Raw genomic sequence first — 72,089 nt, forward strand, 5'->3', positions numbered from 1 at the left:
GGACTGAGAGAAAAATACATCAACTTAAATTTCTATACACAGTGAAAAATATGTTTCAAAAATGTAGACAAAATGAAGACTTTTTCAGACAAACAAGAGGTAAGAATATTTATCACCAGAAATGGTAAAGGAAGTTCTTCAGGCAGAAGGAACATGATGTTAGATAGAAATTTTGATATACACGTAAGAATGATGAATACTGGAAATGGTTAATATGCAGATAAATAGGAAAGACTTTTTTCTTCCATTTTATATACTTTAAAAGTAATAAAATATTTAAAGCAGACAGTAACATTGTATTGTTGTGTTTATAAAATAAGTCGAAGTAAATTGTATGACAAAAGAACACACAGGATAAGAGGAAGAAACTGGGAGAATGTTGCTGTAAATATAATACATTGCTTGTGAAGTGGTAAAATATCATATGAAGGTGTACTGAGATAAGTTAAAGAAGCATATTGTCAATCTTGGAGCAAAAGATTAACACTCTAACAGCAATATAGCTAATTAGCCAACAGTTTAGATGAAATGGAATACTAAAAAATAGTAGTAGTAGAAGGGTAAGGAACATAACAAATAAATAGAAAGTAAGTAGTAGCAAGATGGTACATTAAATCCAAACATATTAATACTTTCATTGCATACAAATGGTCTAAGCATTCCAATTAAAATGAAGATATTGTCAGAATAGATTAAAAAGCAAGCAAATAGATTACATTAAAAACCACCTATTTGCAGTCTACAAGATATATTAAATTTAAAGACAAGGGTTAAAAACTAAAGAATGCAAAATGTGCACCACACCAATTCTAATAATGATAAAGCTGAAATGGCTATATTAATATCAGAAAAAGTAGACTTCAAAGTAAGGAATATATTACCAAAAATTCAAAAGGGCAAGTTTATAATGACAAAATTTCAAGTCATCAAAAATACATAACAAATCTAACTGCATATATATCAAATTTCATAGCTTAAAAATACAGGAAGTAAAATCTGCAGAAATGAAAGGAGAAATACGTAAATCTACAATTATAGTTGGAGATTTCAACAAACATCTCTCAGCAATTGATAAAGTAGATAAAAAATTGGTAATGACAGAATTGAATAAAAACTATCAGCCAACTTGATCTAATTGATGTTTAAGAACACTTCAACCAACAATTGCAGAAATACTTTTAAGTGCACACATCATTCACCAAGATAGAGAATATTCTGGATAATAAAAAAAAAATTTTTTTAATTTAAAAACAATCAGGTCATAGAAAGTTGTTCTCTGACCACTATGAAATTACATTAGAAGTCAATAATAAAAATATATCTAACAAATTCACAAATATTTGGAAATTAACACACTTCTAAATAGTGTGTAAAAGAAATCACAAGGGAAATTAGGAAATATTTTGGCTAAATGATAATGATAATAATACATGTTAAACATTGTGGGATCAGCTAAATCAATGTCAGAAAGATAATGATAGCTTTAAATACTTCTATTAAAAGAAACTATGAAGGTCTAAAATAAATGGTTTAAGTGTCTTCTGTAAAAAGCTAAAAGGAAAAAAAACCCAAAACAAAAAGAACTACAGCAAATTAAACTGAAAATAAATAGAAGGAAGAAAATAATGAAGAATGCCGAAAAACTGAAGAAGGACCAAGCAGAAAAATCAATGAAATCAGAAGCTATCTTCATTTTGTGTTAAAGCTAACAAAATTTGCCTATTTTTGTGGCCTCTTTTGTTCGACAAAAGCTTTTTGAGATTTAGCCATGTTGTATATATGAGTAATTTGTTCTTTTATATTGTTGAGTAGTATTCCATTCTATGAGTATATTATGGTTTATTCACTTTGTACTGTTTCTAGATTTTGGCTATTATGAATAAAGTTGATATAAATGTTCTTATATAAGATTACGGTAAATATGTGTTTTCATTTCTCTGGGTATCTAGGAGTCGAATGCTTGGTGATATTGTAAGCATATTGTGTGTATGTTTAAAATTGTAAGAAACTATTTTCTAAAGTGATTTTATTATTTGACATTACTAATAGCAAAATATGAGCATTTCCACTGCTCCACATTCTTGCTAATGACTTTTATGATTTTAACCATCCTTGTGAATAAGAAGTTGTATCTCTTTATGATTTTCATCGCATTTCCCTGATAACTAAAGAGGCTAAATATTTTTCAAGGGCTTATTTCCGATTGGTGTATCTTCTGTACAATGTCTATTCAAATATTATATTCGTTTTTAATTGGGTTATTTGCCTTCTTATTATTGAATTATAAGAGTTCTTTATCTACTCTGGATACAAATCTTTTGTCAAATATGTGTTGAGAATAGTTTTTTCCAATGTGGGACTTGCTGTTTCATTTTATTAAAAGTATCTTTTGAAGAGCTGAACTTTTTAATTTTTTTTTGTTTGTGAGGAGACCAACCCTGAGTTAACATGTGATGCCAGTCTCCTCTTTTTGCCAAGGAAGACTGGCCCTGGGCTAACATCTGTGCCCATCTTCCTCTGCTTCATATGGGACGCCGCCACAGTGTGGCTTGACAAGCAGTGTGTCAGTGTGCGCAGGGATCTGAACCTGCGAACCCTGGGCCACCAAAGCGGAGCATGCGCGCTTAACGGCTGCACCACCAGGCCGGCCCCCTGTATGACAGGTTTTGTAGGTTGTGTTTTATAAGAAATTTGCGCATTCCATATTAGTTTTCAAATTTAGTGATATAAAGCTGTTTAAAATATTATTTTATTATACTTTTAATACCTGTGAAATCTATAATGATATTTCTTTTTTCATATCTAGTATTGGTAATTTTATTGTTTTATTTTTTTAGTAGACTTACTAGAAGCTTGTTAATTTTATTAATTTTTTATAAGAACCAAACTTTGACTTGGATAGTTTTCTCTATTTTTGCCTGTTTCATTCATATTTGTTCTCATCTTTATTATTTTTAGCCCTTTATTTACTTATTGTTTACTTTTCTCTCTTGTTTGTCACTGTGTCACATAGATTTTTATGTAATGTGTTTTTATTGTTCTTCAGTTTGATATGTTTTCTAAATTCTCTTGGGATTTCTTCTTTGATCCATGGTTATTTTATTTTATTATTTATTTATTTATTTTAATTTTTTGTTTATTGAGGTAAGATTCGTTTATAACATTGTATAAATTTCAGGTGTACATCATTATACTTCTATTTCTGCATGGATTACATCATTTTGTCATGTTCACCACCCAAATACTAATTATAATCCATCGTCACACACCTGCCTAATTATCCCTTCCCCCCTTCCGCTCTGGTAACCACCAATCCAATCTCTGTCTCTATGTGTTTGTTTGTTGTTGTTATTATGCAAAGTGAAATAAGTAAGAGAGAGAAGGTCAAGTATCCTATGATCCATGGGTTATTTTGAAATGTGTTAAATAACTTCTAAATATTTGGAGATTTTCTAGATATCTTATTGTTACTGAGTTCTGATTTAATTCTCTTTAGTCTTAGAACATATTCTAAGCTTTCAGTCTCGTAAATTTTAACAAGACTTGTATTTTAGGCCCTTCTAGCCACTCTGAAGATTTTCTCCGTATTTTTGTTTTCATCAGTTTGACTACGGTGTCTCTAGCAATATTTTTTCTTTCTAGTTAGACTGCTTAGGGTTGGTTGAATCTCTTAATCAATGTTTTTCAACACGTTTGTGTCATTTTCATCCATTATTTCTTCAGAATTTTTTCTTCTTCATTTTTATTCTCTTCTTCTGGGACTCCTATTACTCATATTTTAGACTTGTTGCTATTGGCCCATTATTCTTTAGGTTAGGTTCATTTTTTTCTCTCTGCATTTCCTATTAGATAATTCCAATTGATCAGTATAGGAGTTCACTTATTCTTTCTTTTGCCCTCTTCCCTTTGTTGTTAAGCCGATTCAATGACTTTTTCATTTCAGTTATTAAACTTTTCAGTTCCAGAATTGCAATTTAGTTCTCTTTGAGTCTCCCTATCTGTTCACTTATCTAGATGATATTTGCCTATAATTAGGTGAACATATTTTATTTCAGATTTTTGCAAATATTTATGGGTTGCCTTATAGACTTTACTAAATACAATACTAGGCTATCTCAGCATCAATTTCTACTGTTTTTTCTCTTGTAATTGATTTGTATTTTCATACCATTGGGTTCAGAAAAACTACTTGGTATGATTTCAATCTTCTTAAATTTTCTAAGACTTGCTTCGTAACCTAACACATGTGGATTACTATTCAGCCACAAAAAAGAAAGAAATCTTGCCGTTTGCGACAACATGGATGAAACTTTAGGGCATCTAAATGAAATAACTCAGAGAAAAACAAATACTATGTGATATTACTTATATGTAGAATCCAAAAGTGTCAAACTCATGGAAACAGAGAGTAGATTGGTGGTTACCAGGGGTTGGGGGTAAAGGAAATGGGAAGATATTGGTCAGAAGGTACAAACTTCTAGGTATGAGATGAATAAGTTCTGGGGATCTAATGTACAGCATGGTGACTATAGTTAACAATACTGTGTTATATACTTGAAAGTTTCTAAGAGTAGATCTTAAATGTTCTCACCACACACACACAAAATGTAATTGTGTGAGGTGATAGAGGTGTTAACTAATCTTGTTGTGGTAATTGTTTCACAATATATACATATATCAAATCATCCTTTTATACACCAAAACTTACACAATGTTATATGTCAATTATATCTAAATAAAGCTGGGAAAAAACCCCTCATATTCATATATTTTTTCTGAATCAGGTTGAGGCTTGGTTTCAGGCTTTGTTAGGATGGGTCTAGAGTTGTCCTTAGTCTAGTGTATGTTGTTTACTCCTCATGTACAACCTCTCTGTTTTGTTAGTTTGATGCCCAGGTGCTAGAGATGTGTCTCTATTCTAACAACATCCAATGTTGCCAGCACTGTTTGCTCTCCTGTACCTCTGTTCTGTTCTCAACCCTCTGAAGCTCTGTGGCAGGCTTCATTTTACCTCAACCTCTATATGTGCAACCCAGGACTCAGCCAATAGATGGGGACCCCTTTGTATAGCTCCCTTCTCTCTAGATCCAGCTATTTAGGTGCCATGGAAACTGATGTTTACCCCTTTGGCCCAGTGTGACTGCCATGCTCTGCTTTGAGACCTGCTCACTAGCCTGCAGTCAGGAAATCCTCCAAGGTAGAGATCTCGGGAATTATAAAGCCCACCTTCTGAGTTCTCTTCTATAAGGGATCTATGCTGATGCTGCCTATTGTCCAAAGCCTGGAAACTGTCACCTCATGTTATTTTATTGAGTTATGTTTTTCTTTGTGGTGGCAGACTACTCTGCAATCACCAGAAACAGAAGTCAACAGCTATATTTTAAATATTGATTTCAGATATTTAATTTCTTTAGGTGATATTTACTATCACTTAGAATAGATTTAATTCACTGAGAGTAGATTTAATTCACTATTCATTACCTTTTGTCTTTGTGTGTCCCCACATTAAAAATGTGACAATAAGAAAACATAATTGGAGAACTAATAATGAGCTGTATCTACAAATCAGATAAATGGGACTAGATATTCCACACAAGCTAGAGATAGGGAAGCTTGTTGTAAATATTGGTACCTTTGTGCAAATCACCAATGGTGCTTCCTGAAGAGAAACCAGCTACCCAAATGTTCCCCTTCTGGGCATATAACTGCAAAAAGGAATTATTTTCTGTGGTTCAAATACATGTTTTCCTTAGGGCACAGGGTTTATTGATTTGAACATGGGCTGTGGGATCAATCTGCATAATCTTAGACAAGGCCATGGTTAGGGCCTTGTTTTCTGGAAATCACAATCAGAATGTAGATCCCACTGTTGATGAGGCCCTGTGTGCCCCGCCCTGTGTGACTCACATGTACAAATCAACCACCCTCAAACAGCTCACTTCTGGATTAAAGAGACCATATCTGACACTTTGGCAGACAATGCCCTTTACAAAAGAAATTTTATATATTTGCCTTATGGATGTTATAGATGCAAACTGTAGTATTCTTTGAAAATACAGGAGAGTGAGAAGAAATTTTTAAAAAAGAAAGCAACCTAGCATACAACTCAGATTTTAAAACACATATATGATGGGCTATTTCTACTGAATCTATTGTTTAAATGAAAATCTCAACTTTTACAAAATCAGTGTCAACACCACTTAATTGATTGCAGGAGGGTCCTTCACTTCAACTTCCAGATTTAAATTAAAATTGATTAGTCTTTTCTTTGCTTTTCTGGCTTTGATAAACTTGAAGGAGAGATAAGAAAGACATAATGAGATTCTAGCAATTGACATGAGGCTCTGCTTATATTTCTCCCTTTTCCCACAGTGTATCCCTTATCCAAGGGCCAGTCATTCCCCCTTGAACACTCTCTAAGGCTATTCTTTCTTTCTCACCCATATCTTTAACTAATTACCATCTTTTGAGTTTTTCCCCCAGCCATGGTCTGGAGCCTGTGAAGAGATAGTTTCTCATTTTTACATTTGAACATGGCAGGAGTTCCACAAAAGAAGTGAGAGAAAACCACAGGAGAGTGGGAATGGCTATTCACTCAGTGTAAGGCATTGCAGGGAGGTCCTAATTAGGCAGAATGTTGGGAGATTACAGTAGATTAAAATTTTTCATGATGCAACTGCTGTTCTTAGATTGGAATACAGGGATTGCTGAATTAGTGAATCTGAGAAGTGGACTAAATTGTGTTCATGTATATGTCTGTGTGCCTGATTATGTCAGTATTTCCATTTGAATCATTTGTATTTAAATTTAGCGTTGATTAGTGTTATCAAGAAACACATGTTCTGTGTTGTGTGTTTTTTGGATGCAAGAAAGGTAGTGTGATGCCATTTAGAGTCAACCACAACTTTCTCCTGTTGGCGAGGATGTGCATTTCAGCCAAGGACGGGCACCTTGTGCTCTGAGATGCAGTTTTCCAAGACTCTGGGACTCCCTTGCTAATTTCTGTCTGGCATGAGAAGTCTTGACACTCCTTCTCACTAAACTTCTTTTTGATGATTATTACATATATTTTTCAGTTTTCCTTTGACTTCTCTGTTCATTTCCTTTCATTCTCATGGTAGTAGCCTTTCACCTCTGGCCACTCCCAAATATATACTAGTCTTTTCCATGGCTTTACTGTTATCTATCTGATCTTCTTGTTTGTCTTGCCTAGGAATCTACATTCTGGAGCCAGCCAGCCTGGGTTGAAATCTCAGTTCCACCACTTACTGGCTGTGACAATTATGAGCATCTATATTTATTTCTATGAAACAGGAATAATGATTGTATCTTCATTATTATCTCTCGTAGGGATTAGTTGAGCTAATTTCTTACACTACTTAGAATATTTCCTAGCACATACTGAGTGCTCAGGGTTTTCTATTAGCACAAAGGTAAATATTATTATATTATTATTTCTTTCAAGCAATATCACCCAAACTCATAACTTTAACAATTATCTCTAAACTGACAAATACATATATCTCCAGCATAAGTTACTTTTTTGTTCCAGATCTACAAATCTCCATATTGATGGATAGATATTTCTTGGATATCTAATACACACCTCAAACTCATCCTGTTCAAAGCAGAACACATTTTCATTCCCTGGATCATGTTCTTTTCCTGCATTGTCAATCTTAGTAAATAGTAGCACCATTTATCCAGTTGGCTATACAATATTCTTGAAGTATCCTTGAATGTTTCTTGAATCTTTTCTCTTTTCACCATCATCACTTAATTAGTCACAAAATCATGATGCTCAACCTTCAAAAAGTCCTTTTTCTCTGCCATTAATCCAAGCTCTCCTAGTCTTTCCCCTTCTTAAATAGACTTCTAAAATTGTTTTCTGTGGTGTCCTGGTAAGTTAGCTCCCCAACTTTAAAAAAGTCTTGATTATTAGCATTTGCAAATTTGGGTGGTATAAATAATTCCACCTTGGCTGATTTCAAACTGCCAAAGTTTCACCAAACAACTAATATAATTCCTGAATATTTAAACATCAGCTCTCTTTTCTTAGGGAATGATTGGATCCAGCACCCTGTTGCTTCCAGTCAATATCTCTACCTTCAAACTTATTCTCTCCCTAATGTATTCCTCTAGATACTCATCAGAATATTTTTTGCTAAAATGTTAAAGTGATCAAGCATTCTTCTGCATAAAATCTTGTGTTACTTATTTTCACAATGAATTTTTCATTTCTATATCTCAGACAAAAGGCTACACATCTGTCCCTTTTTTAACCCTCTGGCCTCATCTTTCCACGTTACTGAATTTCAGTTGTACAAAACTCTTTATACTGTTTCATGCTTTTCAATATTTGCATGTGCCATTTCTTTTGCCCAGAACTCTTTCCAATGTCTTTACCTTGCTAAGAAAAATGATACCTACTGCAGATTAATTTCTTATTACGTGTAAGGACAGTGAGATAAGTAATGTGTATGCATTGTCTTGTTAACTTTTAAACCAACCCTATGATGTAGAGATTTTTACCATTTTAGAGGACCAATTAACCTATTTCTCCAATATCAGGCAACTAGTGATTGCTGAAGCGAAGATTCAAATCAGGTTTGTTCTATTCAAAGTCCTGCTCTTGACCACTATATTAAATTATTTCTTACCCTGCTAATTTATACAAACCTTTTAATCAACGAGCACAGATGTCATATCCTTTCAAAACCTATATAGATGCTATTTCTTTAATATCTTTTTTAATAATCCTCCACTTACAAGTGAATGCAAGGGCATTGTTTGTGTTCTCCTCCCACCTACTGGACTCTCTGTGTAAGAAAACAGGATCTAGTACTCTCATAACCTAAACTAAATTATTTGCCTCTTTGGCAAATTAATGATCCTCCATCCAGTTCCCACCTCAATGAAACTGTGATCTCCACATGTCAGTTTCAGCTTCTGGTCTATTGTTCTCAGTTGAAAGCAGAAGAGTTGAAGTTTATCTTTCCTCATACTTGATGTTGTGCCCTTTTCCAATCCCCACTGCATCCATCCTTCCTGTATTATCCTGTATTTCATAGATTGTGTTCTTCTTATTCACTCTTTTCTGAAAAAGATTAACATTCAGTTTCTGAAAGCATAATTAGTAACTGCCATATATAAGAGAAAGAGCTTCACAATAGAGTAAATACAATACATATAATAGTAACAGCAGGTAGAGATACATATGTAACTTGGGCTAGGTCATCTCAGAAGGCCATCCTTTTCTTTTGGTGAGGAAGATCGGCCCTGAGCTAACATCCATTGCCAAGCTGCCTCTTTTTGCTGAGGAAGAGTAGCCCTGAGCTAACATCTGTGCCCATCTTCCTCTATTTTGTATATGGGATGCTGCCACAGCATGGCTTGATGTGCAGTGCATAGGTCCGCACCCAGGATCCCAACCAGGAAACCCCAGGCCACCAAAGTGGAGTGCGTAAACTTAACCACGCCACTGGTCCAGCCCTGAGGGCCATCCTCTTATTATCTTGCTTTCTAGCCTTTGCTACTCTAGGTGTTTTGCCGCCTGGTAATTCTAGAACAATGAATTGTCTTTCTATTTCTTCTGATCCCACCTTCAAGGCAGCTGAGATTATTTAAAGCACCTGGGTACTGAGGAATTAGAAATCTTTGGTGGGTTTCTTTGGCTCCAGCCCTGTAGAGAAATAAAAGAACATCTGTTACAACAATCTTTCAGTAGATCATAAGGAATTTATAAGAAGCAAACTTCTGTAACTCACTAATTCTTTTTCAACCCTTCTCATTCATTCACTCTCCTTCAATATCTTGTCCTCATTGACTAGCTCCCTTAATGCACACTCTACAGTGTCTCACACACCTGAGCTATTACTCATCAATGCTATAGTTGCATTTATAAGCATGATCTCTTAAAGAGAGTGTAAGGAAATAAGAGAGGCAAAATTAAGGAGCTGTCCTAGAAGACAGATATAATGGATTTATGTAGCAGTCAATCAGGTAAAATGCTTATAGAGTTTATAGCAGAGCTTAAATTTTGGTGGAGGAAAGTGCTGGATGAATTTTACTAACTACTACCCTGAATTTGGACATGGACATATCAGTAACATTCTCTGTGCCTGTTTATTTTTTGGTTTGTAAATGACAGGATCAAACTACGTTATCTTCCTAGTACCATGCAATTCAATATTTCTCTGTTCTTCAATAATCTCGTTATGATAAACGAATAAGAGGAGACAGCACTGATTGGTTAGAGCAGATGACTAGCTGTTGAATGTATTTGTGTCTAGGAGAAAATAAGACAATCCATTTATTACTTTGAATACATATCCAGAATTCAAACTTGGGAAAGCAATCCATTCTTCAACATAAATTTATAAAAATTCAAAATAAAATTCTGTGAGCTCCAGTTGGAACTGGAGCTTAAGGAGATAAAATTACTAGCATGTCCCTATTGATCTAGACCCTGCACTGTCTTTGCTCATTGTGGCTGAGAATAGATAATATAATGATGATAAGATTTCTTAGTGAATCTTTTTCAAAGAAATTCCAAGGGGGTATCTTGGGTAGATGAACGGTAATAGGTCCCATTTCCTGTTGTGTGGAAACTTGACCACCTACCTCTAGTCAGAAGAGGATCCTGGGTTCCAATATTCAATCAGCAAGCAGACTTTGGCAAGCGAAGAGGCTTACTTTCAGGTGTTGGTGGAGAAAATGAAAAACAATTTTAAGGGATTACCTGATGTAACACAAACAACCCATACACAAATGTTCCTGATGCTTGCTTGTAAAGATTATCAATCTTGGGAGTTTCATTTGCTCTTTTGATAATGTTGTTAGGGACCTCAATCTTTTGATCAATACCAGCTTCAGACACAGGTGATGCTTCATTTATCTCCAGGATTCCTTTCCATTCAAAGTAATCTGATATGGCAATGATCTTTTTTTGTGTGAATTTCTCTTTCAAGTTGGTGTTTAAAACCTTCACTTGGAAAAATTAAAACCTTCACTTGGAAAAAATCACACTAGCCCACAGTAGCATGAAAATTGTGTTTTTTCCCTTTTCTGGGGAGTCATATTAGAATGGCTCTGTTGCTTTCAGTATCATCACTGTCATTGGGCCCTTTGGAAGAACATTTCCTTCTGGCAGCTACCTGGCATTGGATTTACATTATCTGATTCTGTGTTGGACAGAAATAGGAAAATAAACTTACAAGTTTGAGCAAGGAATACAAAGTTACTTTCTCATGACTAAAACCTCAATCATAACATTCGGGCACAACAACCTTCACAGATATTTGTAGCTGGGACCAGGCTAGAAAGGAATTGCTTAGCAGAAAGGAAAGACTAATGAACTGGTATGGCTTAGCCAGCAGAAGTATAAGGTAGCAGAAAATGGCATGGATGTTAAGAACACACTCATTTAAACAGAATAATCTTTCTGAATTAAAGCATGATCCTCCGCAAGAGCAGCACACGGCTGTGGATGATAAGGCCATTGCCATTGAGGAAGTACGTAAGAGATAGATTAAAATATAATAGTAAATTCAAATATATCCTTTACCCACTTAAATGACTGGTGGAAATAAAAAGAGTGAAACAACAACTTGGATAGCATTGAAAATGGACAACGGTGCCCACTATAAGCAACAAACACTAGGGTTTTCAGTTATCCCTGGTGTACCTAGGGCCATTTTGAGAGTCCGACTCATATTGCCTCCTCCCAAGAAATAGTGTTCTGCTATTACAAGTGATGAGAAAGACATGTAGTGGCTCATATTCCCTATTCTAAATTGGCTCAGGTAAGGGATATCTAATTAGAGCCAAGTCCTCCACTGTGTATCCACTGCATTTCCCAATGGCTGGGATGCTAACAGAAAAACAGAGGACAGGTTTGTTTACCTCTAATCTCCTTTCTCCACAGTGGCCTGGTTTATTTGAGCTGCAGCAGAGTACTTTCATGAAGCTGTTTTATCTGTAATAGGAAGTATAGCAGGCAAAGCTGGATCATGAGTCCATAGAACATGGAGCCACACTGTTTAACTCCACAGACCAGACGTACTTAGAGTGGTCTGAGTTGAGATATTACATATGACAATCTCCTATGAATGATTAGACTTTACTTGGATGTGGTTTCTCATCAGCGTTACCAGTTTACCCTAACAAGGGAAACACCTTTGCCAAAGCCAGTTAATCAGTAACAAGAGTTATACTTGAGACTAACAACAGTAACTGTGGACTGCACTATTCCTAGGTTGAAGAAAACTTGGAAAAGAGAAACAGGAAGTGTGTACCTCAGTTAATGAAGTGGAGGATGGAGTTGATGATGAGATCTGGAGAGATGGTGGACCGCCCATGGTTGCAGATAAGCTGGCTACTGAAGGATAGGCTGAATCTGCTCCTGGGTCACCTTATTCCTTTTTGTTCCAGTATTTTCTTTGGTTGTGTTTTTTCTTTTCTGAAAGTAATTTAATTTTCCTGTTAATGGTTTTCAGTATTTAAAGAAGCAGAACATATTTTCATTACTTTGTAGTTCGTTCTATTTATATGAAATGTGGTGTCCTTGGAAACTCCATGGAGTTCCAACCCATCACCTAAAGAGCTGGCCAGTAGGTAAGAGTGGACATAGATGGTAGTATTAAAAGAGGGATGGTTGGCTTAAAAGGAAACATTACTTCTCTAATCACCTCTGTGTTGTGATGGGAAGAGCACTGGTCTTGGAATTAGAAAATCTAGGTTTATGAAAGCATGGCCAAGATATATTTCCAATCTGATTGTTAACTCATCTTGATAATGGGGATTATGTCATCATATTTATGTCATAGAAATTTTTATAGTGCCTTGCTCTTTGTCTGGCACCAAATAAGTGGTCCTTAATTCCTCAACTTGGTAAATCTGAGCTGTTGAAATATTAATAAAGAGCCAAGTACTATAGCGGAGTTTCTTCTGTGAGGCTTCCAGCCTGCTTCTCTTCCTCAAGCTTACCTGAGCCACAGGAGTCTCCTCTGCTCTTTCAGATGTCAGATCTCCACTTGTGGTGGGTGCAGGTGTAGCAGCACCTGCTGCTTCTTGACTTCTCCTTTCCAAAGGAGTTAATACTTTTTTTCTCATTTTCATCGCAACTGATGCAAAAACAAAGAGGACATCATAAACACAGAGCATCTGGTCTAAGACAGCTGAAGCAGTTTCAATGTTATTTTCTCCCAGCTCCTGCCTGTGGGTCTAGGTACACTTTTGTCTACCTTGACTGAACTGGCCTGGCACAAGGGGTCCAATACTAAAAACACAGGCAGGAAGACTGTCTCATGCTTCCTCAGTGGTTTTCGTACTCACTCCCTGAGCAGTAAGCATGTCCTTCTTGTCCTTCTGACTCCCACGTACCTCAGTCAAACTCTTTCCCAACTCTGTTCCCCTATCACTTCCTTTTAATAAAATCTAAGGTTTTCATGATGCTGACTGGTTGGTCATGTTCTATAAAACATCTGTTAAAATTACAGAAACCCATAAAAGAAAATATGACATGGATTTGTGAGGTGACAAAATGGTGATATTGGCCTCTGAAATTTTAAAACTTTTGGTTTTACTCAGTTATTTTACAAGAGGGTAAGTTCTTCACATCTCTTGGAGGTAGGTTTTTATGTTAAGTACTGCTGTGAATCTGTTATTAGAGGGGATAATGATCATGGAGCAAATGTGCCTAATAGCACAGGCACATTAATTGGTTAAATGTAAATGTTTTTAAATGAACCGCAATTCTTAATTTATTCTTTTGTCATTTTCTAGCATTTCTAACATACTAGAAGCCTCAGCCTCTCGTCAACTCCCTGTCTTTTGTTCTTTATCCTCACCCCAGATACACCTTCCAACATATATCAATCCCCTTTATAGGAAAGGGGATGCCCTAAATTGTTAACTTGTTGGCATCTGAAGTACCACCATTGCCATGGCTACTGAGTCCTAAATTGGGAAAGAGATGTTTCAACTATAACTAAGTCAGGGTTCTAATCAAGGTTGAGGATGGTGCAGAAAGAGTAAAAGTGAAGAGTTCTTGCTCATTACCTTTTAACTTTTCATTTTTAAGAATTTTAACAAGTTCTTTGAGTTCTCCTATGTGTTTATACAATTCTATCAGTTTGACAACACAGGCAGCTCCTTGGAACTTTACTGCCATCAAGTCAGCAATCTGAATTTTATTATATTCTTTTTGAGTTTTTGTAGTCAGTTTTAAATCATCGGCCAGTAAAGACTTAACCATGCTGAAATGATAATCACTGATGGGCTCTAATCCTTTCAGCAGTACAGTTCTCTTACATGCATTCACCATCTCTCAATTTGTGGACGAGACTACAAGAGAAAAATAACACAGTGTTACACATTTATACAGACAATTTAAAAGACAGTTATTGTCTATGTGAGGGAGTGGCTCACGTAAAAGTGTAGTCCTTGGGTGTGACACTCCTTGTATGTGACAAAGAGGAACTTAATTAACAGATATGTCATTGTGGAAAATTGGTTGACAAATGCTGTATTAGAAAGGTCTAAAAAATTCTTCCTTATTAATGATGATAGTTGAGTTGGTCCTGGGTGATTGTGATGGAAGTAGGTCCAGAAACAGATAATTGTTACAGTGTTTAGACTATGGGCTTTGTAGCATCAGAGTCCCTGGTTCCTCTTCACATCCTTTATTGGGACTGGAATCTACCCCTGAATGTCAGCCTTTCGGTTCCTGACTCTTCTCACACCCACTGTGACTTAAGTGGCCTATGTATAAATAGGGCTGTATTTGTGAATATCAACATCTGTGACCATCTTTTTGACACAGTAGTACAGTTCCAAGCTAGGATTCCTACCCTAATCCACTTGGCTCTCCCCTGGTCAGCTGTCGTTAACATCCCTGGGGCTTGAACTATATTCTTTGTGTCCTCTATGCTCATGTCACCATTTTGCTGGACTTCTATCCTCTCCCTAGTGAAGAATTACAGCATTTGTATTTTGGTCTTTTTTTTTTTTTTTTTTTGGTGAGGAAGATTGGCTCTGGGCTAACAGCCATTGCCAATCCTTCTCTTTTTGCTGAGGAAGATTGGTCCTGGGCTAACATCCATGCCCATCTTCCACTACTTTATATGGGATGCCATCACAGCATGGCTTGACAAGTGGTGCATCGGTCCGCACCCAGGGTCTGAACCTGTGAACCCCGGGTTGTCAAAGCGGAGCATGAGAACTTAACTGCTATGCCACTGGACTGGCCCCTGGTCTTGAATTTTAACAAGCATTTATTTTCTTCCTTCTAGTTTTATTTTCACTAAATAGTTATTGTCAGACAACCGAACATCTTTTTATAAAAGCATGGCTGTATCTTTCCTGAAATTCTTCAATAGTTTTCCCTTTTATTTAATAAAAATTTCCACTTCTTAGCATAGCTTGAAAGGCCTTAATAATCTATTGCATTTTTACTTCTGTTACTTTTGTATTTTCTTATCTTATACTCTAGAAATATACAATATACCTCTTTTAATTTTTTTCAAGCCTTGTGACTTTACTAGTTCCTTTTCTGCTGCCTGGAAAGCCATTCCTCTCTTTCTTCCTTTGACTACCTCTTTACAGCCTTCAATGCTCAGCTGAGGCTTTGTCTTCTGAAAGCTACCAGAAGCCATATTGGAATAAGTTTCACTCCTCTGGACCTCTTAGCACCTTGTGCCCCTCCTTGATGGCAGTCAGTGCATGGACTGGATTCCAATTTTCTGTTTAAATTCATGAGTTCCTTTAGTTTAAGGAGTATGTGTTTATGTACCTTTCGTATAATTGGGTGTTCAAATTCTTAGGGCTATGAATTGCTGTTTCATGTGAGAACATGAGCATACTCAGATTGGTCAGGCCCGTAGAGTGAAGGAAAAGTCAACACAAAGACACATTGTAGTGAAACTTAAAAATATTAAAGTGAAAATTCTGAAAGCTTCTGGAAATAGTGAGTAGAACACCTACAAAGCTTTAAAGATTTGATTGAAATTGATTCTCTATGGCCAAATTGTCTGCAGCAGGACAAGAGAGTGATTTTTATTTAGTACTGGTCCAAAATTTCATACTTGTAATTTCAAAAGTCATTAAACTACAAAAATAAAAAGATTTTTCTTTTGGGGGGTCACATGGGATGAGGGTTGGGAGGGAAGTGCAGCAACAAAATATATTTGCAAATTATGAAGATGATGTGAAGTGATATGTGGTTATTTATAGTCTGTATTATTCATTCCATTTTAGTGTAAATAGTCATATGGTTTGTTTAGAAATAATAATGCATTTCATCTTGGGGTGCTAATCTTATCTCCACTGGGGCACTTTGTAATGCAGTATATAAAGTATATGCACTGAATAGACTTTCCAAAGTCCTTAAAATAATGCATTCCAAAATGCACCTGTTCCAAGAGTTTCAGATGAGATGCTATGAACCAATATTCAGGAAAAAATATTTTTGAACTAGAATTTTGTATCTGGTCAAAATATTATTTGAATATTATGTCTTAAAAAAAACCGTTCTCCTGCTTACTAAGAATGACATCAGCAAGATGGCAGACTAGGAAGTTTCCACCCTCATCCCTCCATGAAAATATCAAAGAAACAACAACATAAAGATGAAAGTAGCTTTGTGGGAACTCTAGAAACTAATAAAGAAGCTGAGGCAACAAGCAAATGCCAAAACCAAGAAAAAGCCACACTCCAAACAGTAGGCAATTTGATGACACCTTTGCTTGTTCTCGCCCCATCCCACCCCCATTGTGGTGTGGCATGGTCAGGAGGAAGCTGCCCAGTTCCCAGTTACTCCTTCAAACTGGAAGAAAGGAGTGGAACTGCTTCAATATTCTGGCTTGTGTAGGGGTGCCCAAGGGATTTGTTTCTGTCTCATCTGATTTGGAACATTGATGAGAATGGATATCAGGTTTGAGGCCACTAAAAGCAGTGGTAGGTGCTCTAGCACGTGAGAGCTACATGGGGACTACAGACCCATGGGCACCAGGGGGCAAGAGATTATGGAGAGAGTAATACAATAGATCATCCAAGGCCCCGAGAAGAACCAGAGTGAGATTCTTGGGGAAACAAATGCATTTAAAAGCAGCTTTGTTTGAGGGAGAATTGGAAGGAAAGCACATGCACAGCCCAGGGAAGACATAAGCCTAAAAACGGCCTGAGAGGACCTTGAACCTTCCCATGGAGCTGAATAGTAAATGTCTTCCCCTGCATGGAGCCAGTCCGCAAAAACTAGGAGAGATGGCTATTATTTCAGATGCCCATTTTTCAACAAAGACGACAAGGTATACAATGAAACAAGTAAACATAGCCTATTCAAAGGAACAAAATATATCTCCAGAAACTTACCCTAAAGATACACAGGACTGAGACTTAAAAAAGAATTTTAAACAACTGTTTTAAATATGATCAGTGAATTAAAGGAGAAAATGGGTAGACAATTAAATGAAATAAGTAAAATGATATATGAACAAAATGAGAATATCAACAAAGAGATAGAAATTATAAAAAAGAGTCAAACAAAATTTCTAGAGCTGAACAACACAAAACTGAATTGAAAAGTTCATTAGAAAGGTTCAGTAGCAGACACAAACAGGAATTAGAATCAGTGAACTTGAAGACAAGTCATGTGAAATTATCAAGACTGAGGAGCAAAAAGGAAAAAGAATGAAAGAAATTGAACAGAGCCTAAAGGACTTATGGGACACCATCAAGCAGGTCAATATATGCATTATGGCAATACTAGAAGATGAAGAAAAAGAGACAGGGTCAGAGAGATCATTTGAAGAAATAATGACTGAAAACTTTCCAAATTTGAGGAAAGACGTGGATACACAAATACAAGAAGTTTAATAAGCTCCACCTAAGATAAACCCAAAGGGATACACACCAAGACACATTATAACCAAACTATCAAAAGTCAAAGACAAAGTTGCCAAGAGAGTAAATCTTAAAAGTTCTCATGACAAGAAAACATATTCGTAACTTTGTATGGTGATGAATGGTAACTAGACTTACTGTGGTGGTCATTTTGCAGTGTATACAAATGTCAAATCATTATGTTGTGTATCTGAAACTAATATAATGTTATATGTCAAGTATACCTCAATGAAAAAAAGTCAAAGAGAGAATCTTGAAAGCAACAAGCAGAAAGCAACTTATCACTTACAAGAGAGCCTCAATAAGATTATCAGCAGCTTTCTCAACATAAACCTTGCAGCCCAGAAGGTAGTGGCCTGATATGTTTATTTACATATATGATATATATAAATGATATATTTAAAGTGTTGAAAGAAAAATCTGTCAACTAAGAATACTATACGTTGCAGCTCTGTTCTTCATAAATGACGGGGAAATTAAGGAATTCCCAGCTATACGTAAGCTGAATGAATTTATTATCTCTAGATCTGCACTACAAAAAAGTCTAAAGGGAGTCCTTCAAGTTGAAACAAAGGATGCTAAACAGTAACTTGAACCATAAAAAAATATAAAGTTCTCTGCTACAGGTAAATATATGGACAAATATAAAAAATTATAACAATTTTGGGCTATAACTCTAATTTTTATTATTTCGTAAGATTTAAAAGACAAAGCATAAAAGTTATAAACCATATTGAGGAATGATCAAAATCACATCATCATCTCAATAGATGTAGCAAAAGCATTTTGCAAATTTCAGTACCCTCTCATGACAAAAACTCTTGACAAGTTGGGTATAGAAAGAATCTACTTCAATATAATAAAGGTTATATTTGACAACCCCACAGCTAACATTATACTCAACAGTGAAAAACTGAAAGCATCTCTCTAAGTTCAAGAACAAGACAAGGATTCCCACTCTTACCACTTCTGTGTAACACAGTACCAGAAGTTTTAGCCAGAGCAATTAAATAAGAAAAAAAAAAAAAAACATGCATATTGGAAAGGAAGGCATAAAATTATCTGTGTTTGCAGATGACATGATCCTATATGTAGGAAATTTTAACCAAAAGGAAAGTTCAACCAAAAAACTGTCAGCACTGATAAACAAATTCAGTAAAGTTGCTGGATACAAAATCAACATACAAATATCAGTGGCTTTTTTATACACTAGCAATGAACCATCTAAAAGGGAAATTGGGAAAACAATCTCAGTACAATAGCCTCAAAAAGAATAAAATACTTAGGAATAAATTTAACCAAGTACACAAAAGACTTGTACACAGAAAACCACAAAACACTGAAGAAAAAATTAAAGGAGAAACAAATAAATGGAAAGATATCTCATGTTCATGGACTGAAAGACCTAATCTTGTTAAAATGTCTATACTACCCAAAGCTATCTACAGATTCAATGATATCCCTTTCAAAATCGCCGTAACATCTTTTATAGAAACTGAAAAAAAAAAATCCTAAAATTCATATGAAACCTCAAAAGACCCAGAATAGAGAAAGCAATTTTGAAAAAAAAGAACAAAACTGGAAGCATGACACTGCCTGATTCAAAATATATTACAAAACAATAGTAATTAAAACAATATAGTACTGGCATAAGAAACAGACCATCAGACCAATGGAACAGAATAGTGAGCCCAGAAATAAACCCACTAATCTACAGTCAACTGATCTTTGACAAAGGTGCCAAAGATCCACCTGGAATGGAAAAGTATAGTCTCTTCAAGAAATGGTATTGAGGAGACTAGATATCCACATGCAAAAAAATGAAATTGGACCCCATACACCAAAATCCACTCAAAACAATATGATCTTATTTGCAGAAAATCCTAAAGATTTCACTAGTAGAACTAGTAAATAAATTCAGCAAAGTTGCAGGACAAACACACGCAAATCAATTCCATTTTTATACACTAACAAAGAATAATCTGAAAACGAAATACAGAAATAATTCCATTTATATTGGCTTCAAAAATAATGAAACACTCAGGAATAAATTTAACCAAGAAAGCAAAAGACTTGTACACTGAAAACTACAAAATGTTGATGCAAGTAATTAAAGAAGATACAAATACATGGGAAGTCAATCCATGTTCATGGATTGGAAGTTGTAATATTGCTAAGATGTGAATACTACCCAAAGTGATCTACAGATTCAATGCAATCTCTATCAAAATCCCAATGGCATTTCTTTTGCAGATATATAAAAATTCATCTTAAAATTTATATGGAATTTCAGGTGACTCCAAATAGCCAAAATAATCTTGAAAAGAAAGAATAAACTTGCAGGTCTCACACTTCTTGATTTCAATCAAAACAATGTGGTACCGACATAAAGACAGACATGAAATAGACCAATGGAACAGATTAGAGAGCACAGAAATAAACCTTCACATATCTGGTCAAATGTTACAGGTGCCACGACCACTTAATTGGGATAGGGCAGTCTTCTCAAAAATGGTATGGGGCAATCAGGATATTCACATGCAAAAGAATGAAACTAGACCTTTATCTATACATTATACAAAAATTAACTCAAATAGATCGAACATCTAAACATAAGATCTAAAACTGTGAAACCCTTAGAAGAAAACATCAAAGAAAAGCTTCATGACATTGGATTTGGCAATAGTTTCTTTGATATGACACCAATGTACAGCCAACGAAAGAAAACAAAATAGGTAAATTGGACTGTATCAAAATTAAAAACTTCTTTGCATCAAACTATACAGTTAATAGAATGAAAGGAAACCTATTAAATGAAAAAAAAATTTGCAAATTATATATCTGTTGAGATTAATATCTAGAATATATAAAGAACTCCCATAACTCAATGAAAAAAAACAAACAACTGGATTAAAAAATGGGCAAAGAACTTGAGTAGACATTTCTCCAAAGATGCTATATGATTTGACAATAAAGACACAAGAAGATGCTCAACATCAATAATTATTATGGAAATTCAAATCAAAACACAATGAGATATCACATCACATCCACTAGGACCGCTACTGTCAAAAAACCTGAAAATCACAGGTGTTAGTGGAGAAATCAGAACCCTTGTGCACTGTTGGTGGGAATGTGAAATGATGCAGCTGCTATGGAAAACAATATGGAGATTCCTCAAAAAAAATGAAAAATAGAATTATAATGATCCAGTAATTCCACTTTTAGGTATATACTCCGAAGAAATGAAAGCAGGATCACAAAGAAATATTTACACCCTCATGTTCATTGCAGCATTATTCACAATAGCCAAAAGGTTGAAGGAATGCAAGTGACCATCAATAGATAAATGGATAAACAAAATGTAGAATATACATTCAATGGAAAATTATTTCATCTTATAAAGAAAGGAAATTCTGACACATGCTACAACATGGGTGAACTTTGAGAACATTATGCTAAGTCAGTCACAAAAAGAAAAAATGCTGTATGATTACACTTATATGAGATACCTGGAGTATTCAAATTCATAGAGAGAGAAAGTAGTGTTTCTGGTGTTTGCCAGGGCCTTGGGGGAGGAGGAATGGGGAAATTGTTGCTTAATGGGTATTGAGTTTCAGTTTTGCAAGATAAAAAAAGGTCTAGAGATTGGTTGCACAACAATGTAAATGTACTTAACACTACTGAACTGTATACTTAAAAACGGTTAAGATGGTAAAGTTTATGTTACATGTATTTTACCACGATTAAACAAAACAAAACTATTCTCATACTCTAAGCTTCAGAAGTTTTGCAATACATAGACCCACACCAACAACTCTTTGGGAAGAATGATTCAATACGAAAAGAAACAAATCTGAGAAATGTTGGAGGCCAAAAGGGAAGTAAGAATGAACAAATACCTTCATTAGGGGTCTTAACAAAAATAAGTAAGACCAGAACCAAAGAGAAGAAAACAGCAAATATATCAACATAGTAGGGTTGGAGGTTGGGGACCAGAGGATATGAAAGTTTGCTAAGTCTCTTGTCTTTCAGGGGAAGATAGATAAGAAATTTGGCAAGAAAGGAGAAGAAGAAAGCACAGAATACGTGTTACAAATTGAAATAAACTAAGATGGCAGAATCAAGTTAAAATATATACATAAAATATGTACATAAATGGACTAAATTCACCAGCTAAGAGACAAATTTTTTCAATTTGGATTCAAAATAAACCCAACCATATGTTGCTGACAAAATAAACATACAGCATAAAGTCTCTTACAAAAAAGTTGGAAAAAATTATCTTATTTAAACCTTAACTTAAAGAAAGCCAGTTTAGAAATAATAGTGTAGCTTAAAATAGATTTTTAGGAAAAATGTATCAATATAGATAGTTTCACTACCTAATGATAAAATATTCAACTCCCAAGAAAATACAATTTAAATTATGTATTTATGCAATAAAAACATATATATACATAATTTGTTATTTATATTACCTGATATGGCAACATATAATCAATTTTTCTTTTTCTTTATTCACAAATATGCACACATAGTATATATACTTGTGTATACATGTAAACTATATATAAAAATATATGGTGGAAATCAAAAGAACTACAACGAGAAATTGACAAAATCACCATAGAGTTGGAGATTTCACCATATCTCTCTCAATTGCTGAAAGAACAAGGTAAAAAAATTAGTCAAGATTTAGATTTAGAAGATTTGACTAACATAATTAACAGGCTTAAGAAACTTTATCTGACTTATAGGATTCTGAATTCAGTATTTATAAACTCTTCTCAAGTAGATGTGAAACAATTAGAAAATATTCCTCATGTACCAGGCCATAAAAATGTCAAAATATATCCCCAAATGTAGGTAATACATTTAAGTGTCTCCTCCTGCCTCTTCCTTATACCTTGGTACCAAAGTTATCCATGACTGAGTAAAGAATGGGCCATCAGGAAAGGATTGAAATGAACGCCTCTGACCCTTGTTGTAGAATGAAGCTTAAAATAAAATTAAACTGACTCATGAAAAAGTAAAGAAGCCACATTTTTGTGCAACTGTATGTTTGGAATTGAGAAATTATCTACTTGTGCATATTCTAAAATTGGGATAATACCATACAATATCATGTAATACAGCTTTATATCCTGCTTTATTTTTTACTTAATATTATTTCATGATAATTTTCTCATGCCACTGTCTTGTGTTTTACCCAGGCCTCACACCAGTCACTAAGTTTCCTACTCATCCTCTAGAGAAAAAAAACAAGCCTTCTTCCAAACACAAGCTTGTGGCAATAGACATGTGAGAATGAATTTTAAAACTTGCTATAGTCAAAATGCGTTCCCTTTTGTTCAGGCCTCATCTGCAGTGGAATAAAAGTTGTCTATTTTCTATATTGATAGATAAAGGATCAGAATCAAGCCACTTCAGTTTTCACTTTTCTGAATATTGTTGATACCACCCTTATACTCCCAGACAATCTCATAATTAATTGTACACTGTGATCTTATGGTTACCAACTAGGTACCCAGGTCTTTCTCTAGAGAAATTCCCACAGATCTCACCTCTCTGGATACTTCTTGCACAGCAGTCTTTAGAAATCCAGGTATCACTGTCTTGCCTGAATAAAAAGATAAGTCAGAAAAGCTCTGCAAAGACTGTACTTCAGGATGTTATAATCTCGCGAAAGGCTGGGAAAATGAAGTATTCTGAAAGATAAGGATAAATGGCAATGGAGTCACTTAAAAACTCAATTATTGATGTCCCTCCCTCCCTGTGCTAACTTCTAAAGAGAAACAAGTTATGTATTTATGAAATAATTTTGAGGCTCCACCTATCAAACTTTGTAGCTTTCTGTTTCAGTAGTCAGAGAAATTGAACAGTTTCCTGTTCATAAACAGTAATCTTAGCCACAAGGAGAAAAGATAGTTAAGCGCTCCTTCTTTGCTTTTTTTGACTTAAAAACATCGGTGGCTGAAAGGAGTTTGAATATTAGAATTTTCTTATTCAGCTGGCTTAACGTGTGGGTCATCAGAAACCTATAGCCCCCTGAATGAGGCTCAATATATCATATGGGAAAGCTAAATCACCTAGTCTCTTCTCCTGTTTTCCTGTTCACAGAGTAGCAGTGGCTGGAGAAGATATTGGTAGAGACGTTTATCTCTACTAGTACTTGACTGCATCTCCTGGAGTGGGGAAGCTCTTCTATGAAATTGCTTTTGGTTTAAATGGTACCTAAGCATTCACCCAATTATTAATAATTGGCAAATCTGAAGCTTGACAGAGGTAGAAGGTCATTATGAATACATAAATCCTTACTCAAATATGCCAAAGGAATTTGGCACTCATTGCCCTCTTGACTGTGACTAGGCTGCATTACCTCAATGATTAAAATCATGATTACTCATGCTTTCTGCATTATTCATGGATAAATACAAGTTGGTAATGAGCCTGTATTATGACAGTACTGAAGCCTTGAAAATTCTGGAAGAGCACTAAGCTTCTAAACAAATAAGGGACTTGATAAACCTTTTTTTCTTTAGTGGTTTTTCTGTGACACAGTGGATGTACTCTGGAGTAACGTGAGCCCTGAGATGTCAAATAAATGACACAAGTCAGCAGACAGTATTATGGTAACCCACCAGCTGCTCTGCAAGAAGGATGAGGCCATGACTGGAATAAGGGTCCCAAAAGATAGCTAATGTAGGCAAATGACTCACAGCCCTCTATGAGAAGAAAAAGCTGATTGTCTTAATTCAAACCAACATCATAGAGGAGAAAGTTGAAGTTTGGATTTGAAACCATCGGAAAAACTCCATTAAAGCAGGAGAAAGTCAGGAAAAAGCAAGGAGGATCTGGAGTCACAGCCACAAATACTTGTGTAGGTTCATCGTTCCCTTACAGACTTTAGTTTCCTGCTTATGTGGATGCTTTGAGCTGGTCTTAAGGTAAAGGGTCAAGAGGAACATAAAGTTCACAGAGGGCCCCAATTCAAAGTTTGGAGATTAGAGGCGATCATGCAGGAATGACTATGATTAGGACATTTTTCTGCCCTTTTTTAGAAACCAACTCATGTGATATGAAATCCTCTGTTGGTTTTCCGGTAGTGATCACACCAATTGCTGACTCAGATAAAAGTAATCCAGAACAATGCTCCCTTATCCAAAAGGTGTAGTTAGAATTTTAATAGATGGACTAAAGTAATGCTCAAAATTGTACAGTTTTACTGATTGATAGGCAGTGGCCAAATAATTGGTGATTTAGGCCATCACATAAAAAGCTCACAAGTAGAAAATGTAAGAACTCCCACAAACACTAGATGTCAGGGTAAACTTGCGTGGCTTCCTATCATCTTAAGTTTTAATCCTCAAGGTCATCCAAAATCTTGAGGGAAGAGTTCCCACCAGGTTGATGCCCTAACAATTCAGTCTAGAAGATGCCAGAAGTCTCCTAAGGAGAAGCACAAGGGCAAGGAGAAGAGCAATCACACTAAGAAATAACAGTCATGTTTTTTAAAGTCCATACTAGGCCCAGGGATAAAGGCATAGGTGTAAGCTCCATAGTCTCAGAAAAGCAAATGGAAGGGGAGAGTGTGTTTGGCGTACTCAAATGAAAAATCTTTCTCCATCTCCTTATCTGTAAGGGCCAGAACAACATCTTTCAGTGTGGGACCCTGAGCTGGCCAAGTCGATTTATGCATTCACCTAGTCATCGTCCACCTGAACAGCATGCCTTCCTGGTTTTCCTTCACAAGAAAATCAATTTTTTTTCCTCATCCATAGTTTTTATCTGGGGGTGTGACCACACCATAATTCATTCAAGTTATATTTTTACTCTCAGCTAAATCTTGTGCTATTTCCAAAGTCTGTTTTTAATTTTTTTTTTTAATCAGGTCACTCACTTGCATAAATGCTATTAAAGAATCTCTTTTCCTAAGATAAAATCCCTGCATTAGCTTCCGAGTGCTGCTATAACAAATTAATACAAACATGGTGGCTTAAAACAAGAGATATTTATTCCCTCTCAGTCTGGAAGCCAAGTCCAAAATCAGTGTCACTGTGTATTAACTATGTTCCTAGCTTCTGTAAACCCGATGCTTGAACACCTGCCCTACGTGCATGTGCCAGACGCACCTTGTTCTGGACAACACAATAATATGACTGAGTCACTTTACCTTGTCTTCCTGCCATCCTCATCCTCTCTCTTCATTTTTGGGAGGAGTCTTTCCCCAGAGGTGCACTTTTCAAATGCAAACCAGCCAATCCTGAGTCGGTACACTCAAACGCTTCCTTTATCAGGCTCTTGCACTCTACTCCGGGCTACTATACTCCTGCCCTAATCACCCCAGGACCAGATACCATGCAACTAGGGACAGCCTTATGCCCCAGAGCCTGCTGAAAGTATTCAAACTAGCCAATCCCAAACCTGCTTACCCTCCTTCACATGTTTCTTCCTGCAGAAACCACAGTAAAGGCTCTTGCCCACAGTTTCTTCTCTCTCTCTCTGCCTCAGACTGAGCCTAGGGCTTCCCCTGTGGCTTCGGATGACATGGCAAACGCTTTCCTCTTGAGAACTGGGCATAACAAACTATCTTTTCAGTGGCAATTGTCTCCTGATCTGTTGGCCTTACTATGCCTCAAATTTTCTATTAATACAGTATATTTTAAAGCACACTGTGCTGAAATCAAGGCAGGGCTACACTCATTCCAGAGGCACTAAGGGAGAATTGGTTCCTCGCCTCTTCTACCTTCTGGTGGCTGTTGGTATTCCTTGACTGCAGTCTTCAAGATCAAAACCTCAGATTTCTCTCTGCCTTCACATCACCTTCTCTGGTTGTATCTCAAATCTCCTCCTGTCTGCTTTTAATAAGGGTATTTGTGATGGCATATAGAGCTCACCAAGATAATCCAGGATATTCTCCCTATATCAAGATTCTTAACTTAATAAATCTGCAAAGATCCTTTTTCCAAATAAGGTGATATTCACAGGTTCCAGGGATCAGCACATGAGAATATCTTTGGGAGTCATCATCAACCTACCATAGTCCCCATTCCTAAGCTAAAGAGAGAAAATCTTCCATGATCTGCACCATGTTCACTGATTCAGCTTCATTCCTACCACTTCTTATCTCCATGTGTCTCACATTTTTTTCCTCACCCGAGATATCTCACCATCCTCAGTTTAAACTATGATCACAGACACAAGAGGAGAAGGCATGTGATGGGGGCAGGGGGCAGGCAGAGATTAGGGTGATGTGGCCACAGGCCAAAGAAGGCCAATATCCACAAGACGCTGGAAGAGGCAGGAAATGAATTTTGCTCTAGAGCTTTCAGAGGGAGCACAGCCCTGCTGATACCTTGATTTTGGACTTTTGGCCTCCAGAACTGTGAGAGAACAAATTTATTTTAAGTCACCAACTTGGTAGTAATTTGTTACAGCAGCTACAGGAAATGAATAAAACCACTTTATCTAAGAAAACCTGATTTATCAAAATCTGAAATTATTTCACATATTTATTTGCTGGCTTATTTATTATCTGCCTCCTTCAATAAAATGTTAGCTACAAAAGGGCAGGGACTTGATCTTATTTACCTCAGTTCTCTCAGTACCTACACATAGTCAGTACAGTGTCTAGCACATAGTAGGTACTCAATAAATACTGGATAAATGAACAAATTATTTTATGTTGTTCTAGGAGTAGGAAATACTGGGAAATAATTTGGAAGGGGGAAAGACAACTCATATATGGTGCAGGGATTCAGGTCTTCAGCAGACACTCCTAACAAATTGATCCTAAACAATTCAGCTTATTCAATACACAGACATAGAAAGACTTCTTCTCCGTCTCTTGCACCATCATACTTACAACCGCACAATCTTGATGATTTTATCTCATACATGTTTCCCAAATAATACCCTGATCTCCATCCCTACTACCACTTCTCTAATTCAAATTCTCACTACCTCTTTCTAGGACCATTAGTGTTGTAACTGGTCTCCTTGCCTCCAGCCCAAAGTTCTCAAATACACCTCCCATCATTTTAAGAATGAATTCTCAAAAAATTAGATAGTAACAGATTCCGTTGATTGCCTACACATAGTTTGTCTACATAATGCTTCCTACTCCCCATCCCCACCAAAGTATTAGCCATCTGAATACTTGTGCTGGCCTATTCTTCATCTCAAAGACTGGACTATTATTTATCTAAGTCAGTTAGGGATGTCTAAATCCCTTTTCAGCAGTTGATTGAAGAATAGACGCGTGACTCAATTCTAGCTAATGGTGCCAGAATAGAAGCATGCTATAGGGGAATATCTGAAAAAGATTTTCTTTGCTAGTAAAAAAAGATGCCTAGGAAGAAATATCTCTTTTTTTCCTAAGCATGTTTGTGTTTGCATTTGGAGTGAGGTGAGAAATAGTCAGGCTGAGAAGAGTAGAAGAAATGTTCCACAGAAGATATTATCGAACCAATGAACTAACTACCCCTTCCCCAACTACAGAGTCTTGTTGCAAATTTCCTACCTTTTCTATTTCCTTTTACCTTTTGACCCCCTTTATCCATTTCTCTCACTCTCCACCCCCCGCCTCTGGCAATCACTAATCTATTCTCTGCATCAATCAGGTTGTTTTTTCTTTTTTCCAGATTCCACATATAGGAGTGATTATGTGGTATTTGTCTTTCTCTGTCTGGCTTATTTCACTTAGCATGATACCCTCCAGGTCCACCTATGTTGTTGCAAATGGCTAGATTTCATTCATTTTTGTGGCTGAATAATATTCCATTATATGTATAACTCTTCGGTTGTTTCCATATCTTGGCTATTGTAGATAATGCTGCAATGAACGTGGGGGTGCATATATCTTTTCAAATTAGTGTTTTTGTTTTCTTTGGATAAATACCCATAAGTGGAATAGCTCAATCATATGGAAGTTTAATTTTTAAGTTTTTGAGGAACCTCCATACCATTTTCCCTAGTGGCTGCACCAATTTACTTTCCCATCAACAGTACACAAATGTTCTCTTTTCTTCACATCCTCATAAACACTTGTTTTTCTTGTCTTTTTGATAATAGCCTTTCTAACAGGTGTGAGGTAATATGTTATTGTGGTTTTGATTTGCCTTTTCCTGATGATTAATGATGTTGAAAATCTTTTCATGTACCTGTTAGCTATCTGTATGTTTACTTTGGGAAAATGTCTATTAAGATCTTCTACCCATTTGTTAATTGGATTATTTGGTTTTTTGCTATTGAGTTGTATGAGTTCTTTGTATATTTTGGATTTAACCCTTTATCAGATATAGATTTGCAAATATTTTCTCTCATTTAGTAGGTTGCCTATTCATTTTGTCAATAGTTTCCTGTGCTGTGCAGAAACTTTTTAGTTTGATGTAGTCTCTCTGCTTATTTTTGCTTTTGTTGCTTTTTTTTTTTTTTTTTTACTGAGGAAGATTCATCCTAAGCTAACATCAGTGCCAATCTTCCTCTATTTTTTAGTACGCAGGCCACTAGCACAGCATGGCCAGTAACAGAGCAGAGTAGGTCTGCACCAGGGAACCGAACCCAGGCCACCAAAGCAGAGTGGGCTGAACTGAACTACTAGGCCACCAGGGCTGGCCTTGCTTTTGCTTTTGTTGTCAGATTCAAAAAATATCATCACCAAGACCTATGTCAAGGAGCTTACCGCCTTTGTTTTCTTCCAGCAGTTTTGTGGTCTCAGGTCTTACATTCAAGTTTTTAATCCTTTTTGTGTTAATTTTTCTGTATGGTGTAGTGGTCCAGTTTCATTCTTTTGCATGTGGCTGTCCAGTTTTCCCAATACCATTTATTGAAGAGACTGTCCTTTCCCCATTGTATATTTTTGGCTCTTTTGTTGTAAATTAATTGACCATATATGCACGGGTTTATTTCTGGGCTCTCTATTCTGTTCCATTGATCTATGTGTCTGTTTTTATGTCAATGTCATACTGTTTTAATTATTATAGCTTTGTAATATAGTTTGAAATCAGGGAACATGATGTCCCCAGCTTTGTTTTTCTTTCTCAAGATTGCTTTGGCTATTTGGGGTCTTTTGTGTTTCCATACAAATTTTAGGATTGTTTGTCCTATTTCTGTGAAAAATGCCACTGGAAATTTGATAGGGATTTCATTGAATCTATAGATTGCTTTGGGTAGTATGGACATTTTAAAAATATCAATTCTTCCAATCCATAAGCATGGAATATCTTTCAATTTATTTATGTCTTCTTCAATTTCTTCACTAATCTCTTGTAGTTTTCAGTGCACAAGTTTTTCACCTCCTTGGTTAAATTTATTCCTAGATATTTTATTCTTTTTGATGCAGTTGCAAATCATACTGTTTTCTTCATTTCTCTTTCTGATAGTTCATTATTAGCGTGTAGAAACATAGTAGATTTTTCTGTATTGATTCGGTATCCTGCAACTTTGCTGAATTTACTTATTAGTTCTAACAGTTTTTTGATGGAGTCTTTATACTTTTCTCTATATAATATCATGTCATCTACAAATAATGACAGTTTGACTTTATCTTTTCCAATTTGGATATTTTCTATTTCTTTTTCTAGCCTAATTGCTTTGGCTGGGACTTCCAATACTGTGTTGAATAAAAGTAGTGAGAGTGGGCATCCTCATCTTTTTCGTGATCTTAGAGGAAAAGCTTTCAGCTAGAATATGATGCTAGCTGTGGGCATATATTTTTTTCTTTTTAAGCCATTTTACTTAGTTTTATGTTACCTGCACCTGAAAATATTTTAACTGACTCACTGATCATTTAATTTCCCTTCTTAAAATTCTTCAGCGATTCCTCATCACCCATCAGATAAAGTCCTGATTCTTGAGCTTAGTATTCAAAGACTTTCGTGACTTCATCTTTCTTTTCTAGTCTTATTTTCTGTTAGTCTCTGTCTCCTATCTAATTTTTTCAGCAACATCTGATAGATTCAGATTCCCACAGTTCCAAACCCTCCTCATACATAATACTGTTTCATGACTTAGTGCATTTACTTATTATCTTTTCTCATCCTGTAATACTCTTCTCACCTTTTTCACTTTTCTATCTACCACATTCCCTTTCAGTGATGATGCTCAGGCTTAATTTTCTTTGGGAAGCTTTCCTTGTCCATCACAGATTGGGCAAATGCCTGCCTTTGGGTGCTTCCATAACACTCTATACAGTCATACCATAGCACCCATCACATTATATTGACATTTTCTCTTTATGTGTCTATGTTCCCCTCTGTGTTGAAAGAGCTTTGAGGGGAGGAATCATATAATGCATTAGTCCCCCTTATCCATGGGGGATGCATTCCATGGCCCCCAATGGATGCCTGAAACTGTGGATAGTACTGAACCTTATATATACTATATTTTTTCCTATACATACACACCTATGATAGTTTAATTTATAAATTAGGGACAGTAAGAGATTAACAACAATAAGTAATAATAAAATAGAACAATTATAACAATATACTGTGATAAAGGTTACCACAGATCTTAGCAATCCCAGTATACAATTTTTTCTTTCCTTATTAAGTCAAGAACTTTCACCTTTTCACTTAAAGGAAGCACTTTATGGCTTCTTTTTGGCATATCTGAATCACCAACATCACTACTCCTGTGCTTGGGGCTATTAATAGGTAAAATAAATGTTGCTTGAACACAAGTAGTGCGATAACATGACAGTCAATCTGATAACTGAGACAGCTACTAAGCTACTAAGCGGTTAATGGCTGGGTAGTGTATACAGTGTGGATATACTGGACAAAGGGATGATTCACATCTCAAGTGGGACAAGATGGGGTGCCATGAGATTTCATCATGCTACTCAGAACAGTGCTCAATTTAAAATTTATGAATTGTTTATTTCTGGAATGCTTCCTTTAATATTTTTGGTCCAGGTAACCAAAACTGCAGAAAGTGAAACCACAGATAAGGAGGGACTACCGTATTTCTGTCTTTGTGTTACCAATTGCCTGACATATATTAAGATGATCAATAAATATTGGTTGAACTAAACTAAATATAGTAAAAAATGCACAAAATCCAACTAATGCAATAATTTAAAACTATTTGAATGATATTTTTGGCATTTTATTTCTCCCCTTTCCTTAGCAATTGAAACTAAATAAAACACAATCATTTTTTCAAAGTTGTCATACTGTACTTATTTTAATTTTAATTTCTGATAATAAAAGGGTTTTATTAACAGAGGGGAACTTCCTCAATTTGATAGAGAAAATATACAAAAAAGTACAGCTAACATCATACCTAGTGATGAGAAAGTTGAAGCTTCCTTGCTAAGATCAGGAACAAGATAAGAATGTTCCCTCTCACCACTCTCTCTCAACATCATACTGGCAGTCCTAGCTAATGCAATAAGAAAGAAAAGGAAATACAAGTATACATATTAGGAATGAGGAAATAAACCTTTCTTTTTTCTCAGATGACTTGATCATCTATGTAGAAAATATTAAAGAATCAAAAAAATTCCTGAAACTAATAAGCGATTATAGTAAGGTTGCAGGATACGAGACTAATATTTAAAACGTAACCACTTTCATATAGACCAGCAACAAGCAATTGGACATATAAATTAAAAACACAATACCATTTACATTAGCAGTCCCAAAAATGAAATACTTAGGTATGAATCTAACAAAATATGTACAAGATCTGTATGAGGAAAACTATAAAACTCTGATGAAAGAAATAAAAAAAAGGAACTAAATAAATGGAGAGATATTCCATGTTCATGGATAAGAAGACCCAATATTCATTGTCAATATGTCAGTTCTTCCCAATTTTATCTATAGATTCAATGCAATCCAAATCAAAATTCTAGCAAGTTATTTTGTGGATATCAAGGAACTGATTCTAAAATTTATATGGAGAGAAAAAAAAACCAGAAAAGCCCACACAAAATTGAAGGAGAACAACAAAGTCAGAGGACTGATATTATCCAACTTCAAGACTTACCATAAATCTATGGTAATCAAGATAGTGTAGTATTGGTAATAGAATAGCTAAGTAGATTAATGGAATAGAATAAAGAGCCCAGATAGGCCCACAAAAATATAGTCAACTGACCTTTGACAGGGGAGCAAAACAAATACAATGGAGAAAAGATAGTATTTTCAACAAATGGTGCCGGAACAACTGGACATCCGCATGCAAAAGACGAATCTAGACCAGACTTTATACTCTTCACAAAATCTAACTCAAAATGGATCTTAGGCCTAAATGTAAAACACAAAAACATAAAACTCCTAGAAGATAACATAGTAGAAAAATCTAGGTAATTGGGTTTACAGATGACTTATTAGATACAATACCAAAGGCACGATCCATGAAAGAAATACTTGGTAAGCTGGACTTCACTGAAATTAAAAACTTCTGCTCTGCAAAAGATTCTGTCACAACAATGAGAAGACAAGCCACAGACTGGAAGAAAATGGTTTCAAAAGACATATCTGATAGAAGACTGTTATCCAAAATACGTAAAGAACTCTTAAAGCTCAACAATAAGAGAGCACACAACTTGATTAAAAAATAAGCAAAAAATCTGAACTGACGCCTCACCAAGGAAGATATATAGATTACAAATAAGCATATGGAAAGATGCCCAACATCATAAGTTACTAGGAAATTGTTAATTAAAACAACAACTAGATACCACTACACACCTATTAGAATGGCCAAAATCCAAAACACTGACAGCACCAACTTCTGGCAAAGATATGGGGCAACAGGAACTCTCATTCATCACTGGTGGGAATGCAAAATGGTACAGCCACTTTAAAGACAGTTTGGAAGTTTCTTACAAAACTAAACATACTACTGGCAAAAATTTCAGCAGTCACGTTTTTTGGTATTTACCCAAATGAATTGAAAACATATATCCACTAAAAACCTGCACACAGATACTTATAGCAGCTTTATTCATAACTGCCAAAACTTGGAAGCAATCAAGATGTCCTTCAGTAGGTGAATGGATAAATAAACTGTGATACATTCAGACAATGGATTATTATTCAGTGCTAAAAAGAAATGAGCTGTCAATCAGTCAAAAAACATGGAGGAAACTTAAATGCATATTATTAAGTGAAAGAAGCCAATCTGAAAAGGCTGTATGATTCCAACTATATGTCATTCTGGAAAAGACAAAGGTGTGGAGACAGTAAAAAGATCAGTAGTTGGTAGGGGTTAGGCAGTAGGGGAGACATACGTGGAACACAGGGGATTTTTAGGGCAGTAAAATTATATTGTATGATACTATAACGGTGGATGCATGTTGTTATACATTTGTACATAGTTGTACATAGAATGTACAACACCAACAGTGAACCCTAATTGTAAACTATGAACTTTGGGTAATAATGATGTATCAATGTAGGTTCATTGATTATAACAAATGTACCACTCTGGTGGGGGATGTTGGTGGTGGGAAAAGCAGTGTATGTAGGGGGGCAAGACGTATATGGGAGCTCTGTAACTTATGCTCAGTTTTGCTGTGAACCTAAAAGAGCTCTAACAAAAATAAAGTCTACCAGTAAAAAGGATGTGTTATGGTATTTAAAGGCAACTGAATATATCTTTGCAATAGAACACACAGGAAGACCTGTGCGCACAGATGTATGTAACCCTGTGGGTAAGATGAAAAGTGATAACACTTTGATAAAGATTTTAGTAGTATGGGTACCTCTAAAAGGGAAGAAGACAAAGCTTAATATTAATTGAACTTCTTCTCTGTACCAGGCTTTCATCAGGATCTTTTCTCATGTCCTCTAATCTCCCCCAATAACTCATTAAGGCTGATATGTATTAGTAGAGACCTCACATGTTTCTAGATGGGATCTCTTTTTAGGTCATGGCTAATAAAGTATTTTGATCTGCTTGGCCCTTTGCAGAAGGAGAGTTCAGATCCTCAAAGACAACAGAGTCTGGGTCAGTTACAGAAGTAGTTCTGACTACTTTTAAGTAGCTTGGTCTGTGAGTGATTGCAAGGCTTCCAAAAGGACACTGTGACTCCACAAAACTAAACTTGTTTGGGATTTTAGCCCGTTGTTGAACTCCTCAATGAACTGATACTCTTATGGATTTAGGAGTCATCTCTTTAGTTCTATTAGGTATTAGATGTGTAACTATATGCTGATAACAATAACAATCAACAAAGTTAGATTTCATTCTTGTAGTGCTTTCTATTTGCCAACCTAAATTACCTTAACTCTCCCAGAAACCTTAAAAGTAGGTATTATTAACATTCTCAGTTTTGAAAATGAGGCACTTTAGCTAAATTGCACTAAATTTTACAACTGCTGATTTGTGGAGTTGGAATTTAGGCCTAAGGTTTTCTGACAGCATGTTCTTCTATATTATTACCAACTCTGAAAATTGCACTTGTGGTTCTGATTTTCCGGTGGCATCTGAGAGACATAGTGCCATATATGTGCATATGGGTATGCAGACAAGCAGAGATGTGCAGATAACACAGAGGATCAGAACTGCTTTATTTTTTTTCTAAAAGCAAATGATAGTTTTTCTTCCTAAAAAGGAAATAAGAGTTTAAAAAACGTTCTGAAAGAGCAAACATATGTGGCAATACCTTCCTTGGTTTGAGCTCAGATGGTATATACCTCTCTTTTGTGGGGGTGAGGTGCTCCTTGGGGCAAATATTTATTTTACTCTCATATTCCATACTTCTCCCTTCATTTCCTCCAAATTTAAGGAACTTTTTTTTTTTTTTTTTAAAGCAGAAGTGAGGCTACTACTCTTGATTCTTGATGCTGCTACCTTGGGTATCAGAATGAAAAACACTTTATCTACCATAGTTCATAAAAGTACAGTTGAAAGAAGCCAAGTAATTCATGAAGTCCAATCTCCTTATTTTATATATTAAAAAAATACAGGTCAGGGAAGGTGTATGGCCTACTTTGAGTCAGAGTTAGTGTTAGTGGTATAGCCTAGATTAAAACTCAGGTTTTCCAACTCCCAATCTATGCCTCCACAGTGTCTCTTATGAATGTAGGAAGCAGATGCTCTTCTGTATTTGCTTTGCCTGAAGCGGGGAGGCTGGGGTCTCCAGGCCAGGCCTAGGGAGAGGACTCCTAGAAGGACTGTATTCTTAAGTTGCTTTTTTGACATCCTGGTCTGTATTCTCATGTTCCCAATTAGTATTAATTGAGAGAGGCAAGAGGAGAAAACCGGGGCCTCCCCAAAGCTTTCTGTTCCACACTCAGGTAGGGGGAAGTCTCTGCAGACAAAATACTGATCATTATTGTAGTTGAAGCTGTGTTTCATTAAACAGGCACAGCCCCCTCCTGGGAACAGTTCCCCTGTCTCACCCTCTGGCTTCCCAGCTCAATTAAGCAGTTTATTTGCCTTCTCATTAGCAAACTTGTTAGTGCTTTGCTCTGTTCCCCTGAGTTGCTCAGAAGAAAAGTTTTGTGGGAGGATTTCCTTAGCTAGATAGGTCTGGATCTCATGCTTCCCTACAGTATAGCTACATCTCTAGGTCCTTCAAAGAGGCTTTGTGTGGCAGTGATAATTCAGCAGTGGGTCCATGGCTCCTCTGCTTGATCAAAAGGAAGTGGAAGCAGAAGCCTGGATTGGCTAAGGCTGTGAAAGTTCAATACAACTGCCTGAGATTTAACTGAGAAGGAGAGGAATGGATATTTAAGACTTGTTTTGGACACACTGCTCAAAGATTGCCAGGGTCATCTCCTGCTGCTGGCCTCTGAGCAGAGGTACCTATGCTGTCTGGATTCCTCTCCATGTACAGAATTTCTCCAGGCCCCATACCTTGGTACAGGTCTTTAATATTCATCAAGCACTCTCACATTTCAATAGTGCCTCCCCACTGAGGCAAGGCAGGGCACATTAGGAGACTGACTATACTGGTAGGGGGCTTTCCAGCCCTTATCAATTAAGATCAGTTGCAATGACATTCCAAACTGCCTAATCCTTTAGCCCATTCAGACCAACCATCAGTAATTTAATTCAATACATATATTTATTGCCAACAAATTACTAGTAATAGCAGTAATACTATTTATTGAGTGCCCACTAAAGTGGGTATATAAACTTATACATGAGTAAACTGAGGCTCAGAAAGACTATATGACTATTCTAGAATCACAGCAAAAATGATGGATCATGTTCATGCCTAAGTGAGGAGAGGAAGAGGAGGACATTTTGGATAAAGGACTAATATATGCTAGGTAAGGGGATGAGTTCAATAACTAGTAGCTGTCTAGAATGGATGGAAAGGAAGGCATATAAGGGGGAGGGGAGTGGAATGGGAGGCACAATTAAAGATAATAGATTCAGAAAATGTTAAAGCTCATCGTTACCCCGATTTCACCTCGCCTGACCTGTGACACCCGGATCTACTAAAAGACTCGTCTTTACTCTCTTAAAATATCCAGTTTCTGTGTTAGACATAGCAGAAACAGAAGATTAATTAGTATATCAGGAGTCTCAGACCCTGTCCCAATTTCCCCATCCTCTCTGTTCCTCACCATTAGTAGGAGTTTTAAATTAGGTTAGGCCATCATCCAGCCCTTGGTTCCTGGACCTCAACCCTGAAGGCTGAGGCCCTAGTCTTGTTGACTCTTTTGATGAGAGCACTGAACTGCATTACCTGTTCAGAATGCACCTTTGTCTATATCTGCCACAGGCAGGTAACCTGGAACTAGGAATGTTCTTTCCTTCTTCACATTAGTTCAGTAACTGCTGCATAACCCTACCAAAGAAGTGGGCCTAGCTTTCTCGAAGTATTGAAGAAGACAACCAGGAAATCTGATACCATATTTTCAAACAAACAGCATTAGAACCATAGTATATAAAGCAGGTAAGTACAAAGCAGAAAACAGACTGAAATAGAAAGTAGAAATGGGCACCAGAAGCCCTGGCTATTCCCTATGCCCTCTTTTCTACCTTGATTCCCCAACTAGTTCCTCTGCTGAGATGATTTAGTTCAATCTTCTTACTCTGCAGATGAGCGAGTTGAGGGCCAAGGAGGCAATATGACCTGCGAAGGATGCCAGCTCATCAGTGGCTAAGACATGACTGGAACGTGGCAGAGACAGGTCACTGCTTGAGTCATGACTGCTCTCCATAAAATTGTTTTTAATTGTTTTTCTGTAAAAATAAAAATAGAAAGATTACTGGACTTATAGTAAAGAGACATGGATTCAACTCCAGATCCACTCCAGGGGGCTGGTGACCTTGGCAAGACTTCCTCAGTCTCATTCTCCCTGTCTGCCAAACCAAAGGCTGGAGTGGACGACTGCTCACATTCCTTCCTGCTTGGGGAGTTTTCATTCCATGACTGCAACACTTCTTAAAGAAAGCACGATTTGAACTAGACCCAGATGGGTAAGATCTAAATATCCAGAACAGAGAGGGAAGGTGTTGGTCCAAAACCCAGTTTTACCACTTTTTGTTTATATGATTTGGAGTAAAAAACTTAACCTCTCTCTGAACAACTGTTTTCTCATACTAAAAAAAAAAAACAACTATAATGATCTCCACCACACAGTACTATAAAGATTAAAGGGAACCAAATATGCAAAATGCCTAACACTTAAGTGTTCCTGACACTTGAGAGGTGCTCCGTAAATATAATAAGCCTTATTATTCCAGAGGCAGGGCAGTGTAGTGGTTAGAGAAGGGACTTTGAAGCCTGTCTCCCTGAATTCAATCATTGTCTCTATCACTTTCTTGCTGCATGAACTTGGACAATTTACTTAACCTCCCTGTTCTTCAGTTTCCTCATCTGTAAAATGGGGACAACAGTAGAACCTTATTTAAAGAATTCTTATAAGGGTTAAATTATACTATACATGCAAAGCATATAGAATAGTAAACAATATATATAAGATAGCATTATTACTTCAGATTTGCCACATAAATTTCCACAATCGAATTTCTTTCCTTGAGTATGTCTAGTTTTACATGTCTCATATTTTAGTCACATGTGGGACAGTAGAATTGGTAATGCTCCAAATCAAGCATCTTCTCTGAGCCCAGGTGTCCAAAAGCACTCTGGATCATCCTATGTATTTCTCCCTGCCCTTGTGAAATTTATACTATCTCATAAGGCATGGCTTTGGGGTCCCTACCTTTTTCTTACTATTTTGTTCTCCTGCACTGGGGTTATCTCAACTTGTCTTCATTGAGGGATGCTCATGGGAGCAGCAAAATACTGCTTGACCAGCACATGCCCTGGTGGTAGTCCAAAAGAATCACTGGCAGTTTCTTGGGTCATATTAATTAACACAGTGCAGTGAGCCTTAGGGCTTACAATACTGTTGTGAGGATGTGAGTAACTATCTAATAACTCAAGGAAGCATATATCTCATCATTAATTTCCAGTATGGAGCCTGACATACTCATTCATTTGTGAATAAATGAACAAATGGCTGGATGAATGACTGGACTCCTAAAGATCAAATAAGGATGACAGAGAGTAAGTACCCTTCCTATAACCCCACCAGAAGTCATTCCCCTTCTTTAAATCAGTTCAGTGGTCTAGACTCATCTTCCCTTTTACTTCACAATTTTTATTCTCTAAAACCTTCTGAGGTCTTTCTCTGCAGATCTTCCTTAGAGCAGAGCTTCCCAACACATATAGATATTAGGTGAGCTGAGTTACTGACCTCCCTGCCCCTCCCTTTGAGTGACAAGATCAAGCCTGAGGAAATTACAGGTCCTGGACAGTTTACATTTGTCAAGAAGCAGCCTTTCTAGTTCACTTCAGTGTGTCATACAAATATTATCACTTTTTTCTTTTGCTGTGATGTGAAAAGAAGTCAGAAGCAATGCATCAATGTGACACATTGGGGTGGATGTCTCAGGGCCAACTCTTTGGCTCTTTCCTTCTTCCATGTTGACATCAGTTTTATCACTCTAGAAGAAGAGAAATAAATATATATATACTTATATATGTATATAAATAATGTATATAAATACGTATGTATAGTATATAGAAATAAGTATATATACTTATTTCTCTTATTCTAGAGTGATAAAATTGATGTCAACATGGAAGAAGGAAGGGACCAAAGAATGATATATATATACACACACACACACTCACACACAGTCAGATCACAGACTCTGTAGTAGCATCAAAGCCAACATTCTATCACCCAGGATGTTTACATAGTTTATCATCCAAGTAAAGGCCCAATTTTTTTTTTTTTTGAGGAAGATTTGCCCTGAGCTAACATCTGTTGCCAATCCTCCTCTTTTTTGCTGAGGAAGATTGGCCCTGGGCTAACATCTGTGTCCATCTTCCTGTACTTTATATGGGATGCTGCCACAGCGTGGCTTGATAAGCGACACGTGGGTCTGCGCCAGGGATCCAAACCTGTGAACCCTGAGCCGCCAAAGCAGAGCGCGCGCACTTAAGCGCTACGCCCTCGGGCCAAATATTGTTAAGAATGAAGCAGGACACTATTAATAATTATCCAGGAACAACAGGCATTAACCAGAACTCACTTCGGCAAACCAGGATATGTGATTCCATTAAGTCACGATATTGAGATATATTTTAAAAATAAATATATTTGTTTCAATAGATAAATACCTAAATTATTAAAAAATCAAATAATTCATAAATGGTATATGTAGAAGAGTATTTTTCCAACCCAGGCCCATCTGCGCCTTTCTACCGCTTGGCACCCCCCCCATCCTCAAAGTAGAAAAAAGCTTGCATTAGTGCCCCATGGGTTGCTTCCAGTCTTGCTCTACAAACAGAACTACAATGAGTAACTTTGTGTATACATCATTTCACATATGTGTGCATACATATTTGCAAGATGGATTCCTAGAAGTAGGATGGCTGGGCACAAGTGAATGTGTAGTTTACATTAATATTGCTAAATTTCCCTCTAATTTTATTTTGCTATTTTGTACTTCCATGAGCAATGTATGAAACTGTCCGTTTCCCTGCAGCCTTGCCAACAAAGTACGTTTTTAAACTTCTGGATCTTTATCAATCTGAAGGTGATGAAGGCATCTCAAATTATTTAAAGTCACATGTATCTTACGAGTTAGGCTGAATATTTTTTCACATGTTTAAATGCCCCAGTTGTTTTAAAATGCTTATTTTGGAGTGTGTCTCTCTCACTTCAAATTAAGTATCTTGAAGAAAGAGACTATGTTTTCTGCATCTCATACTTTTCCTAGTATATAGGTATAGAAAATAGAAAGCATTTAATAAATATATTTGAAGAATGCATGAATAATAGAATCACTGTGATTTCCCCCTCCTCACATTATTTAAGCTGCTTTTGATAACACCTTTTCTAGCCTTTGGATCACATGTTTTTCTTGGAAAATAATATTACATATAAGTATATCCATAATACAGGATATTTAGATGAATACAAATTAAAAATCACCTATGACATTACTATTTTACTAAAATTATTCATCTATTCTTTATAATCATTACCTATAACATAAGTTTTTTTCAAATATTAACAATCATATTGTTAAACATTGATGCTTTGAAATCCTACTTTCTTCACTTGACACTGTAACAAGAATTCTTAGTTGTCTCGTGCTAAATCATGAATTTCTTGATGGAAGCATTAGAACTTATCTTTTTTCTTGCTCCATTTCTGATACAGAATAAATATTAAGTGAGAATGCTCTACTGGTGGGGGATGACATGAGAAGAAAATAAACAGTTTCATTAGCTAAGCAAAGACTGAACTTGGAGCTCCCCAACTTTTATTTCCTCTCTTCATGCTCCTTTTAGCTCAAATTCCTCACTCTTTATACATAAACAATGTTAAATATTTAGCATATATTTTTGCATTGATTTGGGTTTATGTATAAGTTTTTTATTAACACATATTTGTGTTGCGTTGACTGCTTTGTGAAGGCAAACACACAGCCATTATAACATACTCTTTTAATGTCAAGCTGTGGGGGCCTACAATTGGGCACTACAAAGCCTGGGGGAAGTCTGTCTCAGAATATGTCATACAGATCCATAAATAAGACTGCAAGTTAGGGGTGTTTTGGTGTTTGGGACTGTGGGGAATGCAGCAAGTTTGTCAAATGGTGGTTGCAAACACCCATCCTGGAGAAAGGTCAGGTGTTTCAGATGAAGTGGAATCTAGGTGCAAGGCTGGAAAAGACTGAATGAGAACTTCCAATTGCCCAGGTATCTGAGATTTTTTTATTCAAGTAGAGATTCTTCCAGTCTTTAGATTATATTATTTTCTAAAGTAAAATTCTCAAAATCAAACATCATCTTTTCCTGTTCTTAAAACAACTCTAGCTCTTGCAGGAAGATTTTTCTGGGTTCATCTGAGGGGATTCAATGATTTCTCTTAAATTACTGTGGTCTATATGCAAATCTTTTATGGTTAAAATCTTGATAGCCAATTTAATTTTGCTATTATCTTGTCCTGTGCCTCTGATTTCTAAGTGTTAAACCACATTTGCATCTACAAATGATGCAAATCTATTACTCTCTGATGGATTAATGCTTTCAATCCGTTATTTCTATGGACTTTATATCTATCCAGTACATGCATATGTATAGTGTCCAGTCAAGGTCAGAATCCATATACTGACTGCAGAAATTTTATGAATATGATGCTAATGGTAATAAAAATGAGAGTGATGATGGAAAACTGGGTACACATCATGTGGATGTCCTATATAATAATAATAGTGGTCATGGTTTAAACGATGATAGCAATACTGGTGGTGGTGGTGGTGGTTTAGAACAGTGCTTGGCATGTAGTGGATATCCAATAATGGTTAACTCAATGAATAAATGATAGTGGGCATGGTGAAGGTAGCAGTGGTGGTGACTGTTGTGAAGATGAAGAGAGTTAAGGAAGAAATGATGGAGCTGCTGATCTTTCTCATACTGTAGTAAGGTTAGTAGTGGCCAAATTGATGCTTTACTCCTCTTGGGTCATCCAGCTCTTGTTATTGGAGTTGAATGGAAATGAAGATGATTGAGAATTTCCTCGCAAGGCAACTTTTAAGAAATTTTTAAATTTTTAAGAACTTCTTGGGTGTTCAACCTGTTACTCTCCATCTGTACACAAGATATGCAAGATGGATTGTGTCTCCCCATAGAAAGCTATATGAGACTTGAAAAACTTCCAGTGCCTCAGAGGAGGCAATGTCCCTGAGGTTAGATTCCAGCGCCCAACAATCAGAGTTGAAGGGTTAGAAAAGTCATTTGAGAGATGGACCTGATCTGCTTCAATTTCCAGTGCCCAACTTCCTGCCCCAGAGGAACCCCTGTTGAGAGATAGCCACACCAAGCAACCCCAAGGAACACACAGCAAGGAGCCCTTGGGAAGCTAGTATTCCCAGGAACATGAGATATAAGTAGGGAAGTGTCTTGTGTTAGAAAGAATGCTGAGGAGGATGCTACAAGTCCTAAAATCTTCAAAACGGTCAGGTAATGGGCAGTGATGGTGCAGCAGAGATGAGAGTAGCTGAAGAAGAGGACAAGGAAGGGGATTTGACATTTCCTAGGTGAGGTGTGGGAGGAAAAACTGGGGACAGTGGTGTTGATGCCCCTCACAACCCATAAACATTTTTCAGTGATTTAGGGAACTATAAATGAGCTGTGTTGTAAGAGTCTTACAAAACTCTTAGAAAACAGAAAGAGTCTGTTCAAACCTTTTTTATTGTAGAGAAGAAGAAGTTGAGGGTATGCAAGGAGAAGTTGCTTTGCCCAATGTTTTGTCAGTTAGTGATACTGCAAGTTCACAAAGCCAAATCCCTGACTTTAGAGAAAACTCTTTATTTTATACTTCCGGATTTCTTGTCTGGGGCTTCTGATCTGATGGTTTTTCTCCTTGGGAATTTCTGGTGCATGTCTCCTTTGGAGATCATCTTTCAAAAAGCATAGTGTGTCTGAGGGGCTGGCCCAGTGGCATAGCGGTTAAGTTTGCTCACTCTGCGTCAAGTTTGCAGGATCCTGGGCGTGGACCGATGCACGGCTTTTCAAACCATGCTGTGGTGGCATCCCATATAAAAAGTAGAGGAAGATGGGCACGGATGTTAGCTCAGGACTAATCTTCCTCAGCAAAAAGAGGAGGATTGGCAACAGATGTTAGCTCAGAGATAATCTTTCTTACAAAAAAAAAAAAAAAAAACATAATGTGTCTGCTGAGCAAACTATCATCAGGCACCATGGACCTGAGATTTTAGGGACTGTTCTCAGAGCTTCGGTATTTCTTTCATTTCCCATCTCTTCTTCTAGTCCTTATAAGAATAGTCTATAAACTTCTGAAGGCTTCCTGAAAGCGGCCTCAACAGTCACTTTTAGGGGATGATTTTTCTTTTCTCCACAGTCCAATATTGCTGGTTATTTTATCATTGGAAACTATAGGAAGGATAGAAATAGGAACTTTCCTATCTCTCTTGTTTCTTGATGGTGGTACAGGGAAGAAATCCAGTTTCCTCAGTCTCTAGAGTGCAATATTATAACATAGAAAAGGGTTGAAATGAGATCAGGAGCCTTGGTTTCTAGTTCCAGCCCTGTTAACAACAGATTCTATGATATGGGTCCAACCATTTCTGCCTTCAGGCTACAATTCCTCTTGCAAAGTGAGGAGCATTGATTAGATAATGTCAAGTTCCTTTCAGGTGCTCACATTCAGTGTTCTTGGCTTTAGGAAAATTTTCCTAATAGGGGAAGACTCCTGAAGTAGTTAATCCTCTGTCCTACCAGTTGTTCCTAGGAATCATGGATAATGTCAACCACACATGGACCCAGAGTTTTATCCTTAATGGTTTCATTAGCACTGGAACTCTGCGACGTCTTGCATTCTCAGGGACCCTGTGCATCTATCTCCTCACACTGGCAGGGAACTTGTTCATCATTGTCCTGGTTCAGGCAGATTCTGGACTGTCCACGCCCATGTACTTCTTTATCAGTGTCCTCTCCTTCTTAGAACTCTGGTACGTCAGCACTACGGTGCCCACGCTGCTGCATACCTTGCTCCATGGGCGTTCACCCATCTCATCAGCTGTGTGCCTCATCCAGTTATATGTCTTCCATTCCTTGGGCATGACTGAGTGCTATCTGTTGGGTATCATGGCCTTAGACCGCTACTTTGCCATCTGTCACCCACTTCACTACCACACACTCATGAGCAGAAAGGTACAGTTATGGCTAGCAGGGACCATTTGGGTGGCTGGCTTCTCAGCTGCACTTGTGCCAGCCAGTCTCACAGCCACTCTGCCCTTCTGTTTGAAAGAGGTGGCCCATTACTTTTGTGACCTGGCACCACTAATGCGATTGGCATGTGTGGACACAAGCTGGCATGCTTGGGTCCATGGGGCAGTAATTGGTGTGGCCACTGGGTGCAACTTTGTGCTCATTTTAGGACTCTATGGGGGTATCCTGAGAGCTGTGCTGAAGCTGCCTTCAGTTGCCAGCCGTGCCAAGGCCTTCTCCACCTGTTCCTCCCACATAACCGTGGTGGCACTCTTTTATGCTTCTGCCTTCACAGTTTATGTGGGGCCATCTGGGAGTCACCCTGAAGGCACGGACAAGTGTATTGCCTTGGTATATGCCCTTCTTACTCCTTTCCTCAATCCTATCATCTATACCCTTCGCAACAAGGAGGTAAAAGAGGCCGTGAAGAGAGTCACTGTCAGGATCAGGACCATTTTGAAGGAAACTTGACAATCTTTATTGTCATAGCCCAGCTTCTTGGTAACTGTAGGAACCAACCAGTTGGTTAGTCGATCATCTGGTCAGAGATAAAGTAAATGTCAGTGAAAGACTCAATCAGCTCATTTGTCAAACATGCTGCAAACACCCACTCAGGAAGACATAGTCCTGGATTAGTCAGAGTTGGAATATGTACAGAGAAAAGAGGTATGTCTTTGATTCCATCCCAATCTAGTGCTGGCAGAAATACCACAAAGGAGGAAAATAACAGGGACACAGTGCAAATGGTTTTGCTGAACTTATAACTTAGAGACAGTGCAATACTGAGAGAAAGAAGACAAATAAAGCTGAGAGAGGGGCTTTTGTCAAGATAGGCTTTCCGGAGAAAGATTGAAAAGGTTTTGGAAAACAAGGTTGGCAAAAAAGAGACTAAAATTCTAACTTGTGTAAGTTTCAAATGTGAAGCAGTAAGCCATGTGCAGAAAGCTTATCAAAGTGAAAACCAGTGATCCGGGGTTATCATATGATCAAAGGTAGCTCAGTGGACGAGAGAACAATTCCATTGAGCAGGAGTCTGGAAGCTAGAGATAATAATTTACTCTCTAATAGGGCAAGACTGAAGTACTGGGTGAAGGTGTTGTCTGAATTCTCTTCTAATACCATGGAATACACCTTAGAAATGGTCTGGAGCCATATTAAATGAAAAGCAAATAAATAAAACATTTTTTTTAAACCAAGCGTCAAACAAATGAAAAGCTTTGCAAGTCTCGTATATAAAGCACACTTGTACAAAGTAGAAAACAGATTGAAATAGAAAGTAGAGATAGGGACCTGAAGCTCTGATCACACTCTATCACCTCTTTTCTCCCCCATCTCCTGCACCATCTTCTTTGCTGAGCAACGTTTGAAAATTATTGCTCAGGTTCAACTTTCATACTTGAGTGATGTGTAAATTGAGGGTCAAAAACCTGCCAAAGGATATCAGAAAATTAGTGAGAAAGCCCGGACCAAAATCTTGGCAGAGACTAGGCCACTGTATGGGTTTTAAATATTCTGTTTTTCATTCTTATATAAGTAACTGATAAAAGTCAAACCAATTGTTTTTGGAATGTCTGCCCTATGACAGAAACAGTGACAGCTGCTTTTAAATGTATTTTTTATTTTATCTTCATAATTTCCCTCTGAAGAAGGAAGAATTATCCCAATATTTACATGATGAAATTAGAAAGATTACTAGACTTGTTGTAAAGAGACATGGATTCACAATAGCCAAGACTTGGAAGCAACCTAAGTGCCCATCAAGGGACGAATGGATAAAGAAGCTGTGGTATATATATACAATGGAATACTACTCAGCCATAAGAAACGATGAAATCCAGCCATTTGTGACAACATGGATGGACATTGAGGGTATAATGCAAAGTGAAATAAGTCAGAGGGAGAGGGTCAAATACCGTATGATTTCCTTCATTAAGTAGTAGATAATAACAACAATAAACAAACACATAGGGACAGAGATTGGATTGGTGGTTACCAGAGGGGAAGGGGGGAGGGAGGAGGGTGAAAGGGATAATTCGGTACATGTGTGTGGTGATGGGTTGTAATTAGTATTTTGGTGGTGAACATGATGTAATCTATGCAGAAATAGAAGTACAATGATGTACACCTGAAACTTTTACAATGTTATAAACCAATGTTACTGCAATAAACAAAAAAAAAAAAGAGACATGGATTCAACTCCAGATCTGCTCCAGCAGGCTCGTGACCTTGGCAAGACTTCCTCAGTCTCATTCTCCCTGTTTGCCAGATGAGAGGCTGGAGTGGATGATTGCTCACATTCCTTCCTGCTTAGAGAATTTTCATTCTATGATTGCAACACTTCTTAAAGAAAACAGGATCTGAACTAGGCCCCAGTGGGTCTGATCTGAATATCCAGAACAGAGAGTGGAAGGTGTTGGCCCAAATCCAAGTTTTGCTGCTTTTTACTATGTGATCCTGGACAAAAAATAAAGTAACTTCTCTCTGACCTCAATTTTGTCTTTCTTAAAAAAATTCGATAACAAAGAGTTTTATAGTTTAAATGAAATAACAGGTGATAAGTATTCAGTACATAAGTTAGCCTTATTATTCCAGAGGCAGGGTTGTGTAGTGGTCAGAGCATGGACTTTGATGCCTGTCTACCTGGGTTCGAACATTAATTCTACCATGTACTTGCTGTGTGACCTTAGGCAATGCACTTAACTTCCTTATGCCTCAGTTTGCTCATGTGGAAAAGGGCGACAATAATAGAACCGTAGGCACTACATAGATGTTAAACATTATTACTTCAAAGATTTTCCACATACATTTCTGCAGTGGGAATTTCTTTCCTTGAGAATGCTTAGTTTCAACACATATCTCACCTTTTCAGTATGTGTGAAGTCAGTAGAATTGGTAGCATTCCAAGTGAAGCATCTCCTTTTGACTTAAGTGTCCAAAGTCAACTTGCATAACCTGAGGAGTACTCCCTGCTTTCATGAAGTCTATGCTGCTTCCCTAAATGCAAGGTGCAATTCTCCATTCTGCTGGCCTGCTAATTCTGTTGCTTTTGAGCTCTGATCTTTTCACTCCTCTTCCACCTCATTTCACTAAGATGGCTCTTTTTGCGGGAGTGGTTGTGGGCACAAAGGAAACTCCTTTGCTCCCTGTGGTGGTGGCATCAAAGAATGGCTGAAACTGCTGGTCTTGCAAGGGCTTAAGTCAATTAATCAGTAGCCCTGTGGGTCCCATCTCTGTGGGTCTATACTGTGCAGTGAGCCTGGGGGCTTATAATCCTGTTTTGGAGATATCAGTAATTAACAACTCAAGGCAGCACCATTGATTTCTAGCACAGTGCTTAGTATTCATTCATTTATGAACAAATGAATGAATGAATGAACCCTTAAGAGTCAAATGAGTGTGACAGAGATTAAGTGCCCCTCTTATAACCCCACCAGGAGATAGTCTTTTTCTTAGATCCATCCATAGCTCCAAACTTTCGTGCCTTCCATTTTAGAATCTTTCCTCCTCAGGTCCTTACTTTTGGAATATAAAGTTTAGATCAGCTTTACTGCAGAGTTTCCCAACTGATATAATTAACAGAGTTGCTGAGTAACTGATTCCTCACCCCTAACACATACCTTTCAAATACTCATATAGGAGCTGAGGGAACTGGAGGCCCTGGACTGGTCGCCTCTGGCAGTAAGCAGCCTTTCTGTTCACTTAAGTGTTCTCTACAAATATTATCATTTTTTATACGTGCTATGATGTGAAAAAAATGTTTGAGAAGCAATGACTTAGTCTGTGACATATTGGTGTAAGTACCTAAGGTAAGGCTCAACTTTTGGCCACTTCTTTCCTGGTGACATCTGGTTAATGACTCTAGTAGGAAAGACGATGAGAACAAGCCGGGAGTAATATATACCATAATCAGACCATTTGCTCTGTGCTAGCATTAAGGCTAACATTCCATCATGTAAAGTGTTTATACAGTCTGTTGCCCAAGCTCAAATGCATTAGAGAGCAAAAGGAGGTGTTATTAATAACGACGTTAGGACATCAGGTATAATGAACCAGAGTTATCTGGGGCAAACAAAGACATATGACCAGAGCATATCACTGAACTAACACAGTTTTTTTAGCAAATGTAATTTCTTTGCTTCAACAAATAACACACCTAAATGATTCAAAAATCAAAGCAATCTAAAAGCACTTACATAGAGAAGTCTTGCTATTCCAACTTCCCAACCTATTTGCTCCTTTCTATCCCTCATTTCCACCTTGACAGGTGACCACTTTTAATAGTTTTTCCTGTATGATTGCAGTGCTTCTACATGAAAATTCAGAAGATAAGAATAATTTATAATCTCCTATTCTTAAGCATATAGTCCCATGCTATACACTTTGTTCTATCTTTGCTTTTCTTATTCTTAATAAGAAATCCTGAAGATCTTTCCATTTTCTTGTAGAGAGTGCTTTCCCATTTAAAAAAAAAATAGCTCCATAGTGTTCTAATGTGTGTTTAATTTGAAGGACTCTTTGGTTGCTCCAGTTTTGGGCTATCCAATACAGAATTACAATGAATAATCTTATATATACGTTATTTCATATATGTGCATACCAATTCCTAGGAATGGAATTCCTGGGTCGTAGTGGAAATGTTCCTGTAATTGGGGCAAATATTCTTAAATTTTCTTTGAAAGGGATTATGTCATTTAGTTCTTCCACCAGCAATGGATGAGTCTGTTTCCCCATAGCAACTTCTATAATGTATGTTTTCAAACTTTTGAACCTTTGTAAATATGAAAGCTGAAAAATGGCATCTCATTGTAGTTTTAAGTTTCAAATTTATCTTACTGCATATGAGATTGAAATTTTACCTTATGTTTAAAAAATTAATTTTTTTATATAATTGGCTTATTTGAGTGTCTGTCTCCCAAACTCTACAGTGAACATCTTAAGGAAAAGAACTGTGTTTTATGCATCTCCTTTTCCCCAGTTCCTAGCATAAGACCTGAACAAAAAGATGTTTAAAAGATGTATTAAATGAAGGAGTAAATGTGAGACTGTGATTTCCCATATTTCTCGCATTATTTTAGTTATACATGATATAGATTTTTTAACCTTAAAATAATGCTTTTTAAGAATGTTACACAGAAATACAGCACATAAAAATGTTCAGATGAATAAAATCACCTATAATGCTATTATTTTGAAACAATTATTCATCTATTCATTTCTAATTTCTAATAAACATTTTTTCCAAATATTAGCAATGATACTGTGAATTTTTGAACACACTGAATCCTAATTTTTTCACTTAACTTTTAAGCATAGATAATTTTAGATGCCATCTTTCTCCCCAAATTGTGAATTACTTGATGGATGCAAGAAGTCTTGCTCCGTTCTCTCGCTCCATTCTTGATATAGAGTAAATGCTAGGTAAGCAGTCTCTACTGAAAGGTGATGATACAGAAGAGAAGAACAACTTTTTGACTAGGCAAAGCCTATACTTGGAAGCATCCAACTCTTCAGTATTTATTTTTGATTTCTGTGCAACTGATTCTAACTAATGTCTACAATTCCTATGCCCAGCTATTTATATTATAATGATAGCCTTCTACTCAGTTAATACCAAGTCATCCAGGTATACAGTTGAACACTACAAATAAAGAAGCAAGTCTGTTTCAGAGTCTGGCTCATAAATGAGGAATGTAGGAATACCAGTGTGATGTGAGTATATAGAAAACTAAAAATAAGTGTTAAAGTGGCTACCCTGAGTACAGCACAGCTATTTATTTGAAGAATCTAGATAGATGGCTAATCTACACAGATTCATAATGATAAAAACAAAGAGTCTTTTGATGTTTGGGACTGTGGAGGATGCATTAAATTAGTGAAAGGGCAGTCCAGCTATCCACCATAGAGAAAGGTCAGGTATTTCAGATGAAGTAGGATGTAGGCTCAATGCTGGTTGAGATTGAATGAGGCTCTCTGTACAAATACTTGAGGTTTGTTTTTCTTTTTCCCTCAAAGAGACTCTTCCAATTCTGAAGTTACATTAGCACTCTCAGAAGCAAATATCTTCTTTTCCTTTCGCTCAAACATCTCCAGTTCCTGTAAGAAATTTCTCCACCTGGATCTCAGAACATTCAATGATTTCCTTCATTTTAGTGTTGATATACTTATTCATATTTCATGGTTACCTCTTTACATTACATTTAATTTAGCAACTGTCTTGTCTCTATCTTTGCTTCTTAAAAAAAAAGTACATTAGGATCTATCAATGATTCAAATGCATTACTTCTAATAATAAATGCTCTTATTCTATTATTTTTCCAGATTCCATATTCATCCAAGCACATTCTCACAGATAGTGCTCAGCTGAGGTCAGAGCTCAGATGCTAATCTCAGGGCTTTTGATGGATATAAATAAAAGTGATCATGAAAAAGTGGATAAGACTTATGAGGAAGTCCTGGGAAATAATAGTGGTCGTGGTGTAAGTACTGGCAGCAATACTGGTAATAGAGACTGAAAACAGTGTGCTTAGAACAGTGTATTAGGTATTCAATAAACAATGATTAAACCAGTGAAAAAATGATAGGGGACATGATGAAGGTAGACATAGTGGTGAGAGTAATGAAGGTAGAGATGTTTAGCACAGAATTGATAGTGGTGGCTGTGTTTATTGTGCCCATAAGGTGATGAGGTTAGTGGTGATCAGAAAGAGAAGCTGGATGAGAAATCTCCTTGTAAGGAGAATTTTTAAAAGATGAAACTCATGTCAGGTATGCTCAAGGTGTTATTCTCCATGTGTGCACAAGATTATGTAAGTTGGATTTTCTCTCCCTATAGAAAGCTATATGGAAGTTGCAAAAAGTTCTATGGCCCAGAGGGGGCAATGTCTCTGAGATTGGATTCCAGAGCCCAACAGTCAGGGTTGCAGAGTTGAGAGTCATTTGGGAAATAGAGCTGATCTGTTTCACTTTCCTGTGCCCAAATTCCTGCCCCAGAGGAATCCCTATTGAGAGCTAGCCATACCCAGCAACCCTAGGGAACACACAGCAAGGAACCCCTGGGAGGTCAGCATTTCCAGAAACATGAAAAATAAGAAGTGTTTTGGAGGTAGAAAGCACATTGAAAAAGAAGCTACAAGTCTTAATGTCATCAAAACAGTCAGGTAATGGACAGGGATGGTGAAGCAGAGATGAAAAAGGCTAAAGAAGAGGACTAGGAGAGGGCTTTGATCTTTCCCAGGTGAAGCCTATTAGATGTGTGGGAAGAAACCTCTTGGGACATTAGTGTAGATCACCTATCTTCACCCTCATCCCAAAAACATTTTTTAAGGGGCTTTAGAGAACCACATAGTAACAGGGCTGTAAGGGACTTTATAAGGCATCTATTTAAACTTCATTTTAGAGAAGAGAAAGTTGAGGTAAAGAAAGGAGAAATGGCCAGGCTGAATGTCACTTTGAGTTAGTGGCAAAGCAAGTTTAGAAAGCCAATTCCCAAAAAGAATGTGTTTTATCTTATATTCTAGACAGACACCATAGGGTCCTGACTTCATCAATTCACAAACAACCCCCAAAGACTTCCTGATTCATAATTTCGTTTGGGAATCCTTCCTTAAAATGCACTGTGTTTACTCATTGATTGCTCATCTGGCTCTACTGTTTTGTTCTTTGAGGGGCCTTTCCCAGAATATTTAATTTCCTTTTTCTCCCATCTCTTCCTCCTTCAGCCCTTACTGAGAACATTCCTGAATTCTAGAGAAGCTCCCTGAAGGAGACTTAGCAGTCACATTTTAGAAAGTATGTCTCCTTTTTTCACAGTCTAGTACAACTAATTACTGGATACACAGTGTATGGTACAAGTGGATGCTTTAAAGAATTGTGGGATATTTCATTTGAACTGTAAGAGGATGAGCGTGAGACTTTTCCTATCTCTTCTGTTTCCTGGTGGGGTAGGTGGGAGAAAATCCTGGGACCTGAGACTCTAGTGTCACATTCTATACAACTGGAAAAGTACTGGGCTGTGAAGCAGGAAATGTGGACTCCACTCCAACTCTGTCAGCAACAGACTATGGTATTATACAAATCACTTCTGCCTTCCGGTCTTCAGTTCCTCTTTTGAAAGGTGAGGGTAGGTGGTTTGATAATGCGTAAGCTATTTCTAGTCTCATATATTCTATACTTTTGGCTCTGGGGAAATTTCTTAAGAAGAAAAATCCTGAAGTAGTTAACCTTCTGTCTTTACTCCTCGTTCCTAGGAATCATGGATCATGTCAACCACACATGGATCCAGAGTTTCATCCTTGCTGGTTTCACTACCACTGGAATTCTGCGACCTCTTGCATTCTTGGGGACCCTGTGCATCTATCTCCTCACCCTGGCAGGGAACTTGTTCATCATTGTCTTGGTTCAGGCAGATTCTGGACTGTCCACGCCCATGTACTTCTTTATCAGTGTCCTCTCCTTCTTAGAACTCTGGTACGTCAGCACCACGGTGCCCACGCTGCTGCATACATTGCTTTATGGGCGTTCACCCATCTCATCAGTTGCCTGCTTTAGCCAGCTATATGTCTTCCATTCCTTGGGCATGACTGAGTGCTATCTGTTAGGTGTTATGGCGTTGGACCGCTACTTTGCCATCTGTCGCCCACTCCACTACCATGCACTCATGAGCAGAAAAGTACAGTTACGGCTAGCAGGGACCACTTGGGTGGCTGGCTTCTCTGCTGCACTCGTGCCGGCCAGTCTCACAGCCACTCTGCCCTTCTGTTTGAAAGAGGTGGCCCATTACTTTTGTGACCTGGCACCACTAATGCGATTGGCATGTGTGGACACAAGCTGGCATGCTCAAGTTCATATTGTAGTGATAGGCATGATCAATGCATGCAATCTTGTGCTCATTTTAGGACTCTATGGGGGTATCCTGAGAGCTGTGCTGAAGCTACCTTCAGCCGCCAGCCATGCCAAGGCCTTCTCCACCTGTTCCTCCCACATAACTGTAGTGACACTATTCTTCGGCTCTGCCTTCATTGTCTATGTGGGGCCAGCTGGGAGTGGACCTGAAGGCACACACAAGCTTATTGCCTTGGTGTATGCTTTTCTTACCCCTTTTCTCAACCCTATTATTTATACTCTTCGTAATAAGGAAGTGAAGGAGGCTGTCAGGAGGGTCACTCAGAGGATTAAGGCCATGTTGAAGGGACCCTGAGAATCTGTAGAGTCATAGGCCATTCATTTGGTAACTGTAAGAGGTAGTTGGTTAACCAATCAAATAATCAAATACTTTGTCAAACACACTGCATATACCAACTAAAATGGACTGAATCTTGGATTGGGACAAACCGGGAAATTTACAGAGGGAGGAGAAATATGCCCTCTGAACCCATACCTATTTCATATGGGTGAAAGGACATATAAGTTAAAAAATAACCAAAGATAAGGATGCATGTGCAAGTATTTAGGTAGACTGAGAGAGAAATAGAACTGTGTTTGAAAGAATTTGGAAGAACCAATGCTGACTGTGGGTTTGTGTTCAAGATGCAGTTCTTGGAGAAACACTGAGAAAATAGTAAATGAGGTTAGCCAAAAAGAAAAAATAAAAGAACTTCTTGGGTAAATGTTCAGATTTGGATTGGTGAGTCACAGGATGAGAGCTCAAGAGAGTGTGGAGTTCAGTGTTCCTGGGTGATCCTGCAATAAAGAATGTTTGAAGCTGAAGCTGAGAATTTACTCTCTAACGAGGAAGATCAGGGGTTGAGAGATGAGAGTGCTAGATGTGTTGATGGTTAAAAGTGAGTTATAGGAACATATCCTGCACTTTGAATTTGAAATCATCAGTTAGTCAACCATGCAACATCATTAATAGAGTCCTTTGAGTGCAATATTAGCTCTGGGAACCAAGAGGAGATAGAAAAAGGAGGCACTATTTTTGTTTTCAAAGTTTTGTTTAGAAGAGTCAGTTATCTCCTCTCTCTCTCTCTCTCTCTCACACACACACACACACACACACCAGCAGCAACAGTATATTGACTTAATGTCAAGAAACAGACTTTTCCATTTTGCTCTACGTATGTCTGTGGTGGTGTGAGGTCATGAAAAGTAGAGGGAAGGAGTGCATGCATTGGCAGAAAGGGATGAGAAATACAAAAGTAAGCTTCACAGAAGTTTATTCTGACATTTTCCCCAAGACTCAGACTTAGAATCCTAATACCCTGGGCATTCAGTTGTTACTTCTCTGAAAGTTCTCTTCATACCAGGTATGGAATTATAGGATCCCCCTAGGAGATTCCTTGTCTCAGGATAACATGGCTATAGCTCTACTGAAAATACAAAAAGAACACTTATTTTTAAAATAATCTTCTGGGAAGCACTTTTTTTTTTTTTTTTAATGATAGGGTAAATGAGTTTTGGGACTCCTGTTTTTGCCTGTTGATGTTGAAATACTTTATTTCTGATGCAAGGATGACTTGGTGTTTATTTTAACTTATTTTACCAGGAGAAAAATGTGTGTGGGGTGATATACAGTAACATTGATTTCCCTCTCAATTCGGTAATCCTGACTCGATTCATGGAATGTTCTGGAATCCCCACTTATTTAATGCAGATGGGCTGTCCAACTTGAGTTGTTTTTTTTTTTTTTTTTGTATGACAACGTGGCCTCAGCCTCAAGTCAGTTTTCCCTGACCATCCAGCCCAGATCTGGACTACATTCTCTGCTCTGACCTTTGGTGGGTCCTAAGTAAAGGGAAACCCATTTTAATATTATTAAACCATGAAGACTAATTTTGTGGGATGAGAAAAACAACAACAGTAGCAGAAATCAAACCAGTGATTCTTTCCTTTCCCAAGTCAAAGCAATTTTTCTTCTGTTGTGAGAAGTGGATGGGGGTGGGGGAGATGCGCTCATACTGGTAAGACAATTAGACTACGTTCAAGTCTCAGGTTGAGCCAAGGTATAAGTTTTGAAGACTTACTTTGAGCAAGCCCCATTTGCAACTAGGTAAATGTCAACAGGAAGTCATTGAATCACTGAACTTCTGAGTTCAGCATCTGGCAAAAACTCCTCTGTCTTCACACAAGATAAAACTGAAGTCAAGAGGTGGGAAATAACTTAACCAAGGTTACATGGGAATTTAGAAATAGGCTGGAAATGGGATAGCACCAAGGTTTTCTAACCCTTTGTATTATGTCACTACACCATTTGGCTTCTAAGTTGCCTTATTTACCTGAAGCAGAAAATCTGTGACACTGAGCACCACACAGCAGAAGAAGTGGGTGGGAATGAAAATTTGGTGATTCATAGACTTCTTCTGGGACCTATCTCTCCCACAGAGTAACTCTCCTACTTATAGAGAACATGGCCTGCCATGGGGTTTTACAAGGCTTTCCCTGGTCAGCCTTTCTGCTCCAGGCCTCATGCCATCTCTATTTTCCTTTCCGAAGTAGGAATGGACTCTCTACTTCACAGAACCATTCCATGCTCTTGCCTAATTCCATGATCTCTTATGCAGACACAGCACATATACTTTAATATTTTGTGTACATTTTCTCATTAAATTTTCCCATGGCAGGAAAATGGATAAATGTCTTTCAAAAATCCGTTAGTAGGTAAAAACTCAATTCAAAAATTTTAACTCTACTGAGCAAGAGGAAAAAACAATATTTTAAAAACTGAAGGTCTGATTCTGCTGACTGAATCTTCACCTTCCCCATCGTTCCTGCCAACTGTGAGTTTTTCAGAGCCTGTATGAACTGTTGAATCAGGCCACATATGATTTTCATTTAAACATAGGCTAGCTAGAGACAATCATTTTAAACATAATTTGTATTGGCCTGCAGAGTCATTATTGGAAATGTATTTTGTTCTCTACAGTCATAAAGTTCTAAAAAGAAGAAATTGTAGGCAATTTCTTCAGTTCTTTGACTCACTTAGTGAACAAGTCACTAAACCTCTTTGAGCTTTCCCCAAACACAGGGGCATTGATTAGTTGTGGGGTAAATGAGCTTCAACAAATGACCTAGAATCTTCTCAGCTAAACCTTATCCATAGATAAGGAATTTTATTTTAATGAGAATGTACACCCAGGACCTCATAAATTAGAAATTTTGAGGGTGGGATCTAGTAATTTGTGTTTTACCAAGCCTCAAGATGATCTGAAACAAGTTTACCTCTGACAAGCACTAATCTAATCTGATTAGTAGATTGGAAGAGGAACTGGGCGTGTGTAGCCCAGTCCTTTCCCCTGCTCCTCTAGTTGGGATCCAGCCTGCCCAGTTTGTGCTTTCTGGTCTCTACCATGGAGACCTCCCCGTGGAGGAGGTCTGTGGCTTTCAGTGCTTCTTGGTAATCAGGTGGGAGAACCATAAGGCAAATTAACACACTCACTATCATAGTAAGATGTTTGAAAACTTTCCCCTGAGTAAATAATATACCAGGCAGATAAATCATAAGCAAAGATATAAAGATTTAAAGAGAATAATTAACAAGATCCAACCACTGAAGAGGCACATAGAATACAGATCAACTGCACGCACATGTAGAATTAAACAAATGTTAGGCTATAAAATAAGGCTTACTGAAATTTTGTAGCTTTTGTTCTGGAGATCTAATGTACAGCATGGTGACCATAGTTAGTGATACTGTACTATAGACTGGTTTTTTGCTAAGAGGATAGATTTTAAGAGTTTTCACTACAAAAAAAAAAAAAAGAAAGAAAGAAGATGGTAACTATGGGAGGTGATGGATATTTTAATTAGCTTGATTGTGGTGATCATTTCATGTTGTATATGCATATCAAAACATCAAGTTGTAAACTTTAAATACATAAAATTTCAATTATACACCAATAAAGCTGAAAATAAGTTAAAATAAAATAAGCCTCAATGCAGTTAAGAGAATTAATATTACACTGTATAGACTAGTTTCTAAATCATGATATAATTAAATTAGTATTAAATAACTAAATGATAAATTTAAAATGTCCATATGTTTGATATTTAAATTCCCTTCTAAACAACTTATAAATCTAAGAAGAAATTTTAAAGAAAAATAAAAACATTTAGTTGTGAACAATAATAAAAATCACAATTTCAAAACTTTTGGAATAAAGCTAAACTGCTTCTTAGAGAGAAATTCATAGCCTTAAATGTTTATCTTATGAAAGAGGAAATGTGCAAAATTAGTCAAGAAAATGTCCAAGTTAGGAACTTACAAAAATTATAGTAGGAGACACAAAGAAAGTAGAAGGAAGAAAAAGATAAATATGAGAGCAGAAATTAATATGATAAAAATAAATATACAACACAGAGAATATATAAGTTAAAATGTTGGTTCTAGGAAAAAAAATAATAAAATAATTAAACTCCTGACAAGACTAATAAAGAATAAAAGAGAGAGAAGAGTAAAAATAAGAAATGTAAAGAATGAAAAATTGATATAACTATAGGTTCAGCAAAGTTTAAAATGATAATAAGATGATACTGTTAACAACATATGTCAATTAATTAAAAACTTAGTTAGATTTATTTCCAGAAAATTACCAACATCAACTTCAGAATCAGTAGAAAATCCTAATAATACTGATTTAGAAGTTAAAAATACTACTAGAAAGAAAACATTGGACCTAGATGGCTTAACAAGTGAGTTCTACCAAATAGTAAAGAAAAATATAATTCCCATTTTTTTTATTTTTTATTTTATTTTATTTTATTTTTTTATTGTGGTAACATTGGTTTATAACATTGTATAAATTTCAAGTGTACATTATTATACTTCTCTTTCTGCATAGATTACATCATGTTCACCACTCAAATACTAATTACAATCCATCACCACACACATGTGCCTAATCCTTCCCTTTTGCCCACCTCCCTCCCCCCTTCTCCTCTGGTAAGCACCAATCCAATCTCTGTCTCTTTGTGTTTGTTTATTGTTGTTTTTATCTGATTGCCATTTTTATACAACCTCTCAGAGAACGGAAACACTGGAAATACAATTCAACAATGCATTTTATGAAGCTCATCTGATGCTGATTCCGAAATGAATAACACCAGTATATGAAAAAAGGAGTTAGAGGCCAATCACATTCACTAACATAAATGTCAAATTCTCCTTCCAAACACTCCTAAACCAAATTTAATCATCTATATTAAGTGATGGTGATTGAATTTGGCTTATCTCAGGAATGCCAGATTGACTTAACATTTGAAAAGTGAGTAATATAATTTATCATATTAATAGATTCAAAGAGAAAAAACATGATATTTATCTCTTTTGATGCAGGAATAAAAAGCATTCAATAACTATTCATAATTAAAAAATAAGAAACAACAACAATAAAACTACAAATAGAAAAAAACCTCCTTACCCTGATAAAGGGCATTATTTAAAATCATGCAGCAGACCTGATAGTGAGGTATGAAAAGCATTTCCTTTAAGATCAAGAACAAAACAAATTAATGGCTACTACGACTTCTATTCAACATTGATTATAGGTACTGGCTATTGCAGCAAATAAGCAAAAAGAGTAAAGAAATTAAAAGTATAAATACTGGAGAAAACCTGTAATTATTTGTGGATGATTATCTTATCTATGTTTAAGCATAGATAACCACAGATAAATTATTAAAATTAATATGGAGTGTTGACCAGCTTGTTACACAATTTAAAGAAAAAAAAAGCCAATTGCAACAATCATAAAATGTAATTCAAGAGATGGAATTTATAATAGCAACAAAATACATATAAGGTATTTAACAAAAGATGGTCAAAAATTTTTTTGGAAATTCTTATAAATTTGTATTTAAAGTCATTGTGTAATACTTTTATACAAATGATGAGCTAGAGCACATTCATGGGTGGGGAAATCAATATTAGAAAAAATATTTCTGCTGCCTAAACTGACCTGTTGATAAAACAAAATCTCCTACGAAATTCTAAAAGTGGTGTTCACGGAATTGGACAATCTTTCTCGAGGTCAAGAATGGTCTTGATGTTTAAAAAAGAAGAGGAGAAAAGGTGGAGAATGGTGGTGATGGGCGTTTCTACCAGAGTTCAAGTGATTCAGATTTATAAAATAATTTGGTTAAACTCAGTGGCCTAGGAAGGTGAAAGTATTAGAAGAAATTATAATTTAAACTTTGGTTTATATGATACAGAACTATTTTGAATGTGAAGCTTTTTCTCTAATGGTCTTTTAGAAACAGAACTAAAATGGGCCATGTGAGAGTATATTAAATCTATATGAGAAGCCGAAAAATATTCAAAGTTTGGATTACTGAACAGGAGGTTATAGGGCAACTGTCACAATTTATAAGAAGCTCTACATCATGTTCAGCTTAAAAATTGCCAAAAGAAGTGTTTATTTAGTTTTTTTAGATTCCTACAAACTTGAACAGAAGGGAAGGAGAAAATAAATGTGATTATCATTTTAGAAGTTAAAAGCTGTTCTGAATTCTTATAATTTTTTCTCTTGGAAACAAAGGCTATTTTTTTTTTTTTTTTTGGTGTGAAAATACCAAATTCAGATATATCTGAAACGATTAACCACAAATACAAGTTACGAACCATTCTTAATCTTTCATACCAGACAGGCCTCATGACATCCTAAAATCTACTAAATAATATTTTATATCTCATGACAAGCAAGAAGGTTTACATTTTACATGCATAATGAAAATTAACAGCAATGCAGTCTTCATTTTTTTCCCTGAATTCATAGAAATAAAACAGATGTGATCTGTGCTTATGGTAGACTGCCAGGCAGAGTTAACATTAATCGTATCTAAGAATTTTTCTTCAATTTTTTAGCAAGTACAACTGTCTAGTTTCCAGGGGCTTATATAATTGTATTCTTATGCTTCTCCTATTAACAATAATCAAGAGATTTATAAAAGAGTTTCTAAATAACCTTTGCGGTCCAAGTGATGAGTTTATAGTTTCCTTTCAATTATACCTTATTTCCTTCCTAATAGGCTGGCTATTACTGCTGCTTCTTTATCAATTACAGCTTTAGTCTATCTTCTAGATAAGATTCATTAGGATACCAATCATAGAATTATCTTCAGTCACCTGCAGGTTCCAATCCAGACCAAGCCCTGCTTCCTTGAACCCTCCTCCAAATCACCTAACATGAGCCCACATCCTATAATATCCCTTTCTAACACCCCCTACTGAAATGCTCCACAGTCCACATGATGTGTGATTTCTCTCACTGCAGTAAGTCAAGAAAGCCAATTTTGTTAAACTATAAGTGTGTTCCTGTTCTTTGGTTGGAAGGCATTGCCATGTCCTTTGATTCTCAAAGCAACCCAAATGCAGCCTCTTTAAGGGTGAAGAAAATAAGGCTGTGAGATGTTAAGTAACTTACATGTGGTTACAGAGTTATTTGGAGTTTAATTAACAAACATCTGCTTTACACCTGCAGGAATGTGTGTAGACACATTTTAGAAATAATATACTTACTTGTATTTCATCTCACTTAACCTTCACAACACACATTTAAACATGAGAAAGTACAGATTCAAAGAGATAAATGACTGCCTAAGGGCACATAGGTAATGAGTGGCGGTCGGGAGTACAGGCCTTGAGATAGGCACTGTTTGTAGCTATGTGACCGTGGTTATGTTCCTTCCACCACTATCAACACTTCTGGAGGCAGTGGAGCTTAGAAGTGATGAGCACAGGTTCTGGGGTCAGAGTGCTTTGGTTCATAAGCCTGACACGGGCACTTACCAGCTGTGTGACTTTGGGCATATTATTAAACTCTCTGTGCTTTGGTTTCATCAAATGTAAAATGGGGATAACAATTGTACCAACCTCATAGAGTAATCGTGAGGATCGTGTTAGTTAACACATGCATTGTGCTTAGAATGATATGCGTTACCCAGCAAAGGCTCAGTAAATCTGTATTTTATTGGACCCAGGATTCAAATTAAGTTTTCTGAGGCTCCAAAACCCATGCCTTTTTTTAGATCAGGCAACTCCTATGAGAGAGGCTTCTCAAAGGAACAACAATGTGGGGCTGGATCAGGAACGTGATCAGGAGAAGTAATTGGTTGAAAAGATGAGGGGAAATACAAAGTCTCTGGACTTACGAGATGAGGCAAGGAAACATAAGAGTGCATGTGTTTATGGGTGGAGTGATGGGAGGGTTGGGGTCATGTTTTCAGAGCTGGAATCCAAGAGTCTGTGTTAAGAAGTCACTAGAGATGAGGAGAGGGATGGGTGTAGATGAAGGGGTAATGAGATAGCAAACACTTGGGGAAAGGCTTCTCTAGCCCACCTGGTGGAAGGCAGAGTTTGCCTCTATCCAAGTCCCCTCCCAGCAGTCTAGCTTGAGCCAGATTCTCACCTGCCTCTGGGGTTAGAGATGTCTCCCTTGCCTGTGCCCCTCATGGCCTGAAATAGTCAAGGTTAGCTCTGGGGACCCTGCCCCATGGGGATAGGACTCGCTGAAGAGGAGGAAAGTCTCCTAGATCCAGTCCTGATCTCCCACATATATCTGAGCCAGACAAAACAAAAGCAGATACTGAATGATGCTCAGTGGCTGGTAGGTGATCTGGGAGCTACACTAGCTGTAGTGACTGGGGATCTGAAAGGTGGGACCTATAATAAGGGATTTGAAAACACATAATATTTTGAAATCAGAGAATTGGTTTCATAGAAAAATGTCTTAAATAACTGGGACTTGGAATGTCCAATTTTGAGAATCATAGAGAATCAAATTGAAAGAGACTTTAAAGGCCGTCTGGTACGCCATCCTCCCTATTTGATACTTAAATTTACTCTGCAACCAAGAGATTGGCTAACGCTTGCTTTGAAAATATTGAGAGACAGGAAATTGCCCTGTGTGCTGCCACAGACTGGTTATGTGCTGGCATGGATGGCAGAAAGTAGAGGTTTCTGGAAAAATCATTCATGACACAGGAGCTGTGACTAAGAAGATCTAATGAGGTATGGTATTATCTCAGGAGCAGCTGTATTTGAAAAGATTTCACCTAGAGAGGACCATATATAGGCTCTCTAATTATAGGGTTAAGGACACCTGATGATGTAAGAATTTAAGATCCTGAGGTCTTCAGAGTGCTTCTGAAATTATTCCATGTTTGCAAGAACTTACTCGACCTACACATACAGTTGGCTTCAGAAAAGCTCATTTGTAGAAAGATGAAACATCATCAATAACAGTTACCTACACACAAAAGATGATCTTGAATTTAATTTCTCTGGGTCAGTGAGAGTTATAATGGGTTCTTCAACAGTTTAGGGAAAAGGAGGCAAGACAAAATTTGAGATGCTAAGTTCATTTAGATATGCTGAGCTTGAGATGCCTGAGAGGACAATAGGAAGGATGTAGTTAGCCTCAATTGAAAAATAAAACTTAAATCCAGGCTACAGAAAAATTCAAGTACATTCAAGAAACATTGAGTTCACAATTCTGTGCTCATTGTTCTAGGCATTGGTACGGGGATATAAAATAATTAATGAAGTACTATATGTACTCTCAAAGATCTTATCAATTTATGGGAAATACAATATGCTAACTGGACACTTTAAATGTTATGAAGACGTAGAACAAGAAATAAGGAACTTTTTCTGGGGGAGTAAGGAAAGGCTTCTCTAAAGAACCAAGACTTGACCTAATTTGGAAGGATGAGAAGGAGTTGCCAGATGGAGAAAAGAGAAAGAGGGGTAAGCCAGAAGCAAATGGTTGGGGGGGGGGCAAAGATGCCAGAAATATAATGAAGCAAAGATTTCTGTTTTAACATATTTGTCTCCTGTAATTAGAGAGGTGAATGTACAGTCCCTTTAGAATAGAAAAGATTAAAGAAGAGTGACTTAACACTAATTGCTTTGAATCAATTTAGTATTTTAAAATATCAAACCCAGAAGTTTATTTCCACTGCAGAGTATTTGGGTTTAGGAACGATGTTTGGGTTTGCGTGAGTAACACGAGTTGAAAGGAAAGCAATAGGGGTCAACTAATTATTAAATTAATTGTTAAATTAATTAGTTTGATTAAACAATTAGTTTTTATTGAATACCTTTAATGCAACAGCCATTTTGCCAAGGGTTAGGATTACAAAAACAAACAAGAGACAGCAGTTTGTCGGTATGGTGGCTAGAATTTGGACAGTTTTCTCCAAATGCAGTATGATCTACACAAAGTATGGTGTGACTGTCACCGGCTACCCTTTCCATGCTCTTAAAGTCACGTTACGTTTTTTTGTTGTGGTGGTTTCTTTTCTTTTTGCATCTGTTTCAAATTGTGCTTGAAAACAACTAGAATGTCCAATACATTTTTTTTTGTATGAAATTTCACCAAGCCAGCTCTGTATTCCTCATCTATATTTATGCAATTGATGTTCTGAAAATGCAGGATTTATGCTAGCCACTTTATCATGTTCATTTTTGGGTCTGCATTCTCTCACCAGATGTGTTAACCACCTCACTTATCTTTCCATCAGCAACACTTATAAGGCAAATTCACACCTTCATCTCTGAGCTTGAGGTTAGAATAGTTAAATGTCAGTGATGTTTTAAAAATCTGCATCTGATCATGTCATTTATCTGTCTGACGTTCTTCAGCGGCTGCCCACACCTTTTGGGATAACGCCCCAAACCATTGGATGAGCTTCCCAGTTGCCTTACCGTACAGGGGAACGTGCGTTTCCCTGACTCAGGCTGCTTCCTGCTCAGCACCTGTACGTGTGCTTTTTCTCTGAAATGTTTCTTTTCTTCTTTCATCTAACTAACTTGCATTCTTCCTGGAAAATTCAGTTCAAGGGCTTCCTCCTCTGAAAAGCCTTTCTCAGTCATCCTGGTCTGAGAAATTAGCCCCTTGCTTAGTTAGCACTCTGCAGTGTTCTGAATTTCACAGGCTACATTGAGATGACTGACTGATGTGTCTGCTTCCCCTAAGCAATTGTAAGCTTTCTGGTGGCAGAGGCTGCACCTTTTTGAATTCGGTATTCCTTATGCCTGACATATGTGAATTTGATAAGTGTTAATAGCTGTGAACTGATCAATAAGAAAAGACTTGCTGCTGCATTAATCTCATATCCAAAATTTCTGCTTTTGAGACTTGACTGAAGGAAAAACTATGACCCAGGGGTTAGAAAGTTTGGGGAAGTCCACATAGTATAGAGATAAACAGCATGGAATTAGAGTGCATAAATTCAAATTCTGTTCCTGTGACATGTTATCTATATGAAGATAGATCTATATCTTCATTCTCTCTATTCCTGAATTTTCTTATCTGTGAAATAGGTGTAACACGGTATGTATCTCACTGGATGTGTGAAAATTAAGTAAGATATTGAATGCAAAACACTTGTAAAAATGTTTGATGCATAGTGAGTGCTAATAAGAGTTACTATTATGTTTAGAATAGTATTAATAATAGTAGCAGTAATAGTAATAATTAAAGTGCTGCCATTAAATAACAACAACAACAAAAATCAATAAAGAGAAATAAACTTTTGAGTTGGATTTGGCTTCATCTCAATTCAGTTTTTTCTCCTTTCCTTCTCCATCTCAGCCTCCCATGGAGCAACACAACCACTCCAGCCTGGCTGAATTTCTGCTCCTTGGCTTCCCCAAAGTGGGGCATGTCAGAGGCTGGGTTTTTGTCCTGCTGCTATTGGCATACCTGTTCACTCTCTGTGGCAACATGCTCATCATCTTAGTCATACGACTGGATGCAGCCCTACACACACCCATGTACCACTTTGTCAGTATTCTCTCCTTCTTGGAGCTGTGGTATACAACCACCACGATCCCCAAGATGCTAACTAATCTTCTCAGTGAGAAGAAGACCATTTCTTTTGCAGGATGCCTCCTTCAGACCTACTTCTTCCACTCCCTAGGGGCCTCTGAATGCTACCTTCTTACAGCCATGGCCTATGATCGATACCTGGCCATCTGCCGGCCCCTCCACTACCCTGCAATTATCACCCCAACACTCTGTGGCAGGATGGCTGCTGGTTGTTGGGCTTGTGGCTTCCTATGTCCCATTTCTGAAGTCATCTTGATCTGCCAGCTCCCCTTCTGTGGCTACAATGAAATCCAACACATCTTCTGTGACTTTCCACCTCTGCTGAGCCTTGCCTGCAAAGACACATCCACTAATGTCCTGGTGGACTTTGCCATCAATGCCTTTATCATCCTTATCACTTTCTTTTTTATTATGGTTTCTTATGGAAGAATCATTGGGGCTGTACTGAAGATAAAAACATCAGCAGGAAGAAAGAAGGCTTTTTCTACATGTGCCTCACATCTCATTGTGGTCCTCATTTTCTTTGGGAGCATCATCTTCATGTATGTGCGGCTAAAGAAGAGCTATTCAGTGACCCTTGATCGGACACTTGCTGTAGTCTACTCTCTACTAACACCACTGGTCAACCCAATTATCTACAGTCTTCGTCACAAGGAACTCATTACGGCCATCAAGAGGGCCATCTTCCAGAAGTGGGGGGAGAGCTAGTCCAGCTCACCAATGACTTTCTACCAAGGTCCTTCCTCCACTTCAATGTTGATCTCATAAAAGCTCTATGTACCTTTGTTCTGACCTGGAATTATTTTCTGTCATCACACATGCTATGGATCCCATCTCCTCTCATCTTATCAAAGATTTTATTTCTTTATGCTTTTCTTCTATATCCTACATCTTTATGCTTTGCACTTTTTACTTGATCGGTGCTTTCAGCATTTACAAATACTTCAGTATTTCTATTCTTAAAAACAAACACACATTTCCTTGGTCACAGCAAGAGATCTATTTTTCTCTGCTCCCTTTTCCAATTAAACTTCTCAGCATGATTAATGACACAATCTATCTCCTCTTCTTCACTTCCTAGTCACTTTCGTAGTCACCCACTCCCATCTGGCTTTGGCTCAGACCTTTCAACCAATATTTTGCAAAGGTCATTCATGACCTTCATGCTGCCAAATACATTAGACTCTTCTTGTCCTTCCTGTTTCTTGAACTCTTGATACACATGATTAGTTCTTACTTTTTAAAAAAGTTTCTCTCTTAACTTCCATATCATCATTATCTCTTGATTTTATTCTTTTCCCTGTGTTCCATTTTTCTCAGTCTCTTTTGTTCTGTTGCACTGTCTTCCTAGATGCTCAGAGTTATTCTCATGGCTTTAAATACCATCCCCACCTGTGCCAACAACTCTTGAATTTGTATCTCCAAACCAGAATACTCTTCTGAGCTTTAGACTTATATATCCAAGTGTCTGCTTAACAACCCCACCAGGATGTTTCCCAGGAATTTAAAACTTAACATATTAAAAATAAAATCTTCAAATTTCCAACATTGAGATCTTGATGGTTTTGTTTCCCTATGCTTGGGCCAGAAAATTTCAAATAATTTATTTCACTTCCTTTTCTTCCACCCGTACTTCTAATTCATTATTACTGTATGCCAATCCTTCCTCAAAATATATCCTCAAATCTGTTTTTTCCTTTTTGTCTTTAACATTATTTTCCTGGTGTAAACCTCCAACTTCTCTCAACTGGATTAATACAATAATATTCCAACTACTCTCCTCGATACTACTCTTGTTCCATCCTAATATATTTTTTCCCATAAAATGCAAAGTGGCGTACTTTAAACCTAAATGGAATATGTCATTCTCTAAAACCATGAAAGATTCCTAATTGAACTTAAGATAAAATCCAAAGCCTTGCCATACCTTATAAGGTTCAGTCAAATTCTTCCCTGCCTTCCTCTCCAACACTGACTCCCATCCCTTCTCCATCAGTTCACTCTTATCTAGCCACATTATACTCTTTGAATTCTTCAAATATATTAAGATCTGTATGGCTTCAGAAAATTTACATTGTTTTTTCCCCACTACACTTCATTTGTTTCACTCTTCATTGTGTCAGTTTCTGTTCAAATGTCACTTTCAAATGACACTATCGTTGAGAAGACTTCTGAACACGCAGCCTAAGTTGTTACTCATTTTTTCTTTTGAATATCATTTTGTTTTCCTTCAAAATATGTATCACAGTTTATATGTGTATGCAAATTTGTGTATATGTAGATATAGATATAGATAGAAATAGATATAATTTGTTGTTCTTTCCTACAAGTCGATAAACTACATTTAGTCTGAAATCATGTGTTTTGTTACTTGCTATATGTCCAGAAAGTAGCAAGTGTGTAAACATGGTGAGTATTCAATAAAAATGTAAAAAATGAAAAATGTAATGAATCTTACCCTCTCTTATAACTAAAATATTTTGATCTTTAATGATGCTGTCCAGATTCTATCACTACCGGAACACACTCCACCATAAGTAGTTTGATCTACTCTAGTTGCACTCACTTCTGTCTTCTATACAACAGCCTCAATTTGTCCTACATCTAGCTTTTAAATCTCTTTCAATAACACTTATAACTAGTCCTTACTTAGCCACTGTGTGCTACACTCAATTATCTTTTCTGGATCTCTATTTCTTTATTCACAAAGCTTGTGGATAGGCAAGCTTTCTTTAGGTGATGTTCACGGCTAACATTATATGGTTCTAAGATTCCACTTAACCCATTACTTTCTTGTATGTCCTTTACAGTCCTTAAATTCCAAGGCTAGCCACTTGTCTTAAACTGGGAGTTTTTTTCTAAGAGTCATAAATTTCCCAGAATCTTTTAAGATTTCTGGAATATTTATTAAAATTTTCTAAATATTCAAACAATTATTTCAAGTATAAGAATATTCCTAGCCATGCATACAGATTAATTGAACTATTTGAAACTATATTCAAGAAAAAATATATATGTGTATTTATATATATATATATGTATATATATACACATATGGAGCAATAAAAGTTACATGTATGTGTATCTCTATACATACACAACATACTAACATGTAAAAATACATATATATGTAACTTTTACAATTCTATAGAAAAAGGAGTAAAAAAGTCACTATCCTCATTTATGGATGGGACTATTCCAGTATTTCTTTACCTATATTTTAATTTCTCTACTTTCCTATTTCTGTACCCATTTTTCTCTATATATTATTGTATATTACAATTATTATTATTTCTCCATATGGTCCCTAGAAGAATGTGAAAAGCAGAAAGCTTTCACATTATCCTTTTCTATTTCCTAATGCTGAGAAAGGTAGCATCTTCCTCCTCTGTCTTACATCTTCTCCATACTCAGTTTTATTGTAGCAGAATCCAAATTTCCACAGAAAACAGAAAGCAAAAGGATTAAGAAATTATAGAAGGAAAGATACAACTTTCTTTGGCCTGCTTCGTAGTTTGTTTTACACCCTCTATCGGACTTTTTTTTTAATCTACTACCTTTTAAGTAAATTATCTACCATGATCCAGCTACCATTCTTGGCACCACAACCCTTTTATTATGCAGAACCTATAACTAGGCAAAAAGTACAAAATGTACAAGCTAGATGGTGGACTACCAATTTAAGAAAAATATTGAAGTATAATACGCATACAGAGAACTGTACAAAACATAAATGTGCATGCAACTTAATGAATTCTCACAGATCGAGCTCTTTTATATATGAGCATTCAGACAGAAAATTGGAAACATCTCCAAAACTTCCCCATGCTCCTTACATTCAGCAGACTACTCCCCTTCCTCCCATGAGTATAACTAGTAACCTGACATCTAACGCTATAGATTGATTTTACCTGTTTTGGTATTTTATTATAAGTTAATTCATACATTATACACTTTTATGCTTCTGATTTATTTCACACTATGTTATGTTTATGAGATTCACCCCTACTGTCTTATTTAGTTGTAGCTCTTTCATTCTCATTGCTGTATAGAATTCTATTATGTGAATATACCACAATTTAACGTTATCTTGATGAGCATTTTAGTGATTTCCAATTTTTGGCTACTATAAATAGCACTACTATGAACATAATTATACATGCTTTTCAAAGAATATATATTCTCATTTCAGTTGGGTATATATGTAGGAGTGTGCTTTTTGGGCATTGGTTATGTATCCATTCATCTTTAGTAGATACTGCCAAACAGTTTTGAAAGAAATTGTATCAATTTATACTCTCATCAGCAGAGCAGATGCAAGTATCAGGAAAAAAAAATCCAGCAGAACCATTACTGATCTGAGAAATCAGAAAATTCTCAAGAAAGAGTAGGAAATTAATTAAGTACTAAGGTAGAATTTTTATAACAAAGATTAAAAAGTAAAGCATTTTAATTAAAATAAACATCATTAGCAAAGGCACAGAGGCAAAAAAATTATGAACTATGTTTAGAGAGCATTGAGTAGTGTGCTTTAAATTTTTTTCTTCTTTTTTTTCCTTTTTTAAAATTAAGGTATGTATACACATACACAGAGGAAAATTCACTTTTTAGTGTAAATATCTATAAGTTTTGACAAACACATAGTGTTGTGTAACTACCACTATAATCAAGATATAGAATCATTCTATCACCCCTAAAATCCTCTAGGTCATGATCCTCTGTAGTCAGCATCTACCCCACTTGCAGCCCCTGGCAACCTTTGATCCATTTCTAGTTCCTATATTTGCCTTTTCCAGAATATCATATAAATATAGTCTGAATATTATACTCAATGGAATTAATGGATCTGGCTTCTTTCCCACAGCATGATGTATTTGGACTTTATCCATATTGTTGCTTGTTTCAGTGGTTTATTCCTTCTTATTGCTGAGTAGTATTCAATTGTATGGATTACCACAATTTCCTTATCAATTCCCCAGATGAGCAACACATGAGTCGTTTCCAGTTTGTGGTGGCTACGAATAAAGCTGCTATAAACATTCACATATAAATTTACGTGTGAACATAATTTTGATGTCATTTGGATATATACAGGAAAGGGATTGCTGAGTCATGTGATAAATGTACGTTTAACTTTATAATAAGCTGCCAGATGGTTTTCCAAAGAAGATACACCATTTTGCATTCTGACCAGCAATGTATGAGACACTCAGTTGCTCCATATCTTTATCAGTGCTTGGAATGGTCAGGTTTTTTTTTTTGAAGACAATTTAATAGATATGCAGTGGTATGTCATTGCGGTTTTAATTTACATTTCCCTAAAAAACTATTGATATTGAGCATCTTTTCATGTTCTTAGTCACCACTTTCTTTGGTGAAGCATCTATTTAAATCTTTTATTTCTAATTATTGGGTTTTTAGAATCTAATATATTCTGGACATAACTAGTTTATCAGACATGTGATTGTCAAATATTTTCTCTTGATCTAAGGCTTGTCATTTTACTCTTTTAATGTTGTATTTCAAAGAACAGAGTCCAAATTACCATTTATTAATAATTATATATAAAATCTATTTATCATACACATAATCTATTAATAATAATCTAATCATTATCAGATAAAGCTCAAATTATCATTTTTTTGGGGTCATGCTTTTGGTGTTTTATCCAACAAAATTTTGTGTAACTCAAGATCATAAAGATTTACTGTTTTCTTCTAGGTATTTTATAAATGTCTATGATACACGTTGAGTTAAATTTTATGCAATGTGAAGTATATCTCAAGGTTCATTTATCACAAAATTTTATTTTGAAAAAGTTTGTCAGAAATTGCAAAAACAGTACAGAGAGTTTCTGTGTAACCTTTGTGGCTTTACCCAATAATAATATCTTACATGATATAGTTTATTGTCAAAACCAGGAAACTGACATTGGTACAATACTATTAACTCAAGTACAGAATGAGCTTCATTTTCATTTATGAGTATCCAATCATTCAGCATCATTTATTGAAAAGACTATCTCTCTGTCGAATTTCTTTTGCCTTTATGTTGAAAATCAATCGATATGCATATGGGTCCATTTTTAGACTCTTGTCTTTTGCAAAGCTATGCTGTCCTATTTAGTCCTATTATAAACTGTAAGTTTATACTAATTATTGGAATCAGGTAGTACAAGTTCTCCA

The 72,089-nt window shown here is 36.7% G+C and overlaps 3 protein-coding genes and 1 non-coding gene across 6 annotated transcripts; 3 read left to right on the forward strand and 1 right to left on the reverse strand.

Moving 5' to 3' along the window:
• Positions 1 to 6,139: 6,139 nt before the first annotated feature.
• Positions 6,140 to 13,169, reverse strand: LOC101400052 (uncharacterized). Of its 3 annotated transcripts, none has more exons than XR_015554726.1 (5): positions 12,988 to 13,169; positions 12,297 to 12,460; positions 11,905 to 11,977; positions 10,624 to 10,694; positions 6,140 to 9,682 (listed from the first exon to the last, which is right to left on the reverse strand). It is a non-coding gene; the product is annotated as an uncharacterized LOC101400052 (transcript). The 3 variants fall into 3 exon arrangements; XR_015554724.1 differs by lacking the exon at positions 12,988 to 13,169 and having other exon boundaries at positions 6,140 to 9,097; positions 9,633 to 9,682; positions 12,297 to 12,510; XR_015554723.1 differs by lacking the exon at positions 12,988 to 13,169 and having other exon boundaries at positions 12,297 to 12,510.
• Positions 13,170 to 44,665: 31,496 nt separating this feature from the next.
• Positions 44,666 to 45,610, forward strand: LOC147917896 (olfactory receptor 10C1-like). The gene has a single exon (XM_087418881.1). It carries the CDS (start codon positions 44,666 to 44,668, stop codon positions 45,608 to 45,610), a length of 945 nt encoding a protein of 314 aa, XP_087275007.1.
• A 7,780-nt stretch (positions 45,611 to 53,390) lies between these two features.
• LOC101399791 (olfactory receptor 10C1-like) lies at positions 53,391 to 54,335 on the forward strand. The gene has a single exon (XM_087418894.1). The coding sequence runs from the start codon at positions 53,391 to 53,393 to the stop codon at positions 54,333 to 54,335; it is 945 nt and encodes a 314-aa protein (XP_087275020.1).
• Positions 54,336 to 65,673: 11,338 nt separating this feature from the next.
• Positions 65,674 to 66,628, forward strand: LOC101399538 (olfactory receptor 6N2). The gene is given in 2 exon segments (XM_004442814.3): positions 65,674 to 66,597; positions 66,599 to 66,628. Coding segments are annotated over 2 exon segments (954 nt in total).
• Positions 66,629 to 72,089: the final 5,461 nt, after the last annotated feature.

Source organism: Ceratotherium simum, chromosome 2, assembly GCF_057802395.1.
Source record: "Ceratotherium simum simum isolate JZ-2026a chromosome 2, ASM5780239v1, whole genome shotgun sequence".
NCBI lineage: Eukaryota > Metazoa > Chordata > Mammalia > Perissodactyla > Rhinocerotidae > Ceratotherium > Ceratotherium simum.

Coding starts and splice junctions, on each gene's coding strand:
- LOC147917896 (XM_087418881.1), top strand. CDS start 44,666: ATGGATAATGTCAACCACACATGGACCCAGAGTTTTATCCTTAATGGT.
- LOC101399791 (XM_087418894.1), top strand. CDS start 53,391: ATGGATCATGTCAACCACACATGGATCCAGAGTTTCATCCTTGCTGGT.